The following is a 57,800-nucleotide window of genomic DNA, read 5'->3' on the forward strand; positions in this document are numbered from 1 at the left end:
TTGGAAAAGCATTCCAAGTAAAGCTGGTTGAGAGAATGCCAAGAGTGTGCAAAGCTGTCATCAAGGAAAAGGGTGGCTACTTTGAAGAATCTCAAATATAAAATATATTGTTTACTACATGATTCCATATGTGTCATATTTTTGATGTCTTCACTGTTATTCTAGAATGTAGAAAAAAAGTTTAAAAAACAAAGAAAAACCCTGGAATGAGTAGGTGTGTCCAAACTTTTGACTGGCACTGTATATATTTGTGCCAAGACACACTTTTAAATGGATAGTTGTTGGCTCAATGACAGCTAGCATGTCATTGCGCTATCACTAGTAACAATGCACCCCCCTACCCCACCCTAGCTGGCACAGCTAAAAAGGCATAACTGTAACGGTTTTCTTCCGTTGAAAGAGAGTCGGACCAAAATGCAGCGTGGTTAGTTCGATACATATTTAATGAAGAAAAAAACACAAACTATACAAAAACAATAAACGTAACGTAACGTGAAAACCGAAACAGCCAAATACTGGTGCAAACAACTACACGACAGACATAAGGACAATCACCCACAAACACACAGTGAAACCCGGGCTACCTAAATATGGTTCCCAATCAGAGACAACGATAATCACCTGACTCTGATTGAGAACCGCCTCAGGCAGCCAATGACTTTCCTAGACAACCCGACTCAGCCACAATCCCAATACCTACTAAAAACCCCAATACAAAAACACACCACAAAATAAACCCATGTCACACCCTGGCCTGACCAAATAAATAAAGAAAACACAAAATACTAAGACCAGGGCGTGACAATAACATCTGTGTTTTTTTTTACCCTTGCTGCTGAAACAAATTCTAGGGGAAAGACTGATGCTGTTTGGTTTCTGTTTGGAAAAATAACACCGTCCCTTACAAAGTAATAACCATTAAGCATAAAGTATAATCTTATTAGTGATATAACTGGAAGCAATAGCCTTGTATTTCTATAAATTTCACAATCTAATTGACCAAATCTGACCAAAAACAAATCTGATAAACCTTTTTAGACTTCAGCAGAATGTGGCAATGTATGATGCAATCACTTCCGTGTGAGCTATATCTGATCTTCACCTACACAGTGGGCCTAGCAGATCATATAGTCATTAGCCTATAATAAAAACTCTTTACAGGGTATAATCCCAAACTGTGTACAGTATGAATATGGATGGTAGACCTATGGACAGATTCAAACATGACGTTGTCAAAAATGCATTGGTGAACACTGGCCGAGGGTAGGCCTCAGTAGGCTAGCTCGTTTAATATTATTATACAGTAATAATAACAAAGCCAAATGTTTGTTTCCCCCTTTATCTAAACTGTTGCATGTTTAAGCAATAAGGCCCGAGGAGGCGTGGTATATTGGCCAATATACCACGGCTAATGGCTGTTCTTATGCGTGACGCAACGCATAAGTGCCTGGATCTTAGCCGTGGTATATTGGCCATATAAACCCCCGAGGTGCCTTATTGCTATTATAAACTGGCTACCAATGTAATTAGAGCAGTAAAAATACATGTTTTGTCATACCCGTGGTATACGGTCTGATATACTGATATACTGTCCACCAATCAGCATTCAGGGCTCAAACCACCCAGTTTATAATATAATTTAAAAACTGGGTGGTTCGAGGACCTGAATGCTGATTGGCTGAAAGCTGTGGTATACCAGGGGTATGCCAAAACATTTATTGTTACTTTTCTAATTAAGTTGGTAACCAGTTTATAATAGCAATATGGTACCTCGGGGGTTTGGTATATGGCTAATGTACCACAGCTAAGGGCTGTATGCAGGCACTCAGAGTTGCATTGTGACAAAGAACAGTATACTGGCCATATACCACACCTCCTCGGGCCTTATTACTTAATTATAACATGATGGAAGACGCGTGTTCAGAGAAGGTTGACTTCCTTTCGCTATAGTATTCCTATTGGTAAGTGTCTATGCACCTGTTAGACCCGTCCGCCAATCACACGTCCATGTTAATGTACTCCAAGATGGCGACCTCCACCGTTCTGTATTATACGGTATCGGCAATTGCAACAAAAGGACATTATTGACACACGTCAAAACTTTTATTGTTGGTTGCTGCAAAGACAAGCCGGTTTAGTATATCGAATCTGAAACGCTAAAATCTTCTCCAATGCTTTGTACATTTGTAGAACTGCGCGCCGTGTTAGACTGAGGGGATTTGCATTAACCGAGCATGGCCACCGACAACATAATTAATTTCTGGAGGAAAAACGCGAAGGTTCCAGGAAGGTATGTTTCAGTTCTCCCTCTCGTTAATGATGAATAATCTTTCGTGATTTTTAAGATTATAAATGTGTATTCTGATAATGAGTTAACTCTGTATTTTAGTGGGCATCGTAGCGTTGGTTTTGCGTAATTACAGTGTCATTAAATGTTAATAAAAACACATGCTTAACCTTGTTTGATAGATAGCTAGTTTATGAAGCCGTTGTGCGCAGGTTATCATTTTTCGCCATGAATCTTGTTCTGGGGGCCGCTGTGCCGAGTGGTCACTAGCTGGCACAGCCACAAAGTCATACAATCGTATTTTAAACCTTACCACACTGCTAAACCTAATAACTAACCCTAACCTTAAATTAAGTCCAAAAAGCTATTTTCTTGTTTTCATACATTTTTACAGTATAGCCAATTTTGACTTTGCAGCTGTTCTATGGGGGAATCGCTCAGTTCTGCCTCCAGGACAAGACTCATGACAATAAACATAAACCTTCCCTTTAGGCAATACGGAAGTGGTGGTCTTTGTTGCACATTGGAGCTCATGAGGTAATCTTCATGCCTTTGTCTTGGCTACCATATGTCCAAACAACATGTCAGGTGGTCTGTAATGGGTGAATGTTGACATCTAGGATAAGCAGGAAAGACTGAGAAAATACTTCAGAAACGTCCCCAATACAGTATTACCAAATAGATTGGCATATGGCCTTTCTTGTGGAGCCTCTTTATGGCTGGGAAAATTGACAGAAATTAACACAATGTGTCTCATCTCTGGAGGCAGGTGCCAAGGTAATGTGAGTGGTCTCTAAGGATTGGGTGTTGTCTTTGGTGGTAGCCACAATGCAAACCCTAGTGCCAAGAACAGGAAGTAACATTGTTCCCAATACCTGACAGAACAAGCTATGTAATAAGCTGTTATGAGATACCAACCAGACAGGGTTATTGCCATTGTACAAATGAATAGTCTACTCAAAGGTTACTAGATCATGTCGATATCCTACAATATCCTCCTAAGACCCAGCTGATGAGCCACTTTACTACAACATGAGCTATTATTGTGTTAAATATAAATAAATAGCATTAAAATCTATTGCCTCATGCTTAAAACTATAATGTTGATATAATGGATGGTCAGTCCTTGAATTTAAAGAGTGGGTACATTTCTCCAGCCCCATCCCTCATCTTCTTACCGAAACAGTGAGGCTTTGTTCTTGTTTTAACTGCTGATTGCCGTTTTAAAGATCCAGTAACTTGACTAATTTAGTCATCTACAACAGTAGGGCTATTTCTTCTCCAACCGAGCTTAGTTCACGTCAGAAACTCAAAGGGAGACAGACACACGGGGGGCCGTTGGACTGTGTGTTGCAGGTCTCAGGTCTTGTAGCATCATCAGATCGGTGGTGAGTGGATACTCTCCATGGGGTGTCACTAAGGCTGTCGCCTCACGTCACATAATGTGTTACAGCTGTACTCCTACTGTACCATTTTCCAAAACCCGAAGAGAAGAGGTTCATATTTGACGGGGGGGGGTCTGGGGGATAAGAAAAAATGAAGTCCTCTGTCTGCCCATAGTGGTTGCTCTGGAGAGTCTATGCTTTATGAACCTGGCAAATTCATAATGAGTCCGCAATAATGGCCAACATTGTCAATGAAAACATGAAAAGAGGCCTCAGTGAGCCCACGTGCTCCCAGTGAAGTGCTGCTAGGCCACTGCTCTTTCTCCTCTACAGTATACAGCCAGTTTATGGAGCACAGCATCCTCCCCTTGACCCCAGAATCCACCGCACGTAAGTGCTCTGCATGCAGCCCGCAGGGATTCTTTTTCACCCTTCATTCAGCATTTAAAAAATGTTTCATTTCTATTTGTATGCTTACTTTAGATCGTGGATGTTCGTGTCTATATTGCCAGAAGCCCTTGAACATGTGTGGATGAGAATGGCACTGTTGGTTTGATTGTGCCACGTTAACGCTTCCAAACACACCGACAGCATCATTGCATTTTTTTGTTTGTTTGGTACACCAGAATAACATTCATTTCCAATGAAACGCTGCGTTTGCCTTGCAGCATTGTGCGTTGCAGAGGCAGAGGCAGTTGCTGTGCGCGTTCGGTGTGGTGCACACACACACACACACACACACAATGGATTTATCGAACTCGGTGTGCAGTCAAACTGTCCGCTGTAGACGGCTTAACAGAAACGGTAGCAGGAGGTGAACATCGGAACTTGTGTTGTAGAAACATCCAGATCATGCTGCGTACTGTTGCGTACTGTTGTGCGTAACGACGTCGTTGTAGAAACATCCAGATGATGCTGCGTACTGTTGCGTACTGTTGTGCGTAACGACGTCGTTGTAGAAACATCCAGATGATGCTGCGTACTGTTGCGTACTGTTGTGCGTAACGACGTCGTTGTAGAAACATCCAGATGATGCTGCGTACTGTTGCGTACTGTTGTGCGTAACGACGTCGTCTGTGTGTTTCGAGGCGTAACACATTGGTCTTTCTTTTTACGCTATTTGTTTTGTTGGCCTTTTTTATGCCATTTGGTCAGCTGTTCCTTTTTATATTGTATGTTGTCAATGCATCGTCTTGTCTTTACCATGAGAGTGCTGTAGATACTCAATGGTATCTTCATTGTATCAGAGACACGTAGATTACATTTTTTTCCTCCGCCTTTTTTCTCTCTGCAGGTTTCCTAAAGACACTCCCAAGGGAAACAATCTCAAGTCTAAAAAAGCATCTAGTTTCCACGAATTTGCCCGTAGCACCAACGACGCCTGGGACATTGATGACGAGGACGATGAGGACTTGTTAGCTCCCATTCACCCCTCATCTCTCCCGTCCGCCCTGCACTCCGTGCACCAGGTGCCTCCTCTTCCTTTACAACAACCCAGTGACACCACCAGGGAGCCAGACACGGGGCCTGCAGACCGGCTGGCTCCCCCAACAGCAGAGAGCTGTCTTCAGCAGGAGGAGGACGCAGACGGTGGACAGGTCAATGGCAGAGTTGTGGTGAAGTCCAGCAGTGAGGCCCTGCTCAACACCAATACAGGTAATGTGGACACTGGACACTAAAGTCAGGGGTGGGGTGTATTTTAGGAAACATGTCTTTGCATTTAGTGTTCATATCCCATGTGGATGTATTAAAGATACTTCTCATTATCAACTAAAAACTGATATTGTTGATTAGTCTGCTCTCTGCGACTTGTCCCATGATCCTCCACTCTGGGTCTCTTCCTCCACAGTGCGCTCCACCCTGCAGAAGCAACAGTCTCTCCCAGTTCGTCCTATCATCCCGTTAGTCGCCAGAATCTCTGACCAAAATTCCTCGGGGGCCCCAATCATGACAGTGCGAGACAAGAGCCGATTGGACAAATTCAAATACCTTCTGTCCTGTCCTAACACCGACCTTGGTGAGAATAAACTGCACCTTATAGATTGAAATAACTAATACAAGGCCAATGTTGTGTTTACAATGTATGTACTGTATTCTCATTCTATCTCCTGGTCCTTGTGATCCACAGAGGAGCTCCGGAAGCACAGCTGGTCAGGTATTCCACGAGAAGTGAGGCCCATTACATGGAGGCTCCTCTCTGTAAGTACCATGATGACCTTTGACTTGCTCTCTATAAGTACCATGATGACCTTTGACATCCCAATGTATGTACCATGATGACCTTTGACTTGCTCTCTGTAAGTACCATGATGACCTTTGACTAGGTAGGAGATCACACACAAGGAGTATGATAATTGACCCCCCCCCCCCCCGTGTGTTTTTGATACACACGGGAAACTGTTGAGCGTGAAAAACCCAGCAGCGTTGCAGTTCTTGACACGAACCGGTGCACCTACTACCATACCCAAAGGCAGTTAAACCTTTTGTGTTGCCCACTCACCCTCTGAATGGCACACAGACACAATCCATGTCTCAAGTCTTATAAACCCTTCTTTAACCAGGTCTCCTCCTTTTCATCAACACTGATTAAAGTGGATTTAACAAGAGACATCAATAAACGATCAAAGCTTTCACCTGGTCAGTCTGTGTCATGGAAAGAGCAGGTGTTCTTAATGTTTCGTACACTAAGTGTATTATATATGACAACTGCACACACGTTGGGTATTTGTTGTGATATGATCTACATAATCTTGACTGTAGTATTGACCCTTGACTCGTATCACTCTTCTACCCTGTTCCGGGACTGTTCACATCTTCAAGAGAATATCCTCTTTTCTTCTCTTTCATTGTCGTCCTCTCTGTCATGGTAGGGTTACCTCCCAGCCAACATGGAGCGCAGAGACCTGGTGCTGAAGAGGAAGAGAGACGAGTACTTTGGCTTCATTGAACAGTATTACCACTCCAGGACAGACGAAACTTACAAAGACACATATAGACAGGTAATACATGAGTCATCAAAGCACTAAATCCTAACAACCAATGCTATCCACTCTGGTGAGTCAGTGTTTAAGTAGTATATTCCTACTGTAGTGAGTCAGTGTTTAAGTAGTATATGCCTACTGTAGTGAGTCAGTGGTTAAGTAGAATATGCCTACTGTAGTGAGTCAGTGTTTAATTTGAATATGTCTACTGTAGTGAGTCAGTGTTTAAGTAAAATATGCCTACTGTAGTGAGTCAGTGTTTAAGTAGTATATGCCTACTGTAGTGAGTCAGTGGTTAAGTAGGATATGCCTACTGTAGTGAGTCAGTGTTTAAGTAGCCCTGCCTACTGTAGTGAGTCAGTGTTTAAGTAGGATATATCTACTGTAGTGAGTCCTTGTTTAAGTAGCCCTGACTACTGTAGTGAGTCAGTGTTTAAGTAGCCCTGTCTGCTGTAGTGAGTCAGTGTTTAAGTAGAATATGCCTACTGTAGTGAGTCAGTGTTTAAGTAGCCCTGTCTACTGTAGTGAGTCAGTGTTTAAGTAGAATATGTCTACTGTAGTGAGTCAGTGTTTAAGTCAAATATGCCTACCGTAGTGAGTCAGTGTTTAAGCAGAATATGCCTACTGTAGTGAGTCAGTGTTTAAGTTGAATATGACTACTGTAGTGAGTCAGCGTTTGAGTAGCCCTGCCTACTGTAGTGAGTCAGTGTTTAAGTTGAATATGACTACTGTAGTGAGTCAGTGTTTAATTTGAATATGTCTACTGTAGTGAGTCAGTGTTTAAGTAAAATATGCCTACTGTAGTGAGTCAGTGGTTAAGTAGGATATGCCTACTGTAGTGAGTCAGTGGTTAAGTAGGATATGCCTACTGTAGTGAGTCAGTGTTTAAGTAGCCCTGACTACTGTAGTGAGTCAGTGTTTAAGTAGCCCTGTCTACTGTAGTGAGTCAGTGTTTAAGTAGAATATGCCTACTGTAGTGAGTCAGTGTTTAAGTAGCCCTGTCTACTGTAGTGAGTCAGTGTTTAAGTAGAATATGCCTACTGTAGTGAGTCAGTGTTTAAGTAAAATATGCCTACCGTAGTGAGTCAGTGTTTAAGCAGAATATGCCTACTGTAGTGAGTCAGTGTTTAAGTAAAATATGACTACTGTAGTGAGTCAGTGTTTAAGTAGCCCTGCCTACTGTAGTGAGTCAGTGTTTAGGTTGAATATGTCTACTGTAGTGACTCAGTGTTTAAGTAAAATATGACTACTGTAGTGAGTGAGTGTTTAAGTAGAATATGCCTACTGTAGTGAGTCAGTGTTTAAGTAGCCCTGCCTACTGTAGTGAGTCAGCGTTTAAGTAGCCCTGCTTACTGTAGTGAGTCAGTGTTTAAGTAGCCCTGCCTACTGTAGTGAGTCAGTGTTTAAGTTGAATATGCCTACTGTAGTGAGTCAGTGTTTAAGTAGCCCTGTCTACTGTAGTGAGTCAGTGTTTAAGTAGAATATGCCTACTGTAGTGAGTCAGTGTTTAAGTAAAATATGCCTACCGTAGTGAGTCAGTGTTTAAGCAGAATATGCCTACTGTAGTGAGTCAGTGTTTAAGTTGAATATGACTACTGTAGTGAGTCAGTGTTTAAGTAGCCCTGCCTACTGTAGTGAGTCAGCGTTTGAGTAGCCCTGCCTACTGTAGTGAGTCAGTGTTTAAGTTGAATATGACTACTGTAGTGAGTCGGTGTTTAATTTGAATATGTCTACTGTAGTGAGTCAGTGTTTAAGTAAAATATGCCTACTGTAGTGAGTCAGTGGTTAAGTAGGATATGCCTACTGTAGTGAGTCAGTGGTTAAGTAGGATATGCCTACTGTAGTGAGTCAGTGTTTAAGTAGCCCTGCCTACTGTAGTGAGTCAGTGTTTAAGTAGGATATATCTACTGTAGTGAGTCCTTGTTTAAGTAGCCCTGACTACTGTAGTGAGTCAGTGTTTAAGTAGCCCTGTCTACTGTAGTGAGTCAGTGTTTAAGTAGAATATGCCTACTGTAGTGAGTCAGTGTTTAAGTAGCCCTGTCTACTGTAGTGAGTCAGTGTTTAAGTAGAATATGCCTACTGTAGTGAGTCAGTGTTTAAGTAAAATATGCCTACCGTAGTGAGTCAGTGTTTAAGCAGAATATGCCTACTGTAGTGAGTCAGTGTTTAAGTAAAATATGCCTACTGTAGTGAGTCAGTGTTTAAGTAGCCCTGCCTACTGTAGTGAGTCAGTGTTTAGGTTGAATATGTCTACTGTAGTGACTCAGTGTTTAAGTAAAATATGACTACTGTAGTGAGTGAGTGTTTAAGTAGAATATGCCTCCTGTAGTGAGTCAGTGTTTAAGTAGCCCTGCCTACTGTAGTGAGTCAGCGTTTAAGTAGCCCTGCTTACTGTAGTGAGTCAGTGTTTAAGTAGCCCTGCCTACTGTAGTGAGTCAGTGTTTAAGTTGAATATGCCTACTGTAGTGAGTCAGTGTTTAAGTAGCCCTGCCTACTGTAGTGAGTCAGTGTTTAAGTAGGATATGCCTACTGTAGTGAGTCAGTGTTTAAGTAGCCCTGCCTTCTGTAGTGAGTCAATGTTTAAGTAGGATAATCCTACTGTAGTGAGTCAGTGTTTAAGTAGCCCTGCCTACTGTAGTGAGTCAGTGTTTAAGTAGCCCTGCCTTCTGTAGTGAGTCAATGTTTAAGTAGCCCCGCCTACTGTAGTGAGTCAGTGTTTAAGTAGCCCTACCTACTGTAGTGAGTCAGTGTTTAAGTGGGATAATCCTACTGTAGTGAGTCAATGTTTAAGTAGCCCCGCCTACTGTAGTGAGTCCTTGTTTAAGTAGCCCTGTCTACTGTAGTGAGTCAGTGTTTAAGTAGCCCTGCCTACTGTAGTGAGTCAGTGTTTAAGTTGAATATGCCTACTGTAGTGAGTCAGTGTTTAAGTAGGATAATCCTACTGTAGTGAGTCAGTGTTTAAGTAGAATATGCCTACTGTAGTGAGTCAGTGTTTAAGTAGCCCTGCCTACTGTAGTGAGTCAGTGTTTAAGTAGGATATGCCTACTGTAGTGAGTCAGTGTTTAAGTAGCCCTGCCTACTGTAGTGAGTCAGTGTTTAAGTAGCCCTGCCTTCTGTAGTGAGTCAATGTTTAAGTAGCCCCGCCTACTGTAGTGAGTCAGTGTTTAAGTAGCCCTACCTACTGTAGTGAGTCAGTGTTTAAGTAAAATATGCCTACTGTAGTGAGTCAGTGTTTAAGTAGCCCTGCCTACTGTAGTGAGTCAGTGTTTAGGTTGAATATGTCTACTGTAGTGACTCAGTGTTTAAGTAAAATATGACTACTGTAGTGAGTGAGTGTTTAAGTAGAATATGCCTCCTGTAGTGAGTCAGTGTTTAAGTAGCCCTGCCTACTGTAGTGAGTCAGCGTTTAAGTAGCCCTGCTTACTGTAGTGAGTCAGTGTTTAAGTAGCCCTGCCTACTGTAGTGAGTCAGTGTTTAAGTTGAATATGCCTACTGTAGTGAGTCAGTGTTTAAGTAGCCCTGCCTACTGTAGTGAGTCAGTGTTTAAGTAGGATATGCCTACTGTAGTGAGTCAGTGTTTAAGTAGCCCTGCCTACTGTAGTGAGTCAGTGTTTAAGTAGCCCTGCCTTCTGTAGTGAGTCAATGTTTAAGTAGGATAATCCTACTGTAGTGAGTCAGTGTTTAAGTAGCCCTGACTACTGTAGTGAGTCAGTGTTTAAGTAGCCCTGCCTTCTGTAGTGAGTCAATGTTTAAGTAGCCCCGCCTACTGTAGTGAGTCAGTGTTTAAGTAGCCCTACCTACTGTAGTGAGTCAGTGTTTAAGTGGGATAATCCTACTGTAGTGAGTCAATGTTTAAGTAGCCCCGCCTACTGTAGTGAGTCCTTGTTTAAGTAGCCCTGTCTACTGTAGTGAGTCAGTGTTTAAGTAGCCCTGCCTACTGTAGTGAGTCAGTGTTTAAGTTGAATATGCCTACTGTAGTGAGTCAGTGTTTAAGTAGGATAATCCTACTGTAGTGAGTCAGTGTTTAAGTAGAATATGCCTACTGTAGTGAGTCAGTGTTTAAGTAGCCCTGCCTACTGTAGTGAGTCAGTGTTTAAGTAGGATATGCCTACTGTAGTGAGTCAGTGTTTAAGTAGCCCTGCCTACTGTAGTGAGTCAGTGTTTAAGTAGCCCTGCCTTCTGTAGTGAGTCAATGTTTAAGTAGCCCCGCCTACTGTAGTGAGTCAGTGTTTAAGTAGCCCTACCTACTGTAGTGAGTCAGTGTTTAAGTAGAATATGTCTACTGTAGTGAGTCAGTGTTTAAGTAGCCCTGTCTACTGTAGTGAGTCAGTGTTTAAGTAGAATAATCCTACTGTAGTGAGTCAGTGTTTAAGTAGAATAATCCTACTGTAGTGAGTCAGTGTTTAAGTAGAATAATCCTACTGTAGTGAGTCAGTGTTTAAGTAGAATAATCCTACTGTAGTGAGTCAGTGTTTAAGTAGAATAATCCTACTGTAGTGAGTCAGTGTTTAAGTAGCCCGTGCTTTGTTTCCACAGATCCACATCGATATTCCGAGGACAAATCCACTAATTCCACTTTTCCAGCAGCCCACTGTGCAAGAGGTGAGCTTCTCTCTCTCAGGTCTTCATACTAGTTGCCTGGCTTGGATGGACAGTCTGCCAATTCCACTTTTTGATATTCTGGAGAGAAGTTTTGTTACAACGTAATAGACATGACATTTCACTTTGGCTTGAATCCTGTCCTGTCTGTGCCTTCATGTGTTCAATCAGGTGTTTGAGAGGATCCTCTTCATCTGGGCTATCCGCCATCCAGCCAGCGGCTACGTCCAGGGAATCAATGACTTGGTCACTCCATTCTTTGTTGTCTTCCTCTCCGAATTTGTTGGTAGGTTTGGCTGGAGGATAATGATTTTTTTGTAGGGTTTGATACATTTTTTGTTAGGGCAAATCAAGTCTGACATTTTAAAGTGGAAATTACAAACTTTAGAAGCCATTTTAACCCACGAATACACTACAAGTTTGCATTTCCTCCTGTGCAGTAAACAATTCTCAGCAACAAAAGCGATCAAATTAAGATCCTATACCTGTAGAGGAGGACGGGCTCAGTGTAATGGCTGGCATGGAATAAATTGAATGGTATCAAACACATCGAACCTATAGAAACCATGTGTCATTTATTCCATTCCAGCCATTACAATGTGCCTGTCCTCTTATAGCTCTTCCCAAGAACCTCCTCTGGTGGGTGTCATAGATTTCTGTCCAACCAGATGAGGCTTGTCCATATGAAAGGAAAATGACCTCTGAATCCTTTTGACAGGGTGTCCAATTATCTTGTTTTATATTACATACAGAAGGATTAAAGCATACATTTTTCCTGTCTGGTTATTTGTCAGCATTACAAACCAGTCGGCTTCCCTTAGTGCACATGTCAAACTCAAATATATCTATTTTTTTATCAAACCACCCGTGGAGCAAATTTAATTGGGTTTGAGTAATACTTTTTCTTTGTCTCCCTCCCGGGAAAACGGTCTCAATCGACATTGAAATGACTAAAACCAAATGGAAACTGTAGAAATGATAATGTAGCTACATTTACAGTCTCTTCACTCTGTCCAGATAGATAAGAGTCATCTATAATCTCTTCACTCTGTCCAGATAGATAAGAGTCATCTATAGTCTCTTCACTCTGTCCAGATAGATAAGAGTCATCTATAGTCTCTTCACTCTGTCCAGATAGATAAGAGTCATCTATAGTCTCTTCACTCTGTCCAGATAGATAAGAGTCATCTATAGTCTCTTCACTCTGTCCAGATAGATAAGAGTCATCTATAGTCTCTTCACTCTGTCCAGATAGATAAGAGTCATCTATAGTCTCTTCACTCTGTCCAGATAGATAAGAGTCATCTATAGTCTCTTCACTCTGTCCAGATAGATAAGAGTCATCTATAATCTCTTCCAGATAGATAAGAGTCATCTATAGTCTCTTCACTCTGTCCAGATAGATAAGAGTCATCTATAGTCTCTTCACTCTGTCCAGATAGATAAGAGTCATCTATAGTCTCTTCACCCTGTATAGCTTCCTAACAGTCATCTACTTTACAGTCTCTTCACTCTGTCCAGCTAGATGACAGTCATCGAAACGAAAGCTAGGCAGTCAGGGAGCATCGAAAATGCCAAAACTCCTCTTTTTTTTGTGCACATTTTTACGTCAAGAAAAAATAATCATCTTTAAGTGCCCTCGGTGAAGACCGAATACGGCCCGCAGGGAAATGAGTGACACCCCTGCCTCAGTGAACTGGAAGTAGGGTTGTGTTTCAATGACCGTGCACTGATCGTTTGGGTTTACATCCACAGAGGAGGATGTGGAGAATTTTGACGTAGCTTCCCTGCCTCTTAACACCCAGAGGAACATTGAGGCAGACAGTTTCTGGTGCATGACCAAGCTGCTGGACGGAATACAGGTTAGTAATGTTAGTCAGTTATTTTACTGCATCTGCTCTTATGGTCTTCATTCTGACCCACTGTTGTCTCCAGCAGCAACCACCCCTCACCCCTCCCCCTCCCCTTTACAATCACAAATAAAATCCTCCTGGTGACATGTTGTTGATATTGTTGTTTAATCTGTGCAGGACAACTACACTTTTGCTCAGCCAGGGATTCAGAACAATGTGAAAGCTTTGGAAGAATTGGTCAGCAGAATCGATGGTGAGATATGATCTCCTCATGTTGTTACCGCGTATCTGGGGTAAGATCTTACCTTTTAATTCATATGAAAGTAGATCTCCAGTCTCCCATAATTTTCAGATGGCCTCAGGGTCAGTTTTCATCCTCTCTGTGTTTTCTCTACTCGCTGTGTGACTGTGTCCCTTTTCTCTCACAGAGGACATACACAACTACTTTAAGAGGTATGAGGTGGAGTACCTGCAGTTTGCTTTTCGTTGGATGAACAACCTGCTGATGAGAGAGCTGCCTCTACGCTGCACCATACGCCTCTGGGACACCTATCAGGTGACACACACACACACAAAATCAAATCAAATTCATTTATTTTATTTTAAATTTATAAAGCCCTTCGTACATCAGCTGATATCTCAAAGTGCTGTACAGAAACCCAGCCTAAAACCCCAAACAGCAAGCAATGCAGGTGTAGAAGCACGGTGGCTAGGAAATACTCCCTAGACACAGATAGATATGTGCATTGAAACCTTTGTGTTTAGTTCTGAATGTCTGAGTGATTTACAGAGATGATCTGTACGTGTTCTACACATGCTGACCAGTCGTGTATCCCTGCAGGCTGAACAAGAGGGCTTCTCCCACTTTCACCTCTACGTCTGTGCTGCTTTCCTGATTGAGTGGCGCAAAGAGATCCTCTCCATGGTCGATTTTCAGGTACAATTAATTCTATCCTTTCTTGAGATTTGTTTGAGTGAACAATACTCAAGTACTTTCTATTTGAAAATGTGTAAAACATGTTGTATGACCTGACCCCTCCAGTGAAAAGCTCTCATTAAAAACAGATCTGCATATTTCGGTGTTCATGACACTTGCAGATTGTGACTGAGGCCCACCAGGGTTTATTTACACACTTCCACCCACCCGGTTCCAAACATGGTATTAATGTTATCAAATGTGTCTTTGGCTTTCCAGGGTCTTCTCATGTTACTCCAGAACCTTCCCACAATCCACTGGGGGAATGAGGAAGTGGGCCTTCTCCTGGCTGAAGCGTACAGACTCAAGTACATGTTCGCTGACGCGCCCAATCACTACAGGAGATAGGCTTCTATGCAATGGTGTAAAACAGATTCTGATATACTGTTAGGAGGAATGTACGGTTTCCGTCCTCTCTTTGATATGACTGGCCGACATATAGCTTGCACACAGGTACAGAATCATTAGCTCAAAATAGGAACCTTCAAACCCTATTTCTACTATAGTTTTCTTGCAGGTTCTCTCTGTTTGTTAAGACTTTTATTGGCAAGTTACATTCCACTGACACTGCAGCGTATTATCTCCGAGCCACTGGCTTAGACATCTCAATAGCAGTCTGTTACAATTCATGAGGTAGGCATCGAGTAGGTTCTGGACATACAACACAGCTAATCCTCAACTGACTAGGTATCCCCCTTTACCTTCAACCTTACTCCTATTAACCATAACCTTATGTGAGTTCTGGTATTGGAGCTCTACACTGTTCTGGTATTGGAACTCTGCACTGTTCTGGAATTGGAACTCTACACTGTTCTGGTATTAGAACTCTACACTGTTCTGGTATTAGAACTCTATACTGTTCTGGTATTAGAACTCTATACTGTTCTGGAATTGGAACTCTATACTGTTCTGGTATTGGAACTCTATACTGTTCTGGTATTGGAACTCTATACTGTTCTGGTATTGGAACTCTATACTGTTCTGGTATTGGAACTACACTGTTCTGGTATTGGAACTACACTGTTCTGGTATTGGAACTCTATGCTGTTCTGGTATTGGAACTACACTGTTCTGGTATTGGAACTACACTGTTCTGGTATTGGAACTACACTGTTCTGGTATTGGAACTCTATACTGTTCTGGAATTGGAACTACACTGTTCTGGAATTGGAACTCTATACTGTTCTGGTATTGGAACTCTATACTGTTCTGGAACTCTATACTGTTCTGGTATTGCAGCTCTACACTGTTCTGGTATAGCAGATCTATGCTGTTCTTGTATTGCAGCTCTACACTGTTCTGGTATTGGAACTCTACACTGTTCTGGTATTGGAACTACACTGTTCTGGTATTGGAGCTCTATGCTGTTCTGGTATGGGAACTCTATGCTGTTCTGGTATTGCAGCTCTATGCTGTTCTGGTATTGCAGCTCTATGCTGTTCTGGTATTGGAGCTCTATGCTGTTCTGGTATTGCAGCTCTATGCTGTTCTGGTATTGAACTCTATACTGTTCTGGTATTGGAACTCTATACTGTTCTGGTATTGAACTCTATACTGTTCTGGTATTGGAGCTCTATGCTGTTCTGGTATTGGAGCTCTATGCTGTTCTGGTATAGGAGCTCTATGCTGTTCTGGTATTGGAGCACTATGCTGTTCTGGTATTGCAGCTCTATGCTGTTCTGGTATTGCAGCTCTATGCTGTTCTGGTATTGGAGCTCTATGCTGTTCTGGTATTGCAGCTCTATACTGTTCTGGTATTGCAACTCTATGCTGTTCTGGTATTGCAGCTCTATGCTGTTCTGGTATTGCAGCTCTATGCTGTTCTGGTATTGGAGCTCTATGCTGTTCTGGTATTGCAGCTCTATGCTGTTCTGGTATTGCAGCTCTATGCTGTTCTGGTATTGCAGCACTATGCTGTTCTGGTATTGCAGCTCTATGCTGTTCTGGTATTGAATTCTATACTGTTCTGGTATTGCAGCTCTATGCTGTTATGGTATTGCAGCACTATGCTGTTCTGGTATTGCAGCTCTATGCTGTTCTGGTATTGAATTCTATACTGTTCTGGTATTGGAGGTCTATGCTGTTCTGGTATTGCAGCACTATGCTGTTCTGAATATTGCAGCTCTTTACTATACTGCATAAATGAATGATATTTTAATCCAGAGGGGATAAATACTCGACCATCGGTTTATGGTCTTTTAAATTCAAATTCATACTGGCATTAATCAGTATTGGTTGTCTCAGAAGTTTTAACATATACTTGAAAGAACTCTGAATGGATGATGACTGTTTAAGTGATCATCGTTCAAGTTTCAGAGAATATATTTTGAGTTATTTCGATTTTTATCTAACAGAGTTTTGTGGTAGAAGCTAGTCCACATATTTGACCACTTTGTCCCCACTTGTTCCCTTCATGTCTATATTGAGTCCAGTAAAAGGCCAGTCTGAATATCTACTGAACAAATTGTCCAGTGTAGTACAACGTGATACAGGAGGTGTCACAGCTGTTACTAATAGCCGCTCTGTAGACCAGAAAAAGGTACTTTATTTCAGGGCTTATCTATAGTGGTGCCATATTGAATCACAAGGCCTCAATGTGAATAGGGTGAGAATGGGGACCGTGTGTTTTTAGATGGTGTATTATTTTTAACACTTTGAGCTACATTTTCAGTTCATCTGTATCTTAGGTTATGTTTATCTCAACTGATTACTAGCTATTTTGCTTTGTAATTCTCAGGCTTAATTTTTCACATTCAGATTAGTCTCACTTTCTTTTTAGATTATTTGCAACTGTGGCACATATGAAAGTTACTAAATTGTTTCAAAATGAAGTTGTCATTTGAAACTGATGAGACCTTCAAGTAATGTACATTTAAGAGTATCTGACACTTTACCAAATGTATATTTTGTATGTTTGCGGTGTCCATAACATGCGCTGAAGATTTTGCATTGTTTATTTCCTCTTTCTGAATATATATACAAAGCAACCAGTGCAATCTAAATCAACAATCTGCAACACGATGTAATGACCATCCAGGAAGCTCTTCAGAAAGGAGAGAAAAATGACTGTTGTACTTCCCTGTCTGTTGTTTGCAACAGCATCTACTCTTATTTAGTATGTTTAACTTAAACACTTGTCTGTTAACTTTAATAATATAGAAGTGAAAATTGTGTATATTAAGAATTCAAATGTTAAGATTTGTTTTTCAGTAAATGAATGTGTTTTGACTTGCCTCTGAGGGTTGTCTGATAATGCTGATGTTGATATTCAAAGGCAACTTTTAGTAGCCCTCCCGAGTCCCTACACAGTTACTTGATCTGTTGGAAACTGTGATATCAACACAGCTGGATTTCAAGTCTGTAATGATGCCTTTGTTATAAGCATTTGTAATGCACTTTGACTAGCATAGAAAACTGAAATGCTATCATTTGCCCTGTTTTGTTTGTACAGCATTTGTGTTTCAATTTAAATATTGGGGTTATGTAGTAGCTTACCTGCTGTGACCTCACTTAGGGGACGTAAAGCAGGAATAGTAATTACATTTAAACAATGGAATGTGAATATTTATGTTACTATTTTACCAACCTTCATAACCATTTCTCTGCTAATGGTACGAAAGTTTTGACAATCATTATTTAGATTTTATAATTCTTGTATTGGCATTGAGGTTCAAGTTTGTGAAATTGACATGTGGATATGGTATTGAACAATATGGAGTACATTTGTTTTGTCAGGTTTTAGTGACCCTATGACAACCTAAAAAAAAAAAAATGTTTTAACTGAAGTTCGGGTTTTTAAATCATCAGTACTAGGACAGGGACCTTGGTGGTATTAGACCTGTAATGATATGAATTAACGTCATGATACTGAGGAAACAGAAGTGCCATAACTTCCAAACCAGTATTATTCTCATTTTGGTTTTCAAGATCACCATGTAGTTCAATTAGGATTTTTCTGCAATTTAAATCATCTAATTTAATCATTCTACTTTTGATTTCTGCATTGTTCCCAGTGGACATTTTACCATGTCTTCTCAATTCAGGGTTTTTTTGTAGAACAAATTCAGACTCATGTTCGTTGTTGGCATTATCAAATATATAATGATTACTTTGTGTATTTAAATATTTACCTTTCAGCCTTAAAAGTAAACTATGCTCTGTCCTCATGTGTTTACTTGCTCCCAAAAATGTATGATTTTATTATTTAAATTGAATTCATTCTACATTTTGTATTATTCAATCCATGTCCCATGTTGTTTTAGGGTCATTCAAAGGTTTCACTGCATTTAGGTTTTAAAAACAAGATGTACAGTAATGTAACCTGAATTCATTGTCTTAAAATTAATCTGTAGTCATTTCGTTTTCATTTTCTTATCTTCAATGCCAAACTATTTGGCCAATAATGTTTTCAATTCAGTTCAATGCTTCTGTAGTCATTACTGGTTTTAGCCTTAAATGGAGGAAATATTACAGTAATCTGCTGTATATAAAGGTTTAGTTTATATTAAACGATTGCTACCCTTTGTTTTGACTGAGTCATGGTGTTGTGCATAAGAGGGGTCGTGGGAGAGGATGCATACCTCACCTCATTGAAATACATGTGATAAACTCAGATGGATGGAGGTAAGTGAGCAGATTTTTTGTTGTTGTTGTAGCATTAAATGCCCACATTGATTTCCACATAGAGAGCAGAGTTCATTTGAATTGCCATGCTAAATCTGATCATTTACACTTTGCAACACTTTGAATGTACATACTAAATCTGGTGTTTTTATATACTCTCTGGATAAATCTAATATTTAAATATTTTACTGTGCACTTCATTCTCTAATCATAAACCATGGGGTTCAACTCTACCATTATTACCAACTTTCCTGAAGCCATTTGTGTTCTTGAATGCCTCATTGGTCGAAAAGAAAGTACCAGAATGCAAAGTTTTGTAGTCCTACCAAAGCTCAAAAGTACACAAACAACTTGGCTTCACTTTGGAACACATGGCTAAGGTGCTGCACGGAAATGAAAACGTTTTGGTATCCAAGTATTTATCTTAAAAAAATAAAAATAAATGACTTCCATTAAACTTGTTGGAAACTGATATGTCGCCAATATTCAGATTTGTTTGACCAAAAAAGGTAGGCTAATTGCGTTGCATGTTTTAACATTCTGCCTTGTTTTAGCTAGCTAGTTAGCCGACTAAACTCCACAATGTCGATGGCTAACAGTAACATTAGTGTGGACGTCACTAAATTTTTTAAAAAAAAATTAAACTACTGATTTGAGCACCCAAAGATCAGCCCGCAATTACGAATAACAATATCGTGTTTAATTGTCGGCTATTCTTTGTGTGCTCAAATCAGTAGTTTAAAAAAATGTGTGTGTGTGTGTGTGTATACAAACGTAAAATCGTGGAGTTGAGGTTAATAGCCTAGTTAACGCTAGTAGCAATAGCGATTTCCTGCATAATGTTTCATTCGATTTGCTTTATTACCACGTTATCACTGCACGTAGCCTGTTTTTGTTGTTGTTGCTATACAGGCGGTAAAGCTTTTCAGTCGTTTAGAAATGGGGAAATGCCTACACTCACCTACCACACAGTTCATCATTACATTACACAGAAGTCATTGGACGAAGGCGTTTTGTTAAGAGCCCTGACGCTCGGTCTGAACATTAAAACGCATCGCGGTTTTGGAAACGTTATCTTTCATGGCAGGGAGAAATCTTGTTTTTTTTATACAACTAAAGGTTAAATTGATAACAACATTTTTATAGGATTCCGACACGGGTTGTATTTCCATGTTATATAGCACTTGTTTACAGAAAACGGACTGAAGATAGTGGACTACCTGGGCTAATTGTAACTACCTGCGTCTCCGAACACCTGTGTTTTATCAGAATATGTTCTTCACAAATGTGTTACTGACAAATACTGTCGGCTGCAACGGTGTTAAAACAGTGTACAAGTAGTGTGTATTTTACGTTTGTGAAATTATTTTTGATAGGATATGAAAGTAGAGGGATTATGTTTCTAGAGCCGTATCGCAATTGACAATCAATTCACATTTAGAGGAAGTATTTGGCTGTTTTGGCATTGAGTACATTTGCCTTTATAACAAAACATGTAATGGTCTTACACTATAAGGAGTAATGTTAGGCTCCTTTAGTCTATCATTAGGCTACCACCCAGCTAGCCACATTTGCAGTGGCTGCTGGGATTCATTTTTTACCTTATGCCAGTAGCTATACAACAAGTTATTGCTCACTTACACCCTTGAATCATATCTCAGTGGAAAGCTTAGATACACATTTCCAGAATGTTCAGGTCAACAGAAATGAAACCTTTGATCTCTAGAGAACATGTCAGAATTACCTGTATAAAAATGCCTTTAAACACAGAAACCCTGATTCATTTTAAACTTTTGTTTGACAAGTGGTTCTAACTTCTGAAATGATATATAATGTAACGAACTTTGAAAGCATCAGCTACAATAATTGTTTAAAAATCGCCCATATTGTGACATTTAAAATGGTGGATGCTTAGCCATAGAATTCCATGTAATGGGGCAGCTATATTTTTGAATTTTAACTTGACAGAGGCACCAAATTGCGCACACGGCTAGAACAGGGGTTTAAAAAAGGATTTGTACATATCGGGCCATCACAGAATTCACCCATTAACTTCCCCTTAATCCCACAGAATCCTTTTCCCTCCCAATATGGCTGCCAAACAACTCAATTGGGGTCTTATTGGATAATTTCACATGGCGATACCTGTATGAAATATAATAGTATGCACAGAAATATCTTAATGTTCATATAGTGATGTAGAATACACAACCACATGAGCCAGGTGTGCCAGATTGTCAAATTATTCAGAATTTGTTTTTTCTTTGAGGAATATAAACCATTCCATTGCAATGTACAGTAGTAAAATCCAATGTTGGGCCGGCCTGTTGAGGCCAATTACATTACTTTTAGTATTGTAGTAACAGACCAAATCTGCTATGCCCCCATAGTAAGAACAGTCATTTAGACTAACCATGTGTAATGGTTTGCTGCTCTTACAATCCCATGAAAACCTATTGGCATTACTGTGGAATCTTTACATTGTAATGTATGCAGCAAGGTTCTAGTCCTCTGCTTTTTTGGGCACATTCTTACCAGAATTCTGTGAATAATTTAACATCCATATATACACACAGTGGGGAGAACAAGTATGAGACACTGCCGATTTTGCAGGTTTTCCTACTTACAAAGCATGTAGAGGTCTGTTATTTTTTATCATAGGTACACTTCAACTGTGAGAGACGGAATCTAAAACAAATCCAGAAAATCACATTGTATGATTTAAGTAATTAATTTGCATTTTATTGCATGACATAAGTATTTGATACATCAGAAAAGCAGAACTTAATATTTGGTACAGAAACCTTTGTTTGCAATTACAGAGATTATACGTTTCCTGTAGTTCTTGACCAGGTTTGCATACACTGCAGCAGGGATTTTAGCCCACTCCTCCATACAGACCTTCTCCAGGTCCTTCAGGTTTCGGGGCTGTCACTGTGCAATATGGACTTTCAGCTCTCTCCAAAGATGTTCTATTGGGTTCAGGTCTGGAGATTGGCTAGACCACTTCAGGACCTTGAGATGCTTCTTACAGAGCCACTCCTTAGTTGCCCTGGCAGTGTGTTTTGGGTCGTTGTCATGCTGGAAGACCCAGCCACGACCCATCTTCAATGCTCTTACTGAGGGAAGGCGGTTGTTGGCCAAGATCTTGTGATACATGGCCCCATCCCTCCTCCCCTCAATACGGTGCAGTCATCCTGTCCCCTTTACAGAAAAGCATCCCCAAAGAATGATGTTTCCACCTCCATGCTTCACGGTTGGGATGGTGTTCTTGGGGTTGTACTCATCCTTCCTCCAAACACAGCGAGTGGAGTTTAGACTAAAAAGCTATATTTTTGTCTCACCAGACCACATGACCTCCCATTCCTCCTCTGGATCATCCAGATGGTCATTGGCAAACTTCAGACGGGCCTGGACATGCGCTGGCTTGAGCAGGGGGACCTTGCGTGCGCTGCAGGATTTTAATCCATGATGGCGTAGTGTGTTACTAATGGTTTTCTTTGAGACTGTGGGCCCAGCTCTCTTCAGGTCATTGACCAGGTCCTGCTGTGTAGTTCTGGGCTGATCCCTCACATTCCTCATGATCATTGATGCCCCACGAAGTGAGATCTTGCATGGCACCCCAGACCGAGGGTGATTGACCGTCATCTTGAACTTCTTCCATTTTCTAATAATTGCGCCAGCAGTTGTTGCCTTCTCACCAAGCTGCTTGCCTATTGTCCTGTAGCCCATCCCAGCCTTGTGCAGGTCTACAATTCTATCCCTGATGTCCTTACACAGCTCACTGGTCTTGGCCATTGTGGAGAGGTTGGAGTCTGTTTGATTGAGTGTGTGGACAGGTGTCTTTTATACAGGTAACGAGTTCAAACAGGTGCAGTTAATACAGGTAATGAGTGGAGAACAGGAAGGCTTCTTAAAGAAAAACTAACATGTCTGTGAGAGACAGAATCCTTACTGGTTGGTAGGTGATCAAATACTTATGTCATGCAATAAAATGCAAATGAATTACTTAAAAATCATACAATGTGATTTTCTGGATTTTTGTTTTAGATTCCATCTCTCACAGTTGAAGTGTACCTACGATAAAAAATTACAGACCTCTACATGCTTTGTAAGTAGGAATACACTGACGATTTTGCAGGTTTCAAATACTTGTTCTCCTCACTGTATGGGGCTCCCGAGTGGTGCAGCAGTGCCTTGGACCGCTGCACCACATCTCAGTGGCATCACTACAGACCCTGGTTCGATTCCAGGCTGTATCACAACCGGCCGTGATTGGGAGTCAGTCCCATAGGGCGTCGCACAATTTGCACAGCATCGTTAGGGTTTGGCCGGAGTAGGCCGTCATTGTAAATTAGAATTTGTTCTCAACTGACTTGCCTAGTTAAATTTAAAAAAATATGGCACATCTGGCTCATGTGGTTGTGTATTGTGGTCGCTATGAACATTTTAAGATATTTCTGTGCTAACTACAATTATATTTCATACAGGTATCGCCATGTGAAAGCCAATAAGACCCCATGGAGTTATTTGGCAGCCATATTTCATATAATGACATTGCTTGTCATATGGCGAAAATATAAGTGGATGGAGGGATGAAAGAAAGAGAATGATAGCACACTCATTTTCCAACTAAGGGACATAAACCTTGAAAAAAAATCCCTATGAGACAACATCGGTCCAAGTGAGTCTTACGACCCAAATTTGGGGGTCTGACTCATGGACTATCATTGGTAGCTACGCGTCAAGGGGGAATATACCATTTAGCAAACGCTTTTATCCAGAACCATTTAGTCACGCGTACATAGATTTTACGTATGGGTGGTCCCGCGATTTGAACCAACTATCCTGTTGCAATAGCAGCTGAGCTACAGAGAGGGTGACAGATATACAGCCTGTCTCTGCAGCCAACCATTAGTGCTATAAAAAGAGAGACCAGGGAAATGTTTTGTAGGCTATAGCTAAGTTTTCCCTTATCAGGATGATAAACATGTCTAATAGACTGTCTTCTGTACCTCCCAAATAGGTGCCTTGGTTGAAGATGGATGCAGTTCCCTGCAGTTGGAACACTACACGAGTTCAGGAGTCGTTTGCTCGGACTAAGCCTGCCTCAGACACTCTAACAAAGCTGGCAAAACTTGTTGCACAAAAGCAAGATAGTCAAAGCCAAAACCAACTACTGCCTGATGTGTGCCCGTGTGTGTGCGCACAGTGCAGCCAGGGATTCTCTGACATGGCTGAGTTATTGCACCACCAGCAGGGAGAACATGCCTTACGTAAGTGTCATTGCTGCCTTTCCTGTGGCAAAGAGTTTTCTCTCCTATCATCTTTGCAGTTGCACAAGTGCATTCATGATGCTGCTCCTTGTCAGGTCTGTTGTGGTAAAACCCAGCTAGGTGCTCCATGCAGTGCATGCAAGGCTTCAACCTCAGACTCTCAGAGTGTCCGGGATAAGTCCCTTTATCACCAGTCCCACCATCATGATAGCAGATCATATGCCTGTGCTCCGTGTGGTAAAAGCTTTAGCCAAAAGCAATCTCTGCTTCGCCATCAGCAGGCTGGCTGTAGTAAATCTGCCACACGAACTGCAAAAGTTGTCAGCCCTCCCGCGGACTCTCCCTCGCCTGAATCTGCCATCTTGGACTCCTCTCCCCCTGACTCTCCCCCAACTGATGCCACTAGTGCCCCAGATCCTGACAGGCCAAGTCAATGCCCACTTTGCGCCAAGAGGTTTCGCTCAGGGGCTGGCCTTGCATGCCACCAGCGATCCACCCATCGGAAGGAGTGGATCATCTCCAAGTATCCTCTACTAAAAGGAGGATGCACAAATGGGGTTCATAGATTATCGAAGCAGATGGCTGGGCCACCCCAACCAAAAAGAAGAGGCAGAAAGAGCCAGCTCCTCTCCTGTCGTTCCTGTGACAGGGTCTTCCTAAGCACTGCCAAGCTGTACTTGCACAGACAAGAGTCCCACAGCAGAGAGAAGGATATCAGAAGAGATCCAAGGCCGCTGATTAGCAAGCGGAGGAAAAGAGAGACTTACCCATGTGACGTTTGTGGTAAAGTGTTCTTGCACCATTTGTCACTTAAAGCACACGTCAAGAATCATAGTCGAGAACCACCAAGCCATGTTCAGCAGGTTGGGAAAGCAGCCAAGGAGACCAAGTTAGTTGAGAAGACGCCAAAAAAGCCTAAAGGCAACATATCACGGAAGGTGGGAGGAACATTGGTCAAGGCTAGCAGAGGGAGACCAAAGAAAATTCCCATGAAAGAGGAAGAGGGAGAGTTTCCTTGCCCGTCTTGTGCTGAGGTGTTTTCTTTGCAGTCTGCTCTGAAGGAGCATGAGGAGCTGCATCAGCCTACAGGGAGTATGAGACACTGCAGCGTGTGCAGTCAGGGCATGGGTATCTCTAAGAAGCCTGGGGCCAAGCTTCGGAGGGCCTACCATTGTGTTCCCTGCTTGAAGGCTTTTATAACACTGGACACTTTCTTACAACATTGCCAAGATCACCTCGTTGACAGTGGCGATGAGGAAGGGAGCAATTTATGACCCTGACAGTAAAATGTGAGATGATGTACTCTTCCTTTTTTGTTTTTTTAACAAGCTGTACTGAGTTCCCCAAGAGAATATTATGTGTTCATGTACATTTAAAAATATGTTTAGACCACTCACCAGAATAGCTGTTTGAATGTAATTCATATCAACATGCGATTCAAGTTGCAACAAAACATTTTTTTTTTTTTGTGTGTGTGTGTGTGCTGTCTGATACCATTCATTTTGTGACTGACCAACAGTGGTACGCTGTGAAATCAGTACAGAAACAGTCTTACTAGGCCTAAATCCTCTTGATCCTAAATCCTCTTCATTTAGACCTTTTATATTCCTTTACAAATGTTGGATCGGATCCAACCATCCATTTGTCATTATGGTTTAAATTAAATGAATATACGCAATAACTCATTTAGTATTGTTGCTGCAACTGTTTTTAAAAATCTCAATATCAAATCAAATGTATTTATAATACCTTGTCTCTATGAAGCCCCCTCACTCTACCTTGTCTCTATGAAGCCCCCTCACTCTACCTTGTCTCTATGTAGCCACCTCACTCTACCTTGTCTCTATAAAGCCCCCTCACTCTACCTTGTCTCTATGAAGCCCCCTCACTCTACCTTGTCTCTATGTAGCCACCTCACTCTACCTTGTCTCTATGAAGCCCCCTCACTCTACCTTGTCTCTATGTAGCCACCTCACTCTACCTTGTCTCTATGAAGCCCCCTCACTCTACCTTGTCTCTATGAAGCCCCCTCACTCTACCTTGTCTCTATGTAGCCACCTCACTCTACCTTGTCTCTATGAAGCCCCCTCACTCTACCTTGTCTCTATGTAGCCACCTCACTCTACCTTGTCTCTATGAAGCCCCCTCACTCTACCTTGTCTCTATGTAGCCACCTCACTCTACCTTGTCTCTATGAAGCCACCTCACTCTACCTTGTCTCTATGAAGCCACCTCACTCTACCTTGTCTCTATGTAGCCACCTCACTCTACCTTGTCTCTATGTAGCCACCTCACTCTACCTTGTCTCTATGAAGCCCCCTCACTCTACCTTGTCTCTATGAAGCCACCTCACTCTACCTTGTCTCTATGAAGCCCCCTCACTCTACCTTGTCTCTATGAAGCCCCCTCACTCTACCTTGTCTCTATGAAGCCCCCTCACTCTACCTTGTCTCTATGAAGCCCCCTCACTCTACCTTGTCTCTATGTAGCCCCCTCACTCTACCTTGTCTCTATGAAGCCACCTCACTCTACCTTGTCTCTATGAAGCCCCCTCACTCTACCTTGTCTCTATGAAGCCCCCTCACTCTACCTTGTCTCTATGAAGCCACCTCTCTCTACCTTGTCTCTATGAAGCCATCTCTCTCTACCTTGTCTCTATGAAGCCCCCTCACTCTACCTTGTCTCTATGAAGCCCCCTCACTCTACCTTGTCTCTATGAAGCCCCCTCACTCTACCTTGTCTCTATGAAGCCATCTCTCTCTACCTTGTCTCTATGAAGCCCCCTCACTCTACCTTGTCTCTATGAAGCCATCTCTCTCTACCTTGTCTCTATGAAGCCCCCTCACTCTACCTTGTCTCTATGAAGCCCCCTCACTCTACCTTGTCTCTATGAAGCCCCCTCACTCTACCTTGTCTCTATGAAGCCATCTCTCTCTACCTTGTCTCTATGAAGCCCCCTCACTCTACCTTGTCTCTATGAAGCCCCCTCACTCTACCTTGTCTCTATGAAGCCATCTCTCTCTACCTTGTCTCTATGAAGCCCCCTCACTCTACCTTGTCTCTATGAAGCCCCCTCACTCTACCTTGTCTCTATGAAGCCCCCTCACTCTACCTTGTCTCTATGAAGCCCCCTCACTCTACCTTGTCTCTATGAAGCCACCTCTCTCTACCTTGTCTCTATGAAGCCACCTCTCTCTACCTTGTCTCTATGAAGCCCCCTCACTCTACCTTGTCTCTATGAAGCCACCTCTCTCTACCTTGTCTCAATATCAAATCAAATCAAATTTATTTATATAGCCCTTCGTACATCAGCTGATATCTCAAAGTGCTGTACAGAAACCCAGCCTAAAACCCCAAACAGCAAGCAATGCAGGTGTAGAAGCACGGTGGCTAGGAAAAACTCCATAGAAAGGCCAAAACCTAGGAAGAAACCTAGAGAGGAACCAGGCTATGTGGGGTGGCCAGTCCTCTTCTGGCTGTGCCGGGTGGAGATTATAACAGAACATGGCCAAGATGTTCAAATGTTCATAAATGACCAGCATGGTTGAATAATAATAAGGCAGAACAGTTGAAACTGGAGCAGCAGCACAGTCAGGTGGAAGTTGAAACTGGAGCAGCAGCATGGCCAGGTGGACTGGGGACAGCAAGGAGTCATCATGTCAGGTAGTCCTGGGGCATGGTCCTAGGGCTCAGGTCAGTTGAAACTGGAACAGCAGCATGGCCAGGTGGACTGGGGACAGCAAGGAGTCATCATGTCAGGTAGTCCTGGGGCATGGTCCTAGGGCTCAGGTCCTCCGAGAGAGAGAAAGAAAGAAGGAGAGAATTAGATTCACACAGGACACCGAATAGGACAGGAGAAGTACTCCAGATATAACAAACTGACCCCAGCCCCCCGACACAAACTACTGCAGCATAAATACTGGAGGGGTCAGGAGACACTGTGGCCCCATCCGAGGACACCCCCGGACAGGGCCAAACAGGAAGGATATAACCCCACCCACTTTGCCAAAGCACAGCCCCCACACCACTAGAGGGATATCTTCAACCACCAACTTACCATCCTGAGACAAGGCTGAGTATAGCCCACAAAGATCTCCGCCACGGCACAATCCAAGGGGGGGGCGCCAACCCAGACAGGATGACCACAACAGTGAATCAACCCACTCAGGTGACGCACCCCCTCCAGGGACGGCATGAGAGAGCCCCAGCAAGCCAGTGACTCAGCCCCTGTAATAGGGTTAGAGGCAGAGAATCCCAGTGGAAAGAGGGGAACCGGCCAGGCAGAGACAGCAATCAAATCATTTCTGGTTAACAATACCTTACTGTGTTTGTTGTTTTCAATTCAAATCGAACAAAAATAGCTTCTTAGCAAAGAACAATTTCTCAAGCAAGAATTTAGCTGGGACTGTCTGGAAGTGGTCTGAGTTGGGGAGGGGAAAACTAAAAGCTGTTATTGGGATTGAGGTTTGGAACTCTTTCTTATTTGCTATTAATTAATTTACCCCACACAAATGTACTGCATGACACCAAAACAGACATTTCAGGACGTCTTTCCAAACAGCTCTTATACTAAAAGGGCATTATCAGAATTTTCAGAATTTCACAGTATTATTCCAACCTCACAGTGTGGAAAGATACACGGAGTATAACAAACACTATGAACTCCTTCCTGATATTGAGATGCCCCCCCTCCCTCTCCCTCTCCTTTTGCCCTCAGAACAGCCTCAATTTGTCAGGCCATGGACTCTACAAGGTGTTGAAAGTGTTCCACAGGGATGCTGTCCCATGTTGACTCCAATGCTTCCCACAGTTGTGTCAAGTTGGCTAGATGTCCTTTTGGGTGGTGGACAATTCTTGATACACACGGGGAAACTGTTGAGCGTGAAAAACCCTGCAGCGTTACAGTTCTTGACACAAACCGGTGCGTCTTGTACCTACTACCATTTTGTGACAAAACTATTGGTAAGAGTTGAAAATGCGGTGGAAAAACATAGAACTTTTAGATTTTTTTTTATTTGGTACAGGAAAACTTTTTTACATTTTATTTTTAACTCTTGATGACATTGGACTTGTGTGACACTGATTTAGCATTAATTTACTAATTATTTATCTCTGTCCGTCTGTCTGTGTGTGTGTTATGCATACTCATGGAGCCAGTTAAGACAATGTGACGTAATGTAACATGGATATTATGCAAAAGAAGCAGTGATTGCAACCTTGCTGCTACTGTTGGTTAGAAATGAGTTTACCAGGTTATCCATTTTCTGCAGTTTAGTAAAACCAAAAACAGAAGGAAATAAGGCTTAAAGGGAGACCTTGAGCTTCAACACTCTCTTAGCTGTTGTGGAAATAGACCCACTATGCTGTTTTACTTTCTGCATCTACGTCATATCGCTGAGTCTACCTATTTTTTAAAAGAAAGTCATGTTTTATTTGGAGAAAAAAAAAGGTTTTTAAGTTTCTACTTCTGGAAAGTGCCTTTTGTGTCCCGAGTTAGCAACCTTGTCTTAGAAAATACCTCATTAAAAGTATTCTTCCATGATGTTTTGTGTTGACTCCATTAATCTTGTTACAGAAAACAACACCATTGCTATATTATTAAATTGACACAATACTGTCTATATATACACGATATCCATTACAACATAAGAAAGGATCTTGGGCTTGAAGAGTTGTTCACATGTCTCACTGCCCTGCATTGTAAAATGGGATTTGTTGATTTACGTGGCACGTTTTTACACTGATGCAGATCGTGAAACTGCCCTCAATCAAGAAATAATTCAGATTTATAGAGAGTGAGAAATGTTATGTGGCAAAGTAAATAGGCACACATTTCAAACAACTTTTCTGTCAAGGTAGTTCTGCAATTTATATAAAGAGAGATCTCTTCAAAGATCTACTCCCATACAGTAGAGCAGCGACGTGCTCGCTTATGTTAGAGGAAGTTTGCATGAGGTTATTTGAAGTACAGAGTTAGGTAGGAGATTTTAGAAATGTGGAACTAATGTTGTAAACCGCAATTGACCACACACTCCAGCACAGTAGGTGACGGCATGCACCTTAAACGTTAGTTTGCGGAACGCCATTATATCGTAGAAGAAGAATACGTTTCCGGTTCCGGTCGTTGTGCATGCTTTCTCCTTTTTTCACAAAAGGAAGTCTCACGAGCTGAAGGCCCTCAACAAAAAGAAGAAACATGAGTAAAGCACACCCACCAGAGTTGAAAAAGTGAGTTATTAAAACAAACAAAAAATACATATTCATAGTTGGCTTTCGATCCAGTGTAATTTCTAATATTTCGCTGTTTATTTTAGATAATGTGGCTAGCAAGCTAACATAGGTAGCTACGCGCTAGCACAAAGCTACCGGTAGTCGGCAACTAGTTAACACTGTTGTGGCTAGTAAAATGGCTAGCTAACGTTAGTTATTGAATGAAACGGTTAGATAACTAAACCATTCATTCATTGACATTTAATTGATGTACGAATATCATTAAGTGTCAGTATGTATGAACGGCTCGACGACAACGAGTTGCCTCTGCACTCTTGTCGCATTAAAATGTTAGAATGGAGAACTATGTGATCCACTAAGTTATACTGATAGCCACATTTAGTTTCGCACTGTTGTGGGAGCATGAATGCCAACTTTCGGTATCAACAGCCAATCTAGTTGGGTCTTGGAAGCCATTGTGAGCTTCGATTGGTCAATCACGACCCGATGTCGCGGAGTATTTGAATAATGTTTAGTTTATTCCATTTTTTTCTCAAAGGTTCCCCAGCCCACTTCGCTTTCTTTATTGAAAATTAATGGCATTTCCGTTTTAAAAACGTTTGATGCTTTAGCGAAAAACGAGTTATTGTCCAGCTTCTAGTGAAAATCAGAGCCATGGACCAGAGCCAAACAGTCTCTGGTGTAGCCATACAATCATACAATCGGTGGCGTTGCGATCTCTCCAACTAATAATATTTTTCCCCCATTTCAGATTCATGGACAAGAAGCTTTCATGTGAGTACCGATTCTGAGTGTTTATGGTTCTGCTGAGTTGAACGGACAAACCTCATCTCTTTGCTTGCAGAGTTGAGACTAATGTTGACAAATCCAATTAGGGCTGGGCCAAATAACCTTAAAATCATTTTTTTTTTAAATTTATTTTACCTTTATTTAACCAGGTAGGCAAGTTGAGAACAAGTTCTCATTTACAATTGCGACCTGGCCAAGATAAAGCAAAGCAGTTCGACAGATAAAACAAACATACAGTCAATAATGCAGTATAAACAAGTCAATCATATCTAGATTATGGGCAGCTCACAATACACACTGTAGACACCTGCTTGTCGAACATCTCATTCCAACATCACAGGCATTAATAAAGAGTTGGTCCCCCTTTAGTTGCTACAACAGCCTCCAATCATCTACTAAATGATTGAACATTGCTGCGGGGACTTTCTTCCATTCAGACATGAGCATTAGTGAGGTCGGTTCCTGATGTTGGGCAATAATAGGTGTTCCAAATCATCCCAAAGTTGTTAGATGGGGCTGAGATCAGTGCACTGTTCAGGTCAGTGAAGTTTGTCCACACTCATCTTAACAAACTATTTCTGTATGGACCTCTCATTGTGCACGGGGGCATTGTCATGCAGAAACAGGAAAGGGCCTTCCCCAAACAGTGGCCACAAAGTTGGAAGCACAGAATCGCCTAGAATGTATGCGTTACGATTTCACTTCCTTGGAGCTAATAAAAAAATATATATACATATTTGACCTTTATTTAAATAGTTAAGTCAGTTAAGAACAAATTCTTATTTTCAATGGTGGCCTAGGAACAGTGGGTTAACTGCCTCATCCAGGGGCAGAACGACAGATTTTTACCTTGTCAGCTCGGGGATTCGATCTTGCAACCGTTACTGGCCCGACGCTCTAGGATACCTAGGCTCTAGGCTACCTGTCGCCCTACTAAGGGGCCTAGCCCGAACCATGAAAAACATCCCAGACCATTATACCGCCTCCACCAAACTTTACCGTTGGCACTATGCATTGGGGCAGGTAGCATTCTCCTGGCATCCGCCAAACCCAGATTATTCTGTCATCACTCCAGGGAACGTGTTTCCACTGCTCCAGAGTCCAATGGCGTGACCTTTACACCAATCCAGCCGACGCTTGGCATTGTGCATGGTGATCTTAGGGTTGTGTGCGGCTGCTCTGCCATGGAAACCCATTTCATTAAGCTCCTGTCGAACAGTTTGTGCCGACTTTGCTTCTAGAGGCGGTTTGGAACTTTGTAGTGAGTGTTGCAACTGAGGACATATGATTTTTACGCGCTTCGGTGGTCCGTTCTGTGTGGCCTACCGCTTCACGGCTGAGCCGTTGTTGCTCCTAAACGTGCCTTTGTTGCTCCCGAGTGGCGCGGCGGTTTAAGGCACTGCATCTCAGTGCTAGAGGCGTCACTACTGACCCTGGTTCAATTCCAGGCTGTATCACAACTGGCCGTGAAATAAAAATTTGCTCTTAACTGACTTGCCGTGTTAAATAAACGTTTCCACTTCACAATAACAGCACTTACAGTTGACCGGGGCAGCTCTAGCAGGGCAGAAATCTCACTAACTTACTCTTTGGGAACGTGGCATCCTATGAAGGTGCCACGTTGAAAGTCACTGAGCTCTTCAGTAAGGCCATTCTACTGTCAATGTTTGTCTATCGAGATTGCATGGCTGTGTGCTCAATTTTATACACCTGTCAGCAACAAACATTGCTAAAATAGCCAAGTCAGCTGATTTTGAAGGGGTGTCCACATACTTTTGTATATGTATTTTATCGACATAATTAACAAATAAATTGTGCAACAAAGCTTATATAGAGAATAAAGGTCAAACAATCAGGAATAATCTAATGAATTCAGGGCTTGTAGAATTATACCTAGGTTAAATATAAGCCTTCTACAACCATAAGATAAGACCCACTTGTTTACAGGGGTTGCATTAGCTTTCAGAAATCTGCATTTTCAAAATGCATTTTACATAAAGTCAATAGTGTTATGTAAAAATAAAGCATTGGCCAACAACTGAGTGTTAAGCAACACTAGTGAAACACATTGAGAAGAGTATTTATCAGATGACAACAGAAGTGCATCTCTGTTTTGCCTAGCAGCTATACAGGAGGAAATTGGCTTACAATCAATGTCTCCTGCCAATTCAATGTTCCCTCTAAGCTGCGCGCCTCCCCCGCCAATTCAATTTTCCCTCTAACCTCCGCTGGGCTACCTGGCATTAGAAATAGCATCCTGCGCAGAGAAGCACAAGATTGAACTCCCCAACTTTCTAGAGTTTTCTCCGTTAACACTATCAGCGTTTCCCTTTACTGTGTGTTATTGTGATCAATTCAGTGCAATATTAGCCACTTTTAAATGCAGCCTAACAAAACAAACTATGCATGAGATTTTGATGTAGGCACAATGGATTGGAGTATGCAACTGCCAAATATGGATCTGTGCCATTCATTTTGAACTGGACTGTGTTTACACCATGAGCGGTTGTGAGTAGATGCGCTTAAAGGGGAAGTGTTGTATTTTGAGACAGGCTTGAATAAGCTAAGTAGCCAATACGCAGAGGGAGCCATTTGTCTGATAATCTGTAATAATGTTATTTGAATAATGCGTTTTATAAAGTGGTTTCTTGCATCAAACAACACATTTTCAGTGACCTTGTCTGAAGGACAAGTGGATAAACAGGCTAATGTCAAGCCCTGCGTGTTTTTTTTTCTTTCTTCAAAAGTCTCATGGCATGTAGGCCTACATTGAACACCACACATTGGCTGCTACTGTAGGCTGAATGATAGAACAGCTATTTCCATGTAAAAATGTTATGGGATGCATTTTCTCCATTGTTTTATTATGGTAGGCCACTCTGTTAGGTCTACATTATGATCAAATAGCCACTGTCGCTGTTAACTGTAACCTAAAGGGGGTACAGCTTCAGTGTTCCAAGTAAACGCGCACTAAATTGTGACATTCATGTTCTGCAGACCTGAAATTTGCTCAGTGCTGGAAAAAATGAGAGGGAACATTGCTTACAATGAAAAGGCAAGTTTTTTAAATTAATTTAAATGTATACATTTTATTTTTTTTGCCAAAAATGATCAGGCCATCATATTTCTAATGTTTATCACAGAATGTAGCTAGCTACATTTCCTAATGTTTTGCTTGAAGTTAATTTTGCATTTTAACTTGCTATCGGAGGAATGTACTGGAGAAAAAAATTGCCTACACATCAGTCAGAGAACTGTCTGGTGATCCAATGATGAGAGCAACGATAAGTAGCACAAAATGTGTCCGTTTACATTCATGATTTAGCGCGAACTCTGACTGAAGCCAATCAAAATATACAATAAGAAGCATTTTAGATCTGCATTTTCTGTTTGGGAAAAAAAACTAAAAAATGTCGTCAACAACTGCTTTTTAACCTGCTTTTTGCCATCACTGATCTGGCTTTCAAGTCAGTCTATGAAAATGTATTTTTGTTTGTTACACATTTTATCAGAACTAAAACAATGACTAACTTCAGGTAGCAGGTATTCTAGAACATTAACACTTGTCATAAACAATATCTCTAGCACAAGCCCACATGCTAGTGAGTAGCCAGCTAATCTTCTATATTATAAAGTATTTTTATATTATAAAGTCAAGCCAGCTTGGATCTATTTGATTTGCTAACAAGGTAGAACAGTTATGAATACACCCTCCTGTCTGTCTCCAACTGTTTGAACAACACGGCCTGTTCATTTTGTTTAGATGTTGAATTCAAGTGCTCCAACCTGGATAAGATGATGCTAGCTGCAATACCGTGTGCAACAAACTAGACGTTAACACAATCATATTAATTCATACAAGTTTTTGGTTTCTGCGCTGTATTTTTGTTTGTTAAATGGCCGAGACATGAGGGTATCATTTAGAAGGGCTATCAACCGATTTCGTTTGGACCAAACCTCAATTGACAAAAGTGAGTTCAAACTGCTTGTCAGAGAGGAAGAAGTCATCTTTTTATCTTTTGTAGTTGGGGGCGCGGTGTCTGAGTGGAACGGGGGCGCGGTGTCTGAGTGGAACGGGGGCGCGGTGTCTGAGTGGAACGGGGGCGCGGTGTCTGAGTGGAACGGGGGCGCGGTGTCTGAGTGGAACGGGGGCGCGGTGTCTGAGTGGAACGGTGCACAGACGGAGCAAAGGAGCCGAGACCTGAAAGAAACGAACGCTAATAAAAACATTTTTTAACTAGATTCTTGCAATACATGCATTTGGAACAAATGTTCATTCGATAGTGCATTCGGAAAAGTATTCAGACCTTGACCTTTTCCACATTTTGTTATGTTATAGCCTTACAACAACAACAAAAAACACAATACCCCATAATGACAAAGCGGAAAAACAAGTTTCAGAAATTCTTGCAAATGTGTGTGTGTGTGTGTGTGTGTATATATATATATATATATATATATATTTTTTTTTTAAACATGCCTTATTTACATACGTACTCAGACCCTTTGCTATGAGACTCGAAATTGAGCTCGGGTGCATCCTGTTTCTATTGATCATCCTTGATGTTACTTGATTGGAGTCCACCTGAGGTAGATTCAATTGATTGGACCTGGTTTGGAAAGGCGCACACCTGTCTAAGGTCCCACAGTTGACAGAGCAAAAACCAAGCCATGGGGTCGAAGGACTTGTTCGTATAGCTCAAAGACAGGATTGTGTCGAGGCACGGATCTGGGGAAGGGTACTAAAACATTTCTGCAGCAACAAAGGTCCCCAAGAATACAGTGACCTCCATCATTCTTAAATGGAAGAAGTTTGGAACCATCAAGACTCTTCCTATAGCTGGCCAAACTGAGCAATTGTGGGAGAAGGGCCTTGGTCAGGTAGGTGACAAAGAACCCAATGGTCAGTCTGAGAGAGTTCCTCTGTGGAGATGGGAGAAACTTTCAGAAGGACAACCATCTCTGCAGCATTCCACCGATCAGGTCTTCGTGGTAGAGTGGCTTTGGGACAAGTCTCTGAATGTCCTTGAGTTGCCCAGCCAGAGCCCAGACTTGAACCCGAGCCAACATCTCCGGAGAGACCTGAAAATAGCTGACTGAGCTTGAGAGGATCTGTAGAGAAGACTGGGAGAAACTCCCCAAATACAGTTGTTCAGGCTATAATTGCTGCCCAAGGTGCTTCAACAAAGTATTGAGTAAAGTGTCTGAATACTTGTGTAAATGTGATATTTCAGTTTTTTTGGCACATTTCTAAAAACCAGTTTTTGCTTTTTCATTATGGCCTATTGTGTGTAGATTAATTGACTCAATTTTAGAATACGGCTATAACATAACAAAATGTGAAAAAAGTGAAGGGGCTTGAATACTTTCCAAATGCAATGTATATCACCCAGCCCTAAACCCAATTGACATTTTCTTGGCCATATAACTTGTTGGGCTGAAATGAAAAGTGGGTCCAACTTGTCTTATTGCAGGGATCATCAACTAGATTGTGATTAGGTTGTATTATTATTATTATTTTTTGAGCGGATGTTCGAGGTGGGCTGGAATGCAATAAGGCACGAGGGGTGTGGTATATGGCCAATATACCACGGCTAAGGGCTGTTCTTAAGCAAGACACAATGCAACTCGGAGTGCCTGGATACAGCCCTTAGCCGTGGTATATTGGCCATATACCACAAACCCCTGAGATTCCTTATTGCTATTATAAACTCGTAACCAACTGTTAGGTTCTATTTTTCAGAGTACAAACTCCCAAGCTTTAAACCAAGTTTATTCTGCCCTGAGGTTCAACACAGCTGCATTAGACAAAGACATGGTTTCATCCATGGTAGTATACATACCCCACTCTGGGTGGAGTCTCCTCGTTATCGCCAAACATTGCATCAGTATCGCCTGTCAGGGAGTTGAGTGATCTGGTCCTTAGACGGTTCCTCCACTTATCTGTACTGCCACGTGTTTTCCCTGCACTCAGCCCCTCCCGAGCTTCATTATGGTACCCCTCATGTCTCTTTTATAACTAATGATTAATAATTATTAAAGCTCAAAAACCAAACCTATCACAATATAATTAGAGCAGTTAAAATATATATGTATACATGTATACAGTCTGTCAGCCAATCAGCATTGACCTCAAGCCACCCAGTTTATAATTACAAATAATTTGTAGACTGCAAGAAGCCCAACACATATGTTTGACAAAAAATATATATATTTTCAAACCTTGCTTACATTGGTATACAATCACATGTCTCTCTATGCTTGAACAGATTTCTTATTAAAATCACTCAAGCTCATTTCCTGGTGTTTTTTACAGTCTTGTGTATATGAAACCGCCCGCGGGCAGCCAGTTTGGGGAGCCCTGCCGCACTGCCTTAACTGTTCTTACAGTTATACATGTTTCTCCCTCCAGTGAAGCTGAACGGTGGCAGGCAGGTCCAAGGAGTCCTGCGAGGATTTGACCCCTTCATGAACTTGGTGATGGATGATTGCTTGGAAATGGCCCCTGGGGGAATACAGAACACCATAGGCATGGTGGTCAGTACCCAACAGCGTTGTTAACTACACTATCTCTGGGAACAGACACATTGTGCTTTTATTCTCAATGTTATCACATACCTTTTTTTTTTCTTCAATAAATATATATATATATTTTTTTTTCTTCACGGGTCTGTAGGTAATCAGAGGAAACAGTATCATCATGTTGGAGGCCCTTGAGAGAGTATGAGGAGTTGGAATGGCAGAATCGTCTTCAAGAAAGTGGAATAATGGACCTTTTCTATCTGGATACGTTTACAGATGGTTAATTTGGAAATGTTTTGAATTGTGAAATCTTGTGAATAAACTTGGATATTTGTTTTCTTTATTTTTGTGTAATTCTGTTTTTAGCCCTACATGTTTCAAGCACTTGATTGTCAAGAATAATCAATGTATGCATACACAGGCGTTTATCAGAAGATACGTTTAAAAAGGCATTGCGCGAACGCTAGTTGACAACTTTCTTCAAATTGCACGCAGAGACATAAAAATGGTACCCACAAATAAGAGCTAATTTACTCGAACCGAGCCCGACATTCTACATTGGGTTAGGACTGGGTAGGGAAAGTATTTTATTTTAGGGTATGGACAGAGCTCTGCTACCACTAAATTAATTACTAACATTTCGATACTGAGCCATTCGCTGCTCTACAGTCATATCTGACTAAGATCATAAGTGTCAGAAGGGCTTCAACCTCGTCAAATATAAAACGAGAGATTTTTACACAGAAAATAGCGTTCCTTGCGTTTTGTCGAAGTTTAGTGACGAAAAGTAGCTAACTGCTCTCATGCCTCGTCATTGAGCAGAGCGGAGCCAGCATTTCTATATGGATACTCAGCCGCCATGAGCAGGGAGCCAGTGACCGGTGCAGCTAATGGATTTACTAACGGAGTCGATTTATTTCTGGTTTCGTGCGACTCTCATAGTTCAAACACCCAGCTAGATAGTGTGCACTAAATTGAATTGATGCGGAATGGTTTATCAAGAGACAACACAAGGCGTCGCCCACTCACCTCCACACAAGCGTTCTATAATATAGAAAGGACTTTTATTTTGACAGGTTGATAACGTTGCTGTTGCTTACGCACGGTCGGTGGATTGAGAGTATGTGGAAAGTAGGAATGTCGGAGGAGGTTGGAAAAGCGTTACAAGCGGTGGTAGACAGGGTAAATCAAGCCGCGGCACGTCGACCCAAGGTAAATCCAGTTTAATATTATCTTGGGAAGAACCGGTGTATATACTTTAGATTTTCATGTCGTGAGAAATGGTCTTATCATTTAAGTGTCGAGGGTCGGTGGACCAGTTATGCAAGGTAAAACACCAACCTTTGAATTGAGAATGCACACCATAACATTCACATTACATTTTGATACGTGCTGATTATTTTACTGCAAACTCTTTAAAGGCGCGCGCTGCATGCAAACAGTTTGCGCGTGGAGGGTTCTAGAGGATCTGCTGCTTTTATCATTTTGATGTAAACGTCAACAATGTTTTGTAAACGTTGCAAAACATTTCTTCGTTCAACTTCCGTTCACTCCTGATCGTAAGGAATGACCGTTTTGATTGGTTCAGTTGAGACCATCCCACCACCATTCGAAAACAGTAGGTATGCTAGAAGTTGATAGACTCCTTCCAAAATTCCAAACACACATACACAGAAATTAGATGGAGCAACTGTCAATTCCAGCCAGGGTTCATTAAATTCATCAGGCAAATTCACTGCTGCACAATGTTTTAGTAATTTTTTTATTTAACCAGGTAGACTTTGTTGAGAACAAGTTCTCATTTACAACTGCGACCTGGCCAAGATAAAGCAGTGCAGCACAAACAACAGAGTTACAACATGGAATAGTCAATTATACAGTATATATACAGTGTGTGCAAATGAGGTAGGATACTGGAGGTGAGGCAATAAATAGGCCATAGTGGCGAAATAATTACAATATAGCAATTAAACACTGGAGTGATAGATGTGCAGAAGATGATTGTTAAAGTAGAGATACGGGGGTGCAAAGGAGCATAAATAAATAGGTATCAGTATGGGGATGAGGTAGTTGGATGGGCTGTTTACACATAGGCTATGTACAGGTGCAGTGATCTGTGAGTTGCTCTGACAGCTGGTGCTTAAAGCTAGTGAGGGAGAGATCCAGCTTCAGTGGTTTTTACAGTTCGCTCCAGTCATTGGCAGCAGAGAGCTGGAAGGAAAGGCGACCGAAGGAGGAATTGGCTTTGGGGGTGACAAGTGAAATATACCTGCTGGAGCTCGTGCTGCTATGGTGACCAGTGAGCTGAGATAAGACGGGGCTTTACTTAGCAAAGACTTAAAGATGACCTGGCGCCAGTGGGTTTGGCGACGAATATGAAGCGAGGGCCAGCCAACGAGAGCGTACAGGTTGCAGTGGTGGGTAGTATATGGGGCTTTGGTGACAAAACGGATGGCACTGTGATAGACTGCATCCAATTTACTGAGTAGGGTGTTGGAGGCTATTTTGTAAATGACATCGCCGAAGTCAAAGATCGGTAGGTTAGTCAGTATTATGAGGGTATGTTTGGCAGCATGAGTGAAGGATGCTTTGTTGCGAAATAGGAAGCTGATTCTAGATTTAATTTTGGATTGGAGATGCTTAATGTGAGTCTGGAAGGAGAGTTTACAGTTTAACCAGACAACTAGGTATTTGTAGTTGTCCACATATTCTAAGTCAGAACCGTCCAGAGTAGTGATCAAATCAAATCAAATTTATTTGTCACATACACATGGTTAGCAGATGTTAATGCGAGTGTAGCGAAATGCTTGTGCTTCTAGTTCCGACAATGCGGTAATAACCAACGAGTAATCTAACTAACAATTCCAAAACTACTACCTTATACACACAAGTGTAAAGGGATAAAGAATATGTACATAAAAATAAATGAATGATTGATGGTACAGAGCGGCATAGGCAAGATGCAGTAGATGGTATCGAGTACAGTATATACATATGAGATGAGTATGTAAACAAAGTGGCATAGTTTAAAGTGGCTAGTGATACATGTATTACATAAAGATGCAGTAGATGATATAGAGTACAGTATATACGTATACATATGAGATGAATAATGTAGGGTATGTAAACATATTAAGTAGCATTGTTTAAAGTGGCTAGTGATATATTTTACATCAATTCCCATTATTAAAGTGGCTGGAGTTGAGTCAGTGTGTTGGCAGCAGCCACTCAATGTTAGTGGTGGCTGTTTAACAGTCTGATGGCCTTGAGATAGAAGCTGTTTTTCAGTCTCTCGGTCCCAGCTTTGATGCACCTGTACTGACCTCGCCTTCTGGATGATAGCGGGGTGAACAGGCAGTGGCTCGGGTGGTTGTTGTCCTTGATGATCTTTATGGCCTTCCTGTGACATCGGGTGGTGTAGGTGTCCTGGAGGGCTGGTAGTTTGCCCCCGGTGATGCGTTGTGCAGACCTCACTACCCTCTGCAGAGCCTTACGGTTGTGGGCGGAGCAGTTGCCGTACCAGGATGGTGATACAGCCCGGCAGGATGCTCTCGATTGTGCATCTGTAGAAGTTTGTGAGTGCTTTTGGTGAGGTTGAAGAGGCGCTGCTGCGCCTTCTTCACGATGCTGTCTGTGTGGGTGGACCAATTCAGTTTGTCTGTGATGTGTACGCCGAGGAACTTAAAACTTACTACCCTCTCCACTACTGTCCCATCGATGTGGATAGGGGGGTGTTCCCTCTGCTGTTTCCTGAAGTCCACAATCATCTCCTTAGTTTTGTTGAAATGATGCTGGTCGGTGTGGGCAGTGATTGGTTGAAGAGCATGCATTTAGTTTTACTTGTGTTTAAGAGCAGTTATAGGCCACAGAAGGAGAGTTGTATGGCATTGAAGCTTGTCTGGAGGTTAGTTAACACAGAGTCCAAAGAAAGGCCAGAAGTATACAGGATGGTGTCATCTGCGTAGAGGTGGATCAGAGAATCACCAGCAGCAAGAGCGACATCAATAATGTATACAGAGAAAAGAGTCAGCCCGAGGATTTGAACCCTGTAGCACCCCCATAGAGACTGCCAGAGGTCCGGACAACAGGCCCTCCGATTCACTGAACTCTGTCTGAGAAGTAGTTGGTGAAACAGGTGAGGCAGTCATTTGAGAAACCAAGGCTGTTGAGTCTGCCGGTGTCAATCACCGCATTCTCAGAGTCGAAAGCCTTGGCCAGGTCGATGACTACAGCTGCACAGTATTGTCTCTTATCGATGGCGGTTATGATATTGTTTAGGACCTTGAGCATGGCTGAGGTGCACCCATGACCAGCTCAGAAACCAGATTTCATAGCGGAGAAGGTACGGTGGGATTCGAAATGGTCGGTGATCTGTTTGTTAACTTGGCTTTCGAAGACCTTAGAAAGGCAGGGTAGGATAGATATAGGACTGTAGCAGTTTCGGTCTAGAGTATCTCCTCCTTTTGAAGAGGGGGATGACTGTGGCAGCTTTCCAATGTTTGGGGATGATACGAAAGAGAGGTTGAACAGGCTAGTAACAGGGGTTGCAACAATTTTGGCGGATCATTTTGGAAAGAGAGGGTCCAGATTGTCTAGCCCGGCTGATTTGTAGGGGTCCAGATTTTGCAGCTCTTTCAGAACATCAGCTATCTGGATTTGGGTGAAGGGGAAATGGGGAGGATTGGGCAAGTTGTTGTGGCGGGTGTAGAGCTGTTGACCGGGGTAGGGGTAGCCAGGTGGAAAGCATGGCCAGCCGTAGAAAAATGCTTATTGAAATTCTCAATTGTCGCAGATTTATCGGTGGTGACAGTGTTTCCTAGCCTCAGTGCAGTGGGCAGCTGGGAGGAGGTGCTCTTATTCTCCAAGGACTTTACAGTGTCCCAGAACTTTTTTGAGTTTGTGCTATAAGATGCGAATTTCTGTTTGAAAAAGATAGGAAAGCAAAGGCTAACTGCCTGTGTATACTGGTTCCTAACTTCCCTGAAAAGTTGCATATCGCGGGGGCTATTCGAAGCTATTGCAGTACGCCACAGGATGTTTTTGTGCTGGTCAAGGGCATCCAGGTCTGGAGTGAACCCATTCTTTGAGTGGGGCATGCTTATTTAAGATGGTGAGGAAAGCACTTTTAAAGAATAACCAGGCATCCTCTACTGATGGATTGAGGTCAATGTCCTTCCAGGATACGCGGGCCAGGTCCATTAGAAAGGCCTGCTCGCTGAAGTGTTTATAAAAAAAATATATACCTGGGACACGACAAGACGAGGACAAAAAGACGTCTGACTGCTACGCCATCTTGGACAAACAATGAAACATAATACAGTGTAGACAGACAAAGACGACCCTTTCAGATTCCTGTCATCTTGATTGTAAGGTAATGCCAGCATGCTAAAATAAGTGCATTTGGACAGCATACCTTGGTTGTGTTTAGGAAGGCACAATGTTTTACACGTTACCAGTACAGCTAACACAATATAGTTTTCTACATGACAGAGGCATTCCTGTTCTGTATTGTCCCCCAATATGTCTTCCTGAATGAGCCTCAGATGTCGGCTGGGTTCATATAACACACAATTTATTTCCAATATATTTTTTTGCTTTTCTTTTTCCTCTGCTCTCCCACCCAAGACGTTGCCCGCGGTGCCGCCCCGCCTGGTAGCTGTAAGTAAGACGAAACCACCTGACATGGTGATCGAGGCGTACCGAAAAGGACATCGCAACTTTGGTGAAAACTATGTGAGTGTTATACTGAGTATTGTACACTGGTCCTCTAGCTCAGTTAGTAGAGCATGGTCCTTTGTAGTTCAGTTAGTAGAACATGGTCCTCTGTAGTTCAGTTAGTAGAACATGGTCCTCTGTAAGTTCAGTTAGTAGAACATGGTCCTCTGTAGTTCAGTTATTAGAACATGGTCCTCTGTAGTTCAGTTAGTAGAACATGGTTCTCTGTAGTTCAGTTAGTAGAACATGGTTCTCTGTAGTTCAGTTAGTAGAACACGGTCCTCTGTAGTTCAGTTAGTAGAACATGGTTCTCTGTAGTTCAGTTAGTAGAGCATGGTCCTCTGTAGTTAGTAGAGCATGGTCCTCTGTAGTTAGTAGAACATTGTCCTCTGTAGTTAGTAGAACATTGTCCTCTGTAGTTAGTAGAACACGGTCCTCTGTAGTTAGTAGAACATGGTTCTCTGTAGTTCAGTTAGTAGAACATGGTTCTCTGTAGTTCAGTTAGTAGAACATGGTCCTCTGTAGTTCAAATCAAATGTATTTATATAGCCCTTCGTACATCAGCTGATATCTCAAAGTGCTGTACAGAAACCCAGCTTAAAACCCCAAACGGCAAGCAATGCAGGTGTAGAAGCACGGTGGCTAGGAAAAACTCCCTAGAAAGGCCAAAACCTAGGAAGAAACCTAGAGAGGAACCAGGCTTTGTGGGGTGGCCAGTCCTCTTCTGGCTGTGCCAGGTGGAGATTATAACAGAACATGGCCAACATTTTCAAATGTTCATAAATGACCAGCATGGTCAAATAATAATAATCACAGGCAGAACAGTTGAAACTGGAGCAGCAGCACGGTCAGGTGGACTGGGGACAGCAAGGAGTCATCATGCCCGGTAGTCCTGAGGCATGGTCCTAGGGCTCAGGTCCTCCGAGAGAGAGAGAGAAAGAAAGAGAGAATTAGAGAGAGCATACTTAAATTCACACAGGACACCGGATAGGACAGGAGAAGTACTCCAGATATAACAAACTGACCCTAACCCCCCAACACATAAACTCCTGCAGCATAAATACTGGAGGCTGAGACAGGAGGGGTCAGGAGACACTGTGGCCCCAACCGATGACACCCCAGACAGGGCCAAACAGGAAGGATATAGTTCAGTTAGTAGAACATGGTCCTCTCTAGCTCAGTTTGTAGAACACGGTCCTCTGTAGCTCAGTTAGTAGAACATGGTCCTCTGTAGCTCAGTTAGTAGAACATGGTCCTCTGTAGCTCAGTTTGTAGAACATGGTCCTCTGTAGCTCAGTTAGTAGAACATGGTCCTCTGTAGCTCAGTTAGTAGAACATGGTCCTCTGTAGCTCAGTTAGTAGAACATGGTCCTCTGTAGCTCAGTTAGTAGAACATGGTCCTCTGTAGTTCAGTTAGTAGAACATGGTCCTCTGTAGTTCAGTTACAGAGCCATACAGCTATGGATGCTTTCATCCGTCGACACCACACTTCTGCAACACTTCCCGAGTTACGCTTACACACAGGTGGTCGGTAGATGCTTCATAGCTAATTAGCACAGGTGGTTGCCTCTTGTCTTCCTTTTTCCATAAACAAACACTGTCACATGGATATGTGGCTGTGTGGGAACATTAACCCTATCAAGGTGTGTATCAATGTAACCTTTTTTTGTTTTTAGAAAATGATTTATTGTTGATGTGAACGATAAAATCCGTATGCTTCCAAAACCGTACCGCAAGCGACCCGTGTTCATTTTCAGATTGAGTGTCGGGGCTCCGAAACAAAAATCCCCCCTACAGAAGACTTCTTTGTCCAATGAGAGTTGTGTGATGTAATGGAACTGAGAGTTGGGATCAAAGTCCTCTGTAGCTCAGTCGGTTGAGAATGTCGCTTTGTAATGCCAGGATGGTGGTTTTGATTCCCGGGACCACCCGTACGTATAATCAATGCACGCATGATTGTGAATCGCTTTGGATAATAAAAATCTGATAAATGGCATACGTTATTTACAGTGGGGAGAACAAGCATTTGATACACTGCCGATTTTGCAGGTTTTCCTACTTACAAAACATGTAGAGGTCTGTAATTTTTTTATCGTAGGTACACTTCAACTGTGAGAGACGGAATCTAGGTTCCGTCTCTCACAGTTGAAGTGATAAATATAGCTTGCCTATCATAAAAATGACAGACCTCTACATGCTTTGTAAGTAAGAAACACTGCCCGATTTTTCAGGTTATCAAATACTTGTTCTCCCCACTGTGCATGATGGGAACATGTTGTACTGTTCCACATAAAACCTTTATTAGTAGTGTGAAGACATTTGCAGCTTGACTTTTTATTTTTGTTCCTTTTACCTCTCACTTTTAGGTGAATGAACTTGTGGATAAAGCTTCAAATCCTCAGGTGTGTTGAAAGGTTTAAGTCACATTATTCTTTAACATATGGATTGTGTCTATCCAGCAACCGATAAAAAAAGTATATTTCTTTCCTAACCTAGATTTTAGAATCATGCCCAGATATCGAGTGGCATTTTATTGGCCATTTACAGAAGAATAATGTCAACAAACTTTTGGGTAAGTAATATGTCACATCTTGTGCAACATTCTATGCCTCCATATCTCTAAAGCTTTTAACATCAACTTGCATGTCTTCCTATACCCAGCGGTCCTTGTCAAAAAGAAAGCTTTTTTTGAACACCATTCTGTAGAAGCCTTTAGTAACACTGGCATATCTTCACTCTGCCCACACACTTCCCACAGGTGTACCAAACCTGTTCATGGTGGAGACAGTGGACTCTGTCAAGTTGGCCGACAAGGTAAACAGCTCCTGGCTGCGTTTGAGAACAGCTAGTACGCAGACGTTAAAGATCATGGTTCAGATCAACACCAGTGGGGAGGAAAGTAAGTGTTCACACCAGGGGTTGGAACCCCAACATTTTTCCCCCAATCGTTTTGTTCTGAACAGAACCATCATTTTTTTGTTGTTGTTACGTTACACTGTTCCGACCAGAAAAATAAAGTTCTGAACTGGTTCGAACCGCCAAAAAAGTACCACTTTATATCTTTCCTTTCTGTTCCTTTTTAAACCTCTGAAATATACATTTATTTTTACATTAAGCTCGTTATTAAATTACCAATCAGTGCGGATAGAGCAGCTTTCTGTGGAATGGATAAGCGATTTAATCTGCATAGGAAATCCGTTATGAACAAATTTTGCAGTGAAATCATGATTTAATCCTATTGAAAGACAAACACACACTATGCTGCCAGTCACATTGTAGGGCACGAGATGCATCAGGAATGTTGAGGATGGAGGAAGCTTGCCTTGAAGTGCTGGGCATCTTGTTATGACATGCTTTATTGGAATTAGGCCCGCAGAATTATAGCTACGGAGCAGCGGCTTCTATGACGGAACTTTGAATGACTTTGATCTGCTGAGTTGATTTAACGTTGGACCAGAGCTAGCTAGCTAACAAGCTTGTGTGTGCAGAACGACACCAGAATTTAGAATAAAACATGTACCTTTTTTGTAGTTAAAAAATCCAATGTGAAACATGGTAACTATATAGTATCAAATAGCATTGAAAAAGTCAATTCATTCTTCTCTAATTAAACATCTCTCCTTAATTTCTGAATGACACTTTGTCAGTAGGCTACAGTAGCCTATGCTTACATGGGGAGGGGCAGGTAGCATATACACCGACCGGCTGGCAAAGATTTCCAACTGGCAGGCAGATGCTGGAATAAGTCTCTGTGTGACAGAGTGAGGGCTTTGCATACAGTGCCTTGCGAAAGTATTCGGCCCCCTTGAACTTTGCGACCTTTTGCCACATTTCAGGCTTCAAACATAAAGATATAAAACTGTATTTTTTTGTGAAGAATCAACAACAAGTGGGACACAATCATGAAGTGGTTCAGCCCCCTTAAGTTAATACTTTGTAGCGCCACCTTTTGCTGCGATAAAGCTGTAAGTCGCTTGGGGTATGTCTCTATCAGTTTTGCACATCGAGAGACTGACATTTTTTTCCCATTCCTCCTTGTAAAACAGCTCGAGCTCAGTGAGGTTGGATGGAGAGCATTTGTGAACAGCAGTTTTCAGTTCTTTCCACAGATTCTCGATTGGATTCAGGTCTGGACTTTGACTTGGCCATTCTAACACCTGGATATGTTTATTTTTAAACCATTCCATTGTAGATTTTGCTTTATGTTTTGGATCATTGTCTTGTTGGAAGACAAATCTCCGTCCCAGTCTCAGGTCTTTTGCAGACTCCATCAGGTTTTCTTCCAGAATGGTCCTGTATTTGGCTCCATCCATCTTCCCATCAATTTTAACCATCTTCCCTGTCCCTGCTGAAGACAAGCAGGCCCAAACCATGATGCTGCCACCACCATGTTTGACAGTGGGGATGGTGTATTCAGGGTGATGAGCTGTGTTGCTTTTAGGCCAAACATAACGTTTTGCATTGTTGCCAAAAAGTTCAATTTTGGTTTCATCTGACCAGAGCACCTTCTTCCACATGTTTGGTGTGTCTCCCAAGTGGCTTGTGGCAAACTTTAAACAACACTTTTTATGGATATCTTTAAGAAATGGCTTTCTTCTTGCCACGCTTCCATAAAGGCCAGATTTGTGCAATATACGACTGATTGTTGTCCTATGGACAGAGTCTCCCACCTCAGCTGTAGATCTCTGCAGTTCATCCAGAGTGATCATGGGCCTCTTGGCTGCATCTCTGATCAGTCTTCTCCTTGTATGAGCTGAAAGTTTAGAGGGACGGCCAGGTCTTGGTAGATTTGCAGTGGTCTGATACTCCTTCCATTTCAATATTATCGCTTGCACAGTGCTCCTTGGGATGTTTAAAGCTTGGGAAATCTTTTTGTATCCAAATTTACTTTACTTCTTCACAACAGTATCTCGGACCTGTCTGGTGTGTTCCTTGTTCTTCATGATGCTCTCTGCACTTTTAACGGACCTCTGAGACTATCACAGTGCAGGTGCATTTATACGGAGACTTGATTACACACAGGTGGATTGTATTTATCATCATTAGTCATTTAGGTCAACATTGGATCATTCAGAGATCCTCACTGAACTTCTGGAGAGAGTTTGCTGCACTGAAAGTAAAGGGGCTGAATAATTTTGCACGCCCAATTTTTCAGTTTTTGATTTGTTAAAAAAGTTTCAAATATCCAATAAATGTCGTTCCACTTCATGATTGTGTCCCACTTGTTGTTGATTCTTCACAAAAAAAATACAGTTTTATATCTTTATGTTTGAAGCCTGAAATGTGGCAAAAGGTCGCAAAGTTCAAGGGGGCCGAATACTTTCGCAAGGCACTGTAGGCGCTTTGTTGCGTTTTTTTTTGTGGGACTGGAATAAAATGCTTGGAACGTGAAATAACGTTACTAACCGGTTCCCATGCTTTTAAAATTACGGTTCTGTTCCGTAACAGCATAGATCACTTTCGTTTTCGGATCGGGTTCTGTTCCTCAAATCATTTAGTTGTTTTCTGGTTTTTGGTTCTGTTTCATGAACCGGTTTCAACCCTTGGTTCACACACACGCAGGTTGGCATTTATTGAGGTGACTCATGTACTGGAGGAAGCACTGCAGAGGTCACTAGCTGGCACATCCGCAATGTCATAAAATCTGCTTTTTAAATTTAATCCTAACCGTGACCATAAAATAAGACCAAAAGGCAAATTTTTGTTTTCAATATTTTATCCAACATATATATCTAGACAATTTTGACTTTGCAGCTGGCCCATGTAGTAGAATTCACTCAGTTCTGTCTCAAGGGCAACAATCATGAAGTCAACCTGCTTCACAGACAGATACACAAACTACTGTTCCACACGGTGTACAAAACATTAAGAACACCATCCGAATATTGAGTCCCCCGCCCCCATTATGCCCTCAGAAGAGCCTCAATCCGTCGGGGCACGGACTCTAGAAGGTGTCGAACGCGTTCCACAGGGATGCTGGCCCATGTTGACTCCAATGCTTCCCACAGTTGTTAAGTTGGCTGGATGTCCTTTGGGTGGTGGACCATTCTTGATACACACAGTTCTTGACACAAACTGGTGCGTCTGTACCTACTACCATAACCAAAGGCAGTTAAACCTTTTATTCTTGCCCATTCACCCTCTGAATGGAACACAGAGACAATCCATGTCTCAAGGCTTAAAAATCCTTCTTTAACCCGTCTCCTCCCCTTCATCTACACTGATTTGAAGTGGATTTAACAATTGACATCAATAAGGGATCATAGCTTTCACCTGGATTGGCCTTGGTCAGTCAAAGTCATGGAAATAGCAGGTGTTCTTAATGTTTTGTACACTGTGTACATTACCTCTAGGTAAACATGGACTGCCTCCTGGTGAGACCGTGACCACAGTGAAACACATTTTATCCAAATGCGCTGCCCTACACTTCTCCGGACTCATGACCATCGGTCGCTATGGTTACGACCTAGCTGATGGCCCTAACCCGGATTTTCAGGTATTTGACTGTTATGATTACCCTAATGTTTTATGTTAAGGCTTTTGGTAAACATCTATAGGTGTGTGTGTGTTAAGTCTGCTGCGCATCACCAACCAGGCTTTGCTGAGTCGGCGACAGGAAGTGTGTGCCAGTCTACAGCTACCGCTTGAAGATGTGGAGCTTAGTATGGGCATGTCAACTGACTTCGAACACGCGGTAAATTCCACTGTTCCAGCCTTCTTAATGGCTAATAGAATATGTTCTTAACATATTGAATGATCAAATATTGATTAGGCTACCCATTTGCAACTCGAATGCTCATGCTGTTTGTATAAGTTATACCCTTCTGAGGTATATCTCCTCTTCCATTTCCTCCTTTTAGATTGAGGTGGGTTCAACCAACGTGCGAGTGGGTAGTACTATTTTTGGTAATAGGGATTATCCCAACACTCCCACTCCCAGTCCAGAGAGAAAGTCAAAGGTTCCTACAGAAGAGGCAGCTAAGAAGATGGAGCGTCTCACTGTGACAGAACAGTGATGTTTCTCCTTCCTACACTCACAACAGGCTGAAAAAGATTTAGTATTTTATGAGATTTTCTGGGGGGGAAAAAACAACAGCAGGTTTCCACAGTATGTCTTTATGATGTCTTTGGTTGATGTTGTAGTTTTCTACAGAGCCCATTCATTTATTTGAGCATTTTGGGATGACGTTCGATCTTTTAAGTTGACATTAGACATAGATTCTCATTAATCAATTGATGGTATAGGATATAAGAAGTTCCCTACCTCACATCTTGATCTTGTGCCAACCCTAGATTCAATAGATACCGTTTCACATGATAACGGAAATCGAGATAATTTGGAGAGTCAAGCAGAGGTCGACTCTCTCGACTCCCCCTTATCATGACGTATGGTATGAGTCAATTAAATTGTTTTGTATGGTGTCAGATATTTGACGTTTTTATAATTGATAAACCAAATTAGAAAACGGCAGGTAAAAAATGATTCATACCATATGTTTACATTGCCACATAATTTCATTTTGTGTGATGTCAGTGATTCTGAATTATTTGTTGGTGCAGTAAAAAGATTTAAGAATGAACCTATGCAAAGAGGAAATAGTTTTAGTTTGTTCTGTTATGAGATTTTCTATCCTATAGTTATTATGGAACAATAATGCTGTAGTTACCATCAATGTAAAACTAAATCCATAACTAAGGGTGATAAAGAACACATTCAATGAATTGTGTTGCAAAACATTCACTTAATTCAAAAGATACAGGGTTAAATTGATACTGAGGAAGGTGACCAGCAATAAAATATTTATTGAAAATAACTGTTAGAAAAAAATCCTGTTCAGGGAATGTTACATAAACAGACCACAGATGGGAATCAAAAACGGTTTCCATTTTTATTGAGTACATTGAAATGACAGCCAACCAAACGTTTTAAAAAACCTTAATAATGACAAATGAAAACCTTGTGACTTTATTCCTTGTCATAACACTACAGTAGTTGTATTCGTATCTTACTGATATCTAGCTTGTAACCTAAACCCTTGTTCAGTTTTGAATAACTCAAGGGTATTTTATCATGGGCATTCATTTCACAACATTCAAATTGAATCTGCACCTAATTTAATTAGTTGGTCTTTTTCTTTTCAACGGGGCTGTTTGGACCTCTAGAAATATAAATAATGTCATATTTTCTGGAATGATACTGCTCTTCAACAGAAGGTAAGGTTGTGGATGCCATTCTACTTGTGAACGGGTGTTTGGGCGTGAACAGGTTAGTCATTAAGATATCCCTATTATTAGCTATGTTACAATCATTTTAGTAGACTAAAACACAATATAGTCCAAATAAATACAAGAGTTTTAAACCAAAAGTATACAGTTTTCAGAAAGACCAAGATCTACAAAATACTAGTAATGTGGATCTGACTGCTTAGTTCAAAGTGACACACATTAAATGTTTACTTCTGCCACTTCTTATATGTACAATCCAACAAAGTTTTATACAACTACACAGCAGTAGACCTAATACAACAACATGGACACAGGTGCTGCTTACTCCTTAACACAATAATTAAAATCACTGAATAATAATGGACAATACAAAACGCACTTGGATGGCATCAATTCATTTGCTTCCCAGGTTTAAAAGGGGCAATCTGCAGTTGTTACAAATTAATATGTACCCATTTTGATTCTTGAATAACTTACAAATGCCTCATGAGCTTAGTTCAACTGTTGTACCTCATCAGAACCTAAAATAAAAGCTTGTTTTACTTCATTGTTTATAAACAAAGTAAATGTGAACTATTTTGATCTCAAAGTTGGTCAGTCCTTGAATTTATAGCTTTGACTAAAAATGTGAGTGTGGTTAAATTTCTCCAGCCCTATCCTTCAGCTGCAGATTGCCCATTTAAAGGGCAACTCCACCACTTCTCAACCTCATTTATCTCCAGCATAATACCATTGTTGACATATGTGAAATGGCACATTTGTTTATTTAAAACAATTAAGTGAAGTTCTACCTGATGACATCAAAAGTTTACATTTTAAAAACTGATTTTCAAACCTTTGTGGTGACATGGGGAGGAAAAAAATAACTGCAGGTTTGGAAAATCACTTTTTACTTTTAACCCACAGAGAAACTTTTTTTTTATTTTTTAGGACCTTATCAATTTAACCACAAATGAGCTGGTTTCACATATGTACACTTGAGGTTGAAAGTGGCAGAATTGCCCTTTTTAAGCATCTACTAAATCACATCAACACCTTGTCTCTCTGCCAGTCAGCTCTGTATGGGTGTGATGCCGGTCTTAAACTCAATCAGTGATGGCCTGAGAGCATTACACCAACTTCTTGGCCTCAAAGAAGCTCTTGAGGTGCTTCATCTGCCAGATGCCAGTGACGATGAGAATAAGCGTCTGAGCTATCGACCACCAAAGCACACGCTGGTTGGTGCTCTCACTTGTCATGCGGAACCGCTCCTCACGATACTGTTAAATGAGATGCAGACAGTCACGAGAACATTGAAAAGACAAGGGGAAGTCCTCACGATACTGTTAAACGAGATGCAGACAGTCACGAGAACATTGAAAAGACAAGGGGAAGTCCTCACGATACTGTTAAACGAGATGCACAGACAGTCACGAGAACATTGAAAAGACAAGGGGAAGTCCTCACGATACTGTTAAACGAGATACACAGACAGTCACGAGAACATTGAAAAGACAAGAGGAAGTCCTCACGATACTGTGAAGAGACACAGAAATTCCGCAACATGGATTTGTATGGCATGTTCAAATACATTTCAAGATTTTATTATCACATATGTTGTAGCTTAGTCTACATTTTTTAGTTGAATAACTATCTTTCAACTCACCCGTTGATAGTTTTGCTCTTTCTGGATTTGTTCTACTTGGTCCAGTAATTGTCGAGCTCTCAATTGCAGCTCTGTGAGCTTGTCTTTTGCTGCGATTTCAGGGTAGTTGTTGGTATGCTCACCAACCTGAATATCCAGGTGGACTCTCTGTAAGATAGAACACAAGGTTATAATGACAGACTTGTGTATGTGTGTCGTTCAGAGGATGAATGGGCAAGGAAAAAAAGGTGTAAGTGCCTTCGAACAGGGTGTGGTATTCGGTACCAGGCGCACCGGTTTGAGCGTGTCAAGAACGGCAACGCTGCTGGGTTTTTCACGCTCAACAGTTTCCTCGTGTGTATCAAGAATGGTCCAGCACCTAAACGACATCCTGCCAACTTGACACAACTATGGGAAGCATTGGAGTCAACGTGGGCCAGCATCCCTGTGGAACGCTTTCAACACCTTGTAGAGTCCATGCCCCCAACTAATTGAGGCTGGTATTCTTAATGTTTTGTATACTCTGTGTTTTTACTGCTTTGTGGCAGGTTATTTTGTTGTGAGCAGAACATTTTTCTGAACAACCCATTCTGTATGAGCAACACATCCCACTCATACCAGTTTGCCACCAGCAAACAGGGCCATCTTGGTGGAGTTGGAGTGCAGGCAGATTTGATGCTCGCCTGGGGTATGGGATGTGAAGGTGAACCGTCCATCTGACCCATACTGACGAGACAGGATGATCTAGAATAACAAGGGTTTGGAGAGAAATAGAGACATGCCGATGAAATATACGTGGAGGCATTGTGTGCATGATGTAATATTTTGATATTTGTCTTGTGTATATGTATTGTGTGATGCAAAATGAATTGCCTCATTGAGGTCATTCAAGTTCTCTGAATATACAAACTGTAGTGACTGTACACATTTGAGAGTGTGGTAACTTTATTTCTAATCTCTCATGAATTGACAACGTAAATTACGCAAAATTGTTGTTCTGGGTTAACCTGAGATTACATTACATCTAATGTATTTTCTCAATGATGAACAACTGACCTTAGTATCTGGATCCTTGATCTCCACATGCATTCCAAGGCCAGGTGTGGCTGGGAGGAACGATCCGGTCTGCTTGTCCCACAGTTGGGTCCTGTATTTCCCTAATAATAGAGAGATGACATTTGACAAATAAAATCATCTTCTGAAAGCTATCCTCAATAGATGGCCTACTCCATCTCAAATAACAATACACGGCACTGGCTCACCACATATGAAATCTTCTCATATTTTGTAGCTAGCTCGAAAACTCTTTATTTATTATGTGATAGATATGAGCTTCTGGCTCATAGATATTTTTCCTCCATCCGGAAATGAAAGACATGCATATGCACTAACTGACTGAGTAAAAATAGCCTATGAGCCAGAAGCAGCTAGATACCTAGCTAGCTAACGCTAAAACCATAGCTAGCTAACTTACCAATAACCATAGTTTCATCTGGAATTTCCTCTATAAAGCATTTTTTCTCCGTCTCCCCAATGTGAAAATAGAGAGCGTAACTTGGAGAGAGCCAAGCAAATAATATGATAATTCCGGCGCCGGGTACAGTGAGCATCATGTCAAAACAGCTTTGTTGTCACCATCAGCAGAGTCAGCGCAGTAGATGCTAGTGATGAGTCGTTCGCGAACAAACGACTCTTTTTTTTTTTTACGGATCTCTTTGGTGAAATTGGGAAACGAACCGCATCGGTGAAAGAGCCGTTCATTTGGTTCCCTGATTTGCATACTGCTACTACTGCTTTTTGAGCTCAAATCAAACGTTTTTCTGTAGATAATAAAAATAATGATCCAAACTGCAGAAACAATAAATAGTGGGGAGAGGGCGTCAATCTGATCCGTTTGGGAGACAAACGAGCCTGCTCTTTTACGTGAACGGAGCCGATTGAGCCGGCTCACTAAAAAGAGTCCGAATGCCCATCACAAGTAGACGCAATTAGCTGCTGCTGTACTTTTATTTTGAAACCCCGTCGAAAGTGTTTTTATAATTTTTTACAGGATCACACACTACCCAGAATGCACTTCGTCGGCACATCTTGGTGGCGTTATGATGTGGGGATATCTCGGCATCTACAATTGCATTTTGCTGTGGGACCTTATAAAACGGTGTTTGGATTTTGTAAAGACAATTTGTCTGTGGCATTTAGCTACTTTTTTTCTGATTCAAAGATATGGCTTAGTACAAAGATGCAGAAAGCGAGGCTGGAAGAGCCATGCAGCTGATTTTTTTTAAAGCGTGAAAGAGAACAACTTTCACAGCTAAAGGAGAAAATTGCTCATGTCAGTCAACTTGTTCACGTTAGTTAGCTAAGTTAAGTTATTATTCTTGCATATTCAATGCTTTGCAGTTACTGAAAGCCTTCAACATGACCTATTTCCACCCCTCTTAATTATCTGAATGTCTCCTGCAGGACAACATGGTCAAGTCCAACATCAATAAAAGGTAAAAGCTCAATTATGATGCGGTGGAAGCAGAGCTCAAATCCAGCACTGTTGGTAAGTAATTGTGACTAGAAGTTAAGAAAAATAATGGTATTCTTGTATGTCAGGCACATCTTTATTACTAGAATGAATGTTTCAATACGTGATTGTGAAGAGCGCAATCTTACTGCAATCGTGTGTTACCTTGTCAGGTCCGGTGACACTCAATGATATGAAGGCCAGGCAGGGGGCTCTTGTGAAAGAAAGAGAAAAGCAACTGGCCAAGAAAGAGCAAACAAAGGAGTTGATGCTGTGAGTTACTGTATTCCCTGAGTTACCTAATTCACTCCCACTTTTGTCTGTTATGATCTCTCAGTGACTCATGATTATGTACGAAGTCTTCTGTCGAAAGCTGTTGTCAGTATCTCGTCTCTGCTCTCCTGTCTACTACCAGGAAGCTGGAGAAGAAGAGAAAGGATGCCAGTTTCTTTTAATCCTGAAGAAGAGGAGGAAGAGGACTCTGAGTGGTGTTAATAATAAATCAGGTGCTTATATCCACAATACTTATGTATATTATTATTGTCTAAGAACAATCAATTAATACGGACTTTTATCTTATAAAGATTTCCCTGCCAAGAAAAAGTAGTTGGGGAAGAACCCAGATGTGGACACCAGTTTCCTGCCAGAACGGAACAGAGAGGTGAGGCTTATGCATACACGAGCCACTCTCGTCTCTTTCTTATGGTTGAGTCATGAACACTGACCTTAACTGAGGCAAGTGAGGCCTGCTGTTCTTTTAGATGTTGTTGTGGGTTCTTTTGTGCCCTCTTGGATGAGTCGTCGCTGCGCTCTTGGGGTAATTTTGGTTGCCCCGGCCACCCCTGGGAAGGTTCACCACTGTTCCAAATGTTCTCCATTTGTGGATAATCTCTCTCACTGTGGTTGGCTGGAGTCCCAAAGCTTTAGAAATGGCTTTGTAACCCTTTCTAGACTGATAGATGTCAATTACTTTGTTTCTCATCTGTTCCTGAATTTCTTTGGATCGCGGCATGATGTCTTGCTTTTTGAGGTCTTTTGCCTACTTCACTTTGTCAGACGGGTTCTATTGAAGTGATTTCTTGAGTCAACAGGTCTGGCAGTAATCAGGTCTGGCAGTAATCAGGTCTGGCAGTAATCAGGTCTGGCAGTAATCAGGCCTGGCAGTAATCAGGTCTGGCAGTAATCAGGTCTGGCAGTAATCAGGTCTGGCAGTAATCAGGTCTGGCAGTAATCAGGTCTGGCAGTAATCAGGTCTGGCAGTAATCAGGCCTGGATGTGGCTAGTGAAATTCCCAAAAATGTGATTAACCACATTAAATTCATGATTTAACAATGGGGCGCAATTACTTTGTCACAGGGCCATGAAGGTTCGAATAGCTTTTTTTCCCTTAATAATTAAAATGATCACTTAACTGCATTTTTTTGTGTAATATTAAAATTTGTTTGATGATCTGAAATACTTAAGTGTGACAAATGTGCAAAAACAATTAGAAGAGAATCAGGAAGAGGGCAAATACTTTTTCACAGCGCTGTATGTGATTGGTATCGTAGGTTTTTATTTACGGCTCTCTGGCTGTTTCTGTTTTCTGTTTTGTCTCTCATTTTCTCACACGCCCCAAATTAATAATCAAAGGAATGTTACATCAATTGCTAGATAGATTATTATCATGCATAGTCGCTCATGATTTATGGCCGTTTTCAAACCGCAACAACAGGATTGTTTCATAGGTATGCTCCACATGACGACGAATGGGTGTCAGTTTTTTAAAATGCGGCATGCATGAGCCTGTTCACTTTCAGTTGTTAGTTCATAAAGCACGTCAGAAATGTCTGAGGCAACTCCAAAATAGGCCTCTTGATAATTCTAGTAGGTAAAAAATTGAACTGAAGTTGGGAGGCTGATCTTAAAATGTACAATAATTTCTTGTCTTTCAGATCCGGTGAAAATATTGCCTTCAGGATAATTCTGGACCCAGATTTTATTTTCATGTTTAACTATTAATGTATTGTCAGATGCATTCTCCTTTCAGATGAATACATTTCATTAACTTTAAAACATTAGGTTTCTCTTCATTGTTACTTCTCTACCTTTAAACATTTAAATTCCCCAAAGTGTTGTTGCCTAAATCATGAAACCATAGTGATCTCTTCACCAATAACATAACAGTCCTGTTGAAGAAATATTCCCAGTTGAATTCCTAT

The 57,800-nt window shown here is 41.6% G+C and overlaps 5 protein-coding genes across 8 annotated transcripts; 4 read left to right on the plus strand and 1 right to left on the minus strand.

Moving 5' to 3' along the window:
* Positions 1–1,998: 1,998 nt before the first annotated feature.
* Positions 1,999–18,606, plus strand: LOC109869267 (TBC1 domain family member 22B). 2 transcript variants are annotated; one of them, XM_031804055.1, is made up of 13 exons: positions 2,009–2,290; positions 4,006–4,062; positions 4,967–5,328; positions 5,522–5,689; positions 5,801–5,871; positions 6,543–6,671; positions 11,190–11,255; positions 11,424–11,538; positions 13,008–13,114; positions 13,283–13,358; positions 13,534–13,661; positions 13,947–14,042; positions 14,301–18,606. In XM_031804055.1, the coding sequence occupies exons 1-13, from the start codon at positions 2,235–2,237 to the stop codon at positions 14,427–14,429; spliced, it is 1,560 nt and encodes a 519-aa protein (XP_031659915.1). In that variant the 5' UTR covers positions 2,009–2,234; the 3' UTR covers positions 14,430–18,606. The 2 variants fall into 2 exon arrangements, with proteins under 2 accessions (XP_031659916.1, XP_031659915.1); XM_031804056.1 differs by lacking the exon at positions 4,006–4,062 and having other exon boundaries at positions 1,999–2,290.
* Positions 18,607–19,044: 438 nt separating this feature from the next.
* On the plus strand, positions 19,045–26,354 carry LOC109869845 (zinc finger protein 27-like). The gene is made up of 2 exons (XM_020460116.2): positions 19,045–19,213; positions 23,731–26,354. The coding sequence occupies exon 2, from the start codon at positions 23,746–23,748 to the stop codon at positions 25,252–25,254; it is 1,509 nt and encodes a 502-aa protein (XP_020315705.1). The 5' UTR covers positions 19,045–19,213; positions 23,731–23,745; the 3' UTR covers positions 25,255–26,354.
* Positions 26,355–30,078: 3,724 nt separating this feature from the next.
* snrpg (small nuclear ribonucleoprotein polypeptide G) lies at positions 30,079–37,865 on the plus strand. The gene is made up of 4 exons (XM_020460040.2): positions 30,079–30,208; positions 30,963–30,985; positions 37,413–37,537; positions 37,677–37,865. The coding sequence occupies exons 1-4, from the start codon at positions 30,177–30,179 to the stop codon at positions 37,725–37,727; spliced, it is 231 nt and encodes a 76-aa protein (XP_020315629.1). The 5' UTR covers positions 30,079–30,176; the 3' UTR covers positions 37,728–37,865.
* Positions 37,866–38,037: 172 nt separating this feature from the next.
* Positions 38,038–52,290, plus strand: LOC109868928 (pyridoxal phosphate homeostasis protein-like). 2 transcript variants are annotated; one of them, XM_020458698.2, is made up of 8 exons: positions 38,038–38,734; positions 43,148–43,255; positions 45,604–45,639; positions 45,734–45,809; positions 45,996–46,136; positions 49,591–49,733; positions 49,833–49,931; positions 50,098–52,290. In XM_020458698.2, exons 1-8 carry the CDS (start codon positions 38,645–38,647, stop codon positions 50,251–50,253), a joined length of 849 nt encoding a protein of 282 aa, XP_020314287.1. In that variant the 5' UTR covers positions 38,038–38,644; the 3' UTR covers positions 50,254–52,290. The 2 variants fall into 2 exon arrangements, with proteins under 2 accessions (XP_020314287.1, XP_031659907.1); XM_031804047.1 differs by lacking the exon at positions 43,148–43,255 and having other exon boundaries at positions 38,364–38,734.
* LOC109868929 (transmembrane emp24 domain-containing protein 4) lies at positions 51,021–55,009 on the minus strand. Of its 2 annotated transcripts, none has more exons than XM_020458699.2 (5): positions 54,562–55,009; positions 54,144–54,244; positions 53,706–53,831; positions 53,109–53,255; positions 51,021–52,722 (listed from the first exon to the last, which is right to left on the minus strand). In XM_020458699.2, the coding sequence occupies exons 1-5, from the start codon at positions 54,698–54,700 to the stop codon at positions 52,573–52,575; spliced, it is 663 nt and encodes a 220-aa protein (XP_020314288.1). In that variant the 5' UTR covers positions 54,701–55,009; the 3' UTR covers positions 51,021–52,572. The 2 variants fall into 2 exon arrangements, with proteins under 2 accessions (XP_020314288.1, XP_020314289.1); XM_020458700.2 differs by lacking the exon at positions 51,021–52,722 and adding an exon at positions 52,748–52,978 and having other exon boundaries at positions 54,562–54,782.
* Positions 55,010–57,800: the final 2,791 nt, after the last annotated feature.

Source organism: Oncorhynchus kisutch, linkage group LG24 (assembly GCF_002021735.2).
Source record: "Oncorhynchus kisutch isolate 150728-3 linkage group LG24, Okis_V2, whole genome shotgun sequence".
NCBI lineage: Eukaryota > Metazoa > Chordata > Actinopteri > Salmoniformes > Salmonidae > Oncorhynchus > Oncorhynchus kisutch.

Excerpts from the sequence above, each read along its gene's own strand:
- LOC109869267 (XM_031804055.1), top strand. The coding sequence starts at position 2,235 with ATGGCCACCGACAACATAATTAATTTCTGGAGGAAAAACGCGAAGGTT. Across the intron at positions 2,291-4,005 it reads AACGCGAAGGTTCCAGGAAG|TATACAGCCAGTTTATGGAG; the intron begins GTATGTTTCAGT and ends TCTCCTCTACAG. Across the intron at positions 6,672-11,189 it reads ACAAAGACACATATAGACAG|ATCCACATCGATATTCCGAG; the intron begins GTAATACATGAG and ends TTGTTTCCACAG.
- LOC109868929 (XM_020458699.2), bottom strand. The coding sequence starts at position 54,700 with ATGATGCTCACTGTACCCGGCGCCGGAATTATCATATTATTTGCTTGG. Across the intron at positions 54,245-54,561 it reads AGATGAAACTATGGTTATTG|GGAAATACAGGACCCAACTG; the intron begins GTAAGTTAGCTA and ends CTCTATTATTAG. Across the intron at positions 52,723-53,108 it reads AAGAGCAAAACTATCAACGG|TATCGTGAGGAGCGGTTCCG; the intron begins GTGAGTTGAAAG and ends CTCATTTAACAG.
- LOC109869845 (XM_020460116.2), top strand. The coding sequence starts at position 23,746 with ATGGATGCAGTTCCCTGCAGTTGGAACACTACACGAGTTCAGGAGTCG.
- LOC109868928 (XM_020458698.2), top strand. The coding sequence starts at position 38,645 with ATGTGGAAAGTAGGAATGTCGGAGGAGGTTGGAAAAGCGTTACAAGCG. Across the intron at positions 38,735-43,147 it reads CCGCGGCACGTCGACCCAAG|ACGTTGCCCGCGGTGCCGCC; the intron begins GTAAATCCAGTT and ends CTCCCACCCAAG. Across the intron at positions 43,256-45,603 it reads GCAACTTTGGTGAAAACTAT|GTGAATGAACTTGTGGATAA; the intron begins GTGAGTGTTATA and ends TCTCACTTTTAG.
- snrpg (XM_020460040.2), top strand. The coding sequence starts at position 30,177 with ATGAGTAAAGCACACCCACCAGAGTTGAAAAA. Across the intron at positions 30,986-37,412 it reads CATGGACAAGAAGCTTTCAT|TGAAGCTGAACGGTGGCAGG; the intron begins GTGAGTACCGAT and ends TTCTCCCTCCAG. Across the intron at positions 37,538-37,676 it reads AGAACACCATAGGCATGGTG|GTAATCAGAGGAAACAGTAT; the intron begins GTCAGTACCCAA and ends ACGGGTCTGTAG.